Source organism: Chiloscyllium punctatum, chromosome 22 (assembly GCF_047496795.1).
Source record: "Chiloscyllium punctatum isolate Juve2018m chromosome 22, sChiPun1.3, whole genome shotgun sequence".
Lineage (NCBI taxonomy): Eukaryota > Metazoa > Chordata > Chondrichthyes > Orectolobiformes > Hemiscylliidae > Chiloscyllium > Chiloscyllium punctatum.
Genome location: NC_092760.1, coordinates 58,042,394 through 58,114,314, shown reverse-complemented (window position 1 = coordinate 58,114,314; position 71,921 = coordinate 58,042,394). Strand labels below are relative to the sequence as shown.

At 41.9% G+C, this 71,921-nt stretch overlaps 2 protein-coding genes and 2 non-coding genes across 4 annotated transcripts; all 4 read left to right on the top strand.

Annotated features, from left to right (window-relative positions):
- Positions 1–31,679: 31,679 nt before the first annotated feature.
- Positions 31,680–37,952, top strand: rps13 (ribosomal protein S13). The gene is made up of 6 exons (XM_072592397.1): positions 31,680–31,809; positions 32,467–32,515; positions 33,884–33,962; positions 35,521–35,690; positions 36,484–36,584; positions 37,866–37,952. Exons 1-6 carry the CDS (start codon positions 31,787–31,789, stop codon positions 37,897–37,899), a joined length of 456 nt encoding a protein of 151 aa, XP_072448498.1. The 5' UTR covers positions 31,680–31,786; the 3' UTR covers positions 37,900–37,952.
- On the top strand, positions 35,160–35,250 carry LOC140493895 (small nucleolar RNA SNORD14). Its single transcript, XR_011963781.1, has one exon. It is a non-coding gene; the product is annotated as a small nucleolar RNA SNORD14 (small nucleolar RNA).
- On the top strand, positions 36,261–36,354 carry LOC140493894 (small nucleolar RNA SNORD14). Its single transcript, XR_011963780.1, has one exon. It is a non-coding gene; the product is annotated as a small nucleolar RNA SNORD14 (small nucleolar RNA).
- A 3,088-nt stretch (positions 37,953–41,040) lies between the features above and the next one.
- On the top strand, positions 41,041–51,666 carry LOC140493367 (uncharacterized). Its single transcript, XM_072591765.1, has 3 exons — positions 41,041–41,212; positions 45,822–46,687; positions 50,193–51,666. The coding sequence occupies exons 1-3, from the start codon at positions 41,110–41,112 to the stop codon at positions 50,397–50,399; spliced, it is 1,176 nt and encodes a 391-aa protein (XP_072447866.1). The 5' UTR covers positions 41,041–41,109; the 3' UTR covers positions 50,400–51,666.
- The last annotated feature ends 20,255 nt before the right edge of the window (positions 51,667–71,921 follow it).

Below are 71,921 nucleotides of genomic sequence, written 5' to 3'. Positions count from 1 at the left end.
TGATCCATGACTAACCTCTCAAAGGACTTTGTAACTATGGAAGTCAGAGGGATCAGGCGGTAGTCATTGCGACACATTGCATGTGCTTTCTTTGTTACGGGAATAATGGAAGCAGTTGGGGATTTCAGATTGGACCAACGAGGGGTTAAAGATGTCAGAAAGTTCTCTCGCTAGCTGGTCTGCACAGCATCTAAGTGCATGGCTGGGGACTCCATCCGGACAAGTTGCTTTCCTTGGGTTCACTCTCAAGAAGGCGATCTGACATCTGCAGCAGTGACTGGAGGAATAGGAGGATCACGGGTTGTTGGGGGCAGGTGATACCATTCCACTGGCATTCTGTTTGAACGGATTGTAAAAAGAAGATCAGGGAAGGCTGTGTTTTTGTCGGCTATTCTGTTCTGCTTCAATTTGAATCCTATTATGCTGTGTAGGCCTTGTGACAGGCGATGGGTGTCCATTTGGTTAGTTTGGGTCTCTAACGTAGTCCTGTACTGCCTCTTGGCATCTGTAATAGCCTTGCAGAGGTTGTATCTAGAATTCCTGTGAAAGTCTGAGTCATTCAACTTGAATGCCACATGCCCGGTCTTCAGTAGACAACGGATGTCCCAGTTCATACAAGGTTTCTGGTTGATGAACGCACTGATTTTCTTCTTTGACACACAGCCGTCTATACATATCTAATCATGTGTGTGACGGTGACAGCATACTTGGCTAGGATGACTGCTGAACTCTGAAATATGGTCCAGCCCAACGATTCCAAGCAGTGCCACGGAAGCTCTTCTGCAGCTTCAGACCAGCATTGTCCTACTTTCTGTGCTAGCTCCTCAAGTTTCAGATGCTGCTTATGAATTGGGTGCAGGAACAGAGTGCTGTGATCTGATTTTCAAAAGTTTATTTGTGGTATGGAGTGGTAGTCATTGTTGGTGGTTCAGTAGCAATGGTTCAACATCTGTTGCGGAAGCTACTATGTTACATGCTCTTGTGACTGTAAGGGAGGGCAATCGCATGATTTTGTGTGATAGAACCCTTGAACAAATGACACCTCTGCTACTGTATTGCTCCATTCCAGCAATGGCCAGGACATGTTTTCAATATTCGAGTGGGAAGCAGAAGACTGATTACCCGTGGCATTCAAGTGGACTGCGAGAATCGCAGCAGAGAGGAACAGAGAACTTTCTTCTAACCGATCTGGCACTTGGACCACCGCCAGTTGTAAAGTGAGTCCAGCAAGGCCCCCGTTCTTGGAAATAACGTGCATCTTGGCTGCTATTAGTTCTCGCTGTCTTGTCTAAGACCACATGCTCGGAAGTGAGGAGATGGAAAAATGGGCTGTTTGTCAACTTGGTATCATAAAATGCAAGTCTTGCTGCCTCCTTCTGTCTGCCCGGTATGTACAGCATGAGCGAAGTTAGGATGAGAGTTCAAGTGTTGCACAGTTTTGCAGGAGAGTCGTTTGCCGAAGTGAATGAATTGAATGGATGACGGAGAGGGGAAAGAGCCGGGAGGCAGCTTGAACGCTTGGTGGTTGCAATGGAAGTTTCGGCAATGTGAGTAATGGAGAATTGGTGCAGGAAAATGAAGAGAGTTTTGCGCTCTCTGCTGGCCGTGGCCGGTAGGATTGTGTAAAGTGGAGATTTTCTCAGAGCAGTAGGTGCTGTGAACAGCAGGGAGCAGTAAAAGGGAAGTGAATATCGAGGAGAGGTAGAAAGGGCAGTGTGGGAAGTGTGAGGTAATGACTGAAAGAGTGTGTTCGGGTGAGTGTGGAGGACTTGTCGAGAGATTCGGTTGTTGTAAAATGTGTGAATTTGTTGTTGACTTTGTAAGGATTGGTTATCGTGAGAGTGAATAAACGTGGCGGGAGTAGGGGGTGGAGGGAGTGAGTGGGGAAGGAAGGAAGCAGGATTGAGACATCGAGATTGATTGCACTGATGGCAAAAGATGGGAATGCCGCAAGGTAAAGAATGGTGTAAAAGACTGCGTCTCACTGTATTGGTCAGGCTGCACTGCCGCATCCATTCACAGGTGCTATCCCACTACCGAGCAGTGCGGGGGCTTTGACCTGCTCCGTTTCCGACCTGGGCCGGTTCACCCCTCTGCAACACACCTGGCACACCCGAGTTCCCCGAGGAGCACCATGTGGACACTGCCCTTAGCGTGGGCACCCGATCGACACAGACCACAACAGCCTAGAACTCCCAACCTCAAGTCATCCGGCAGCCTCAGCCTCCCAGCAGCGGGATTACAGGGGCGCGCCACAGTCCCCGGCGATCGCCTGGCGCTTCCTCAGTCGCCTTCAGTTCAAACGGCAGCAAGAGCTCCACTGCAGACGTTGCTGCAAAGAGAACAGGCGGCTGCAGTTTCACAGAGAGTCATCGAGTCATGCAGTACGGAAACAAACCCTTCAACCCAATCACTCTGTGCCGAACATAATCTCAAACTAAACTCGCCGTAGCTCACTGCTACTGATCCAGATCCAAACTTTCCCTTTTCATGTACTTACCCAAATATCTTTTAAACATTGTAACGGTACCCATATCCATCAGTTCCTCAGGAACTTCATTCCACTGGCTAACCCCCACCCTGGATGGAAAAAAATATGCCCCTCATGTCTTTTTTAACTCTCGCACTTCTGCACTTAAAATGTGCCCCTCTCCTGAAATCCCGCATCCGAGGAAAAAGACAACTACTCTTCATCCTATCTATACCCTTCATTATTTTATAAACGTCCATAAGGTTTCCACTTGACCTGCTACTCTCCAGTGTAAAAGGTTCCAGCCTATCGCTTCACTTCAGCTCTGATGTCGATTCATCGAGATTTATAACACGAGCTTGCTTTCTCTCCATGGACCATTGTGATCTCCAACACTTTTTGTTTTCTGTTGCAGATTCCAGCATCTGCAGTCATTTGTTCCTATCCAGTCTATCCAGCCTTTCTTTACAGCTCAAACTTTCCATACCTGGCAAAATCCAGGAAATCTCTTCTGAATTCCTCCAGCTTAAAAATATCCTTCCTATTACTTGGCAAACAGAACTGAACACTATAGTCCAGAAGATGTCTCACCAATGTCCTGTCCAAACACAACATGACTTTTCAACGCCTATACTCAAAGGATTGAGCAATGAAGGCACAGCGTGCAAGATGTCTCTTTAACCACCCTGTCTATATGTGATGGAAACTTCAAGGAATTGTGTACCTGAACCCATTGGCCTCTCTGTTCTACCAACACTACTTGTGTATAAACACAACCAAGGCCCTACGTTTGGTTGTGTCCTACCCTTATTTGTTGAATCCAAATGCAATACCTTGCCTTTATCCAGATTGAACACCATCTGCCATTTTTTTAACCTATTGACCCATTTGAACAAGATCCCTTTGTAATCTTTCACTGGCTACCACACGATCACTTTTGGTGCTGTCTGCAAGCTGACTAACCATGCCTTCTATATGCTCATCCAAATCATTCATATAGGTGACAAACAAAAGATTACCCAGAACCGATCCTTGTGGAACACTGTGGTGACAGGCCTTCAGTCTGAAGGCAACCCTCAACCACTAGTCTCTTTCTCCTGCCATTAAGCCAATAATGTGTCCAATTGGCAAGCTCAATCTTGTGACCTAACTTCACTAATTAGTCTATAATGTGGAACCTTGTCAAAAGTTCTACTAAAGTCCAAGTAAACAATATCTACTGCTCTGCCTTCATCAATCGTTTTGGTAACTTCTTCAAAACTGCAAGCATGTTTGTGAGAAATTATTTTTCTCACACAAAGCCACGCTGACTATCCCGAATCAATTTATGTCTCTCTAAATGTCCATAAAGTTTATGTTTTAAAATCACCTCCATCAATCTGCCCACAACCAAAGTCAGACAGGCCAATAGTTCCCGGCTTTCTCCTTACAACATTTCTTAAGCAAATCTAGGCAAAAATGTCTCCTCCTATCTCTCCAAACCTTTGCTATTCATATATTTACCTAGGTGTCTTTTAAACATTGCAATTGTGCTCAACGTTCACCATTTCCTCAGGAAGTTCATTCCACATGCCAATCACCTTCTGTGTAAAAATAACTTGCCCCTCATGCCTTTTTAAAATCTCCCTCCTCTCACCTTAAAAAATATATCCCCTGTTCTTGAAATTCCCCCATCCTAGGTCTCACTCATGTCCTGTACAACCTCAACATGACAACACTCAAAGTATAGACAACCACATATGTCCCAGGCTATGCTTGTGCCTTTGTTGGTATTTGGAACATGGAAAAGATGAGGACTTCTCATTTCATTCCTGATGAAGGGCTTATGCCTGAGTGTCAATTCTCCTGCTCCTCGGATGCTGCCTGACCAGCTGTGCATTTCCAGCATCACACTCTCAACTCAGTATGTGAAACATGCCTTGTTGTGTTTCTATTCCAGAGACTACCAACAACTCTTTCTCTGATATATCGATGATGTCATACCTGTGCCCTCTCCCTAATGATGACACTCACCAGCCAGTTGTTTGCCTTTTCACTTAAACCATCTTGTTCCCATGCTAAAATTCCCATCCTGGGTGTGCTATAGTGTTGTATTAATGTTCAACGTGAACTGGAGGAACAACATCACATTTTCATGTCACATCTCCCTATGCTAGCCCTCAACGTTGAGTCAACAAACTACACAGCATGACATCTCCCCTCCAGTTGGTTTAGAAACTGACTCCTTCCTTCACCTCCATTGCTTTTTTTAAAAAAATGTATCGTGTTGTTTCACTCTCAACAGAATAGATTTTCTTTCTCTCTTTTGCACCTAGTATCTCCATACATTTTACATTTCTATCTCACTTTTACTAACATTACAACTCTTTTTGTCTCCTGCTCTGAGCACCATTACCATCTATTCTACTTAATGTTTCTCCCCCTCTCTCAACAGCATAAAAATGTTTAAATTCCAAGACCGTTTGGTTCTGAAGAAAACATTTCAGACTCAAAATGTTAATGCTGTTTGTTTATCCATGTCATGTATGCAGCTGGACTTTGTCAGTTGCAAGTGGTGACAACAGCTCCACTGCAGTCATTGGTGTAAGTCGAGCAGGCTGTTGCACTTGATTTGATGTGATTTATCGTTGTCACACATACCTAATTGCAGTTGAAAGTTGTGTTTTGTGTACAGAATAAGCAGATCATAGGGTGATTGAACAGAGCAAGGCAGAGAAAGTTATGGCCGCAAGGAGAGTACAAAAAGAGATCGCCATTAGATTTGAAATTTGAGAGACCCCTTCGACAGACGAATAACAGCGGGTAAAAATTTGTTCTTGAACCCACTGGTATGTGCGTTTAAGCTTTTGTATCTTCTGCGTGATGGAAGAGGTTGGAAGAGATTATTACCAGGATTGGAGGTGTCACTGTTGACGCTAGCTGCCATTCCGGAACTACAGTATATGTAGATGGAGTCCATGGCTTGTGTGATTGTCTGGGCTGCTCACATAACTTTCTGTAGGTTCTTATGGCCATGGGTAGAGCAATTACTGTACCAGGCCATGATGTAGCTGGGTAGAATGCTTTCTATGATGCATCTATAAGAGTTAGTGAGGGTCCTTACAGACATGCTGAATTTCATAAGCGTTCTGAAGAAGAAGAGGCATTGTTGTGCCTTCTTGATTATCACACCTATGTGGGAGGTTCAGTGCAGGTTGCTGGTTATCATCACTCCAAAGAATTTGACGCTATCGACCCTCTCCACCTCAGCTCCATTGACGTAAGTAGGGTCATATTGTTCTTCTTTCTTCCTGAGGTCGATGATCAAGCTCCTTAGGTTTGTCAACCACTTTGGAAGAGAGATTGTTATCTTTGCATCACCAGATCAAGCATCCTATCTTCTTTCTGTATGCTGACTCATGATTGTCTGATATCTGTCAAACAATGGTAGCGTTTTCAGTCAACTTGTAAATGGCATTCGGATGAAATTGTGCCACACAGTCCCGAGTGCACAGGGAGTGCAGCAGCAGCTTGAGTACGTATTCTTGGGAGGCGCCGGTGTTGAGGCGCATCGCAGAGGAGGTGATGTTATCTTTCTTTACTGACTGCAGTCTATGGGTCAAGAGGTTGAGGATCCTGTTGCAGATAGCAGACCCAACACCTAGGTCTCAGAGTTTGGAGGTTAGTTTGGTTGGTATTATAATGTTGAAGATGGAGCTGTAATCAATAAGTAGAAGCCTGACACAGGTATCTGTATTATTCAGATGTTCGTCGAATGAGTGCAGGATGAGGAAAATGGCATCTACCGTGGACCTGTTGTACTGGTAGGCAGATTGCAAGGGATTGAGGCAGGCTGGGTGTCTAGGGTCGATGTGATCCATGACTAACCTCTCAAAGGACTTTGTAACTATGGAAGTCAGAGGGATCAGGCGGTAGTCATTGCGACACATTGCATGTGCTTTCTTTGTTACGGGAATAATGGAAGCAGTTGGGGATTTCAGATTGGACCAACGAGGGGTTAAAGATGTCAGAAAGTTCTCTCGCTAGCTGGTCTGCACAGCATCTAAGTGCATGGCTGGGGACTCCATCCGGACAAGTTGCTTTCCTTGGGTTCACTCTCAAGAAGGCGATCTGACATCTGCAGCAGTGACTGGAGGAATAGGAGGATCACGGGTTGTTGGGGGCAGGTGATACCATTCCACTGGCATTCTGTTTGAACGGATTGTAAAAAGAAGATCAGGGAAGGCTGTGTTTTTGTCTGCTATTCTGTTCTGCTTCAATTTGAATCCTATTATGCTGTGTAGGCCTTGTGACAGGCGATGGGTGTCCATTTGGTTAGTTTGGGTCTCTAACGTAGTCCTGTACTGCCTCTTGGCATCTGTAATAGCCTTGCAGAGGTTGTATCTAGAATTCCTGTGAAAGTCTGAGTCATTCAACTTGAATGCCACATGCCCGGTCTTCAGTAGACAACGGATGTCCCAGTTCATGCAAGGTTTCTGGTTGATGAACGCACTGATTTTCTTCTTTGACACACAGCCGTCTATACATATGCTAATCACGTGTGTGACGGTGACAGCATACTTGGCTAGGATGACTGCTGAACTCTGAAATATGGTCCAGCCCAACGATTCCAAGCAGTGCCACGGAAGCTCTTCTGCAGCTTCAGACCAGCATTGTCCTACTTTCTGTGCTAGCTCCTCAAGTTTCAGATGCTGCTTATGAATTGGGAGCAGGAACAGAGTGCTGTGATCTGATTTTCAAAAGTTTATTTGTGGTATGGAGTGGTAGGCATTGTTGGTGGTTCAGTAGCAATGGTTCAACATCTGTTGCGGAAGCTACTATGTTACATGCTCTTGTGACTGTAAGGGAGGGCAATCGCATGAGTTTGTGTGATAGAACCCTTGAACAAATGACACCTCTGCTACTGTATTGCTCCATTCCAGCAATGGCCAGGACATGTTTTCAATATTCGAGTGGGAAGCAGAAGACTGATTACCCGTGGCATTCAAGTGGACTGCGAGAATCGCAGCAGAGAGGAACAGAGAACTTTCTTCTAACCGATCTGGCACTTGGACCACCGCCAGTTGTAAAGTGAGTCCAGCAAGGCCCCCATTCTTGGAAATAACGTGCATCTTGGCTGCTATTAGTTCTCGCTGTCTTGTCTAAGACCACATGCTCGGAAGTGAGGAGATGGAAAAATGGGCTGTTTGTCAACTTGGTATCATAAAATGCAAGTCTTGCTGCCTCCTTCTGTCTGCCCGGTATGTACAGCATGAGCGAAGTTAGGATGAGAGTTCAAGTGTTGCACAGTTTTGCAGGAGAGTCGTTTGCCGAAGTGAATGAATTGAATGGATGACGGAGAGGGGAAAGAGCCGGGAGGCAGCTTGAACGCTTGGTGGTTGCAATGGAAGTTTCGGCAATGTGAGTAATGGAGAATTGGTGCAGGAAAATGAAGAGAGTTTTGCGCTCTCTGCTGGCCGTGGCCGGTAGGATTGTGTAAAGTGGAGATTTTCTCAGAGCAGTAGGTGCTGTGAACAGCAGGGAGCAGTAAAAGGGAAGTGAATATCGAGGAGAGGTAGAAAGGGCAGTGTGGGAAGTGTGAGGTAATGACTGAAAGAGTGTGTTCGGGTGAGTGTGGAGGACTTGTCGAGAGATTCGGTTGTTGTAAAATGTGTGAATTTGTTGTTGACTTTGTAAGGATTGGTTATCGTGAGAGTGAATAAACGTGGCGGGAGTAGGGGGTGGAGGGAGTGAGTGGGGAAGGAAGGAAGCAGGATTGAAACATCGAGATTGATTGCACTGATGGCAAAAGATGGGAATGCTGCAAGGTAAAGAATGGTGTAAAAGACTGCGTCTCACTGTATTGGTCAGGCTGCACTGCTGCATCCATTCACAGGTGCTATCCCACTACCGAGCAGTGCGGGGGCTTTGACCTGCTCCGTTTCCGACCTGGGCCGGTTCACCCCTCTGCAACACACCTGGTACACCCGAGTTCCCTGAGGAGCACCATGTGGACACTGCCCTGAGCATGGGTGCCCGATTGACACAGACCACAACAGCCCAGAACTCCCAACCTCAAGTCATCCGGCAGCCTCAGCCTCCCAGCAGCGGGATTACAGGCGCGCGCCACAGCCCCCGGCGATCGCGTGGCGCTTCCTCAGTCGCCTTCAGTTCAAACGGCAGCAAGAGCTCCACTGCAGACGTTGCTGCAAAGAAAACAGGCGGCTGCAGTTTCACAGAGAGTCATCGAGTCATGCAGTACGGAAACAAACCCTTCAACCCAATCACTCTGTGCCGAACATAATCTCAAACTAAACTCGCCGTAGCTCACTGCTACTGATCCAGATCCAAACTTTCCCTTTTCATGTACTTACCCAAATATCTTTTAAACATTGTAACGGTCCCCACATCCATCAGTTCCTCAGGAACTTCATTCCACTGGCTAACCCCCACCCTCGATGGAAAAAAATATGCCCCTCATGTCTTTTTTAACTCTCGCACTTCTGCACTTAAAATGTGCCCCCTCTCCTGAAATCCCGCATCCGAGGAAAAAGACAACTACTCTTCATCCTATCTATACCCTTCATTATTTTATAAACGTCCATAAGGTTTCCACTTGACCTGCTACTCTCCAGTGTAAAAGGTTCCAGCCTATCGCTTCACTTCAGCTCTGATGTAGATTCATCGAGATTCATAACACGAGCTTGCTTTCTCTCCATGGACCATTGTGATCTCCAACACTTTTTGTTTTCTGTTGCAGATTCCAGCATCTGCAGTCATTTGTTCCTATCCAGTCTATCCAGCCTTTCTTTACAGCTCAAACTTTCCATACCTGGCAAAATCCAGGAAATCTCTTCTGAATTCCTCCAGCTTAAAAATATCCTTCCTATTACTTGGCAAACAGAACTGAACACTATAGTCCAGAAGATGTCTCACCAATGTCCTGTCCAAACACAACATGACTTTTCAACGCCTATACTCAAAGGATTGAGCAATGAAGGCACAGCGTGCAAGATGTCTCTTTAACCACCCTGTCTATATGTGATGGAAACTTCAAGGAATTGTGTACCTGAACCCATTGGCCTCTCTGTTCTACCAACACTACTTGTGTATAAACACAACCAAGGCCCTACGTTTGGTTGTGTCCTACCCTTATTTGTTGAATCCAAATGCAATACCTTGCCTTTATCCAGATTGAACACCATCTGCCATTTTTTTAACCTATTGACCCATTTGAACAAGATCCCTTTGTAATCTTTCACTGGCTACCACACGATCACTTTTGGTGCTGTCTGCAAGCTGACTAACCATGCCTTCTATATGCTCATCCAAATCATTCATATAGATGACAAACAAAAGATTACCCAGAACCGATCCTTGTGGAACACTGTGGTGACAGGCCTTCAGTCTGAAGGCAACCCTCAACCACTCGTCTCTTTCTCCTGCCATTAAGCCAATAATGCGTCCAATTGGCAAGCTCAATCTTGTGACCTAACTTCACTAATTAGTCTATAATGTGGAACCTTGTCAAAAGTTCTACTAAAGTCCAAGTAAACAATATCTACTGCTCTGCCTTCATCAATCGTTTTGGTAACTTCTTCAAAACTGCAAGCATGTTTGTGAGAAATTATTTTTCTCACACAAAGCCACGCTGACTATCCCGAATCAATTTATGTCTCTCTAAATGTCCATAAAGTTTATGTTTTAAAATCACCTCCATCAATCTGCCCACAACCAAAGTCAGACAGGCCAATAGTTCCCGGCTTTCTCCTTACAACATTTCTTAAGCAAATCTAGGCAAAAATGTCTCCTCCTATCTCTCCAAACCTTTGCTATTCATATATTTACCTAGGTGTCTTTTAAACATTGCAATTGTGCTCAACGTTCACCATTTCCTCAGGAAGTTCATTCCACATGCCAATCACCTTCTGTGTAAAAATAACTTGCCCCTCATGCCTTTTTAAAATCTCCCTCCTCTCACCTTAAAAAATATATCCCCTGTTCTTGAAATTCCCCCATCCTAGGTCTCACTCATGTCCTGTACAACCTCAACATGACAACACTCAAAGTATAGACAACCACATATGTCCCAGGCTATGCTTGTGCCTTTGTTGGTATTTGGAACATGGAAAAGATGTGGACTTCTCATTTCATTCCTGATGAAGGGCTTATGCCTGAGTGTCAATTCTCCTGCTCCTCGGATGCTGCCTGACCAGCTGTGCATTTCCAGCATCACACTCTCAACTCAGTATGTGAAACATGCCTTGTTGTGTTTCTATTCCAGAGACTACCAACAACTCTTTCTCTGATATATCGATGATGTCATACCTGTGCCCTCTCCCTAATGATGACACTCACCAGCCAGTTGTTTGCCTTTTCACTTAAACCATCTTGTTCCCATGCTAAAATTCCCATCCTGGGTGTGCTATAGTGTTGTATTAATGTTGTTCAACGTGAACTGGAGGAACAACATCACATTTTCATGTCACATCTCCCTATGCTAGCCCTCAACGTTGAGTCAACAAACTACACAGCATGACATCTCCCCTCCAGTTGGTTTAGAAACTGACTCCTTCCTTCACCTCCATTGCTTTTTTAAAAAAAATGTATCGTGTTGTTTCACTCTCAACAGAATAGATTTTCTTTCTCTCTTTTGCACCTAGTATCTCCATACATTTTACATTTCTATCTCACTTTTACTAACATTACAACTCTTTTTGTCTCCTGCTCTGAGCACCATTACCATCTATTCTACTTAATGTTTCTCCCCCTCTCTCAACAGCATAAAAATGTTTAAATTCCAAGACCGTTTGGTTCTGAAGAAAACATTTCAGACTCAAAATGTTAATGCTGTTTGTTTATCCATGTCATGTATGCAGCTGGACTTTGTCAGTTGCAAGTGGTGACAACAGCTCCACTGCAGTCATTGGTGTAAGTCGAGCAGGCTGTTGCACTTGATTTGATGTGATTTATCGTTGTCACACATACCTAATTGCAGTTGAAAGTTGTGTTTTGTGTACAGAATAAGCAGATCATAGGGTGATTGAACAGAGCAAGGCAGAGAAAGTTATGGCCGCAAGGAGAGTACAAAAAGAGATCGCCATTAGATTTGAAATTTGAGAGACCCCTTCGACAGACGAATAACAGCGGGTAAAAATTTGTTCTTGAACCCACTGGTATGTGCGTTTAAGCTTTTGTATCTTCTGCGTGATGGAAGAGGTTGGAAGAGATTATTACCAGGATTGGAGGTGTCACTGTTGACGCTAGCTGCCATTCCGGAACTACAGTATATGTAGATGGAGTCCATGGCTTGTGTGATTGTCTGGGCTGCTCACATAACTTTCTGTAGGTTCTTATGGCCATGGGTAGAGCAATTACTGTACCAGGCCATGATGTAGCTGGGTAGAATGCTTTCTATGATGCATCTATAAGAGTTAGTGAGGGTCCTTACAGACATGCTGAATTTCATAAGCGTTCTGAAGAAGAAGAGGCATTGTTGTGCCTTCTTGATTATCACACCTATGTGGGAGGTTCAGTGCAGGTTGCTGGTTATCATCACTCCAAAGAATTTGACGCTATCGACCCTCTCCACCTCAGCTCCATTGACGTAAGTAGGGTCATATTGTTCTTCTTTCTTCCTGAGGTCGATGATCAAGCTCCTTAGGTTTGTCAACCACTTTGGAAGAGAGATTGTTATCTTTGCATCACCAGATCAAGCATCCTATCTTCTTTCTGTATGCTGACTCATGATTGTCTGATATCTGTCAAACAATGGTAGCGTTTTCAGTCAACTTGTAAATGGCATTCGGATGAAATTGTGCCACACAGTCCCGAGTGCACAGGGAGTGCATCAGCAGCTTGAGTTGAGTTCTTGGGAGGCGCCGGTGTTGAGGCGCATCGCAGAGGAGGTGATGTTATCTTTCTTTACTGACTGCAGTCTATGGGTCAAGAGGTTGAGGATCCTGTTGCAGATAGCAGACCCAACACCTAGGTCTCAGAGTTTGGAGGTTAGTTTGGTTGGTATTATAATGTTGAAGATGGAGCTGTAATCAATAAGTAGAAGCCTGACACAGGTATCTGTATTATTCAGATGTTCGTCGAATGAGTGCAGGATGAGGAAAATGGCATCTACCGTGGACCTGTTGTACTGGTAGGCAGATTGCAAGGGATTGAGGCAGGCTGGGTGTCTAGGGTCGATGTGATCCATGACTAACCTCTCAAAGGACTTTGTAACTATGGAAGTCAGAGGGATCAGGCGGTAGTCATTGCGACACATTGCATGTGCTTTCTTTGTTACGGGAATAATGGAAGCAGTTGGGGATTTCAGATTGGACCAACGAGGGGTTAAAGATGTCAGAAAGTTCTCTCGCTAGCTGGTCTGCACAGCATCTAAGTGCATGGCTGGGGACTCCATCCGGACAAGTTGCTTTCCTTGGGTTCACTCTCAAGAAGGCGATCTGACATCTGCAGCAGTGACTGGAGGAATAGGAGGATCACGGGTTGTTGGGGGCAGGTGATACCATTCCACTGGCATTCTGTTTGAACGGATTGTAAAAAGAAGATCAGGGAAGGCTGTGTTTTTGTCTGCTATTCTGTTCTGCTTCAATTTGAATCCTATTATGCTGTGTAGGCCTTGTGACAGGCGATGGGTGTCCATTTGGTTAGTTTGGGTCTCTAATGTAGTCCTGTACTGCCTCTTGGCATCTGTAATAGCCTTGCAGAGGTTGTATCTAGAATTCCTGTGAAAGTCTGAGTCATTCAACTTGAATGCCACATGCCCGGTCTTCAGTAGACAACGGATGTCCCAGTTCATGCAAGGTTTCTGGTTGATGAACGCACTGATTTTCTTCTTTGACACACAGCCGTCTATACATATGCTAATCACATGTGTGACGGTGACAGCATACTTGGCTAGGATGACTGCTGAACTCTGAAATATGGTCCAGCCCAACGATTCCAAGCAGTGCCACGGAAGCTCTTCTGCAGCTTCAGACCAGCATTGTCCTACTTTCTGTGCTAGCTCCTCAAGTTTCAGATGCTGCTTATGAATTGGGAGCAGGAACAGAGTGCTGTGATCTGATTTTCAAAAGTTTATTTGTGGTATGGAGTGGTAGGCATTGTTGGTGGTTCAGTAGCAATGGTTCAACATCTGTTGCGGAAGCTACTATGCTACATGCTCTTGTGACTGTAAGGGAGGGCAATCGCATGAGTTTGTGTGATAGAACCCTTGAACAAATGACACCTCTGCTACTGTATTGCTCCATTCCAGCAATGGCCAGGACATGTTTTCAATATTCGAGTGGGAAGCAGAAGACTGATTACCCGTGGCATTCAAGTGGACTGCGAGAATCGCAGCAGAGAGGAACAGAGAACTTTCTTCTAACCGATCTGGCACTTGGACCACCGCCAGTTGTAAAGTGAGTCCAGCAAGGCCCCCGTTCTTGGAAATAACGTGCATCTTGGCTGCTATTAGTTCTCGCTGTCTTGTCTAAGACCACATGCTCGGAAGTGAGGAGATGGAAAAATGGGCTGTTTGTCAACTTGGTATCATAAAATGCAAGTCTTGCTGCCTCCTTCTGTCTGCCCGGTATGTACAGCATGAGCGAAGTTAGGATGAGAGTTCAAGTGTTGCACAGTTTTGCAGGAGAGTCGTTTGCCGAAGTGAATGAATTGAATGGATGACGGAGAGGGGAAAGAGCCGGGAGGCAGCTTGAACGCTTGGTGGTTGCAATGGAAGTTTCGGCAATGTGAGTAATGGAGAATTGGTGCAGGAAAATGAAGAGAGTTTTGCGCTCTCTGCTGGCCGTGGCCGGTAGGATTGTGTAAAGTGGAGATTTTCTCAGAGCAGTAGGTGCTGTGAACAGCAGGGAGCAGTAAAAGGGAAGTGAATATCGAGGAGAGGTAGAAAGGGCAGTGTGGGAAGTGTGAGGTAATGACTGAAAGAGTGTGTTCGGGTGAGTGTGGAGGACTTGTCGAGAGATTTGGTTGTTGTAAAATGTGTGAATTTGTTGTTGACTTTGTAAGGATTGGTTATCGTGAGAGTGAATAAACGTGGCGGGAGTAGGGGGTGGAGGGAGTGAGTGGGGAAGGAAGGAAGCAGGATTGAGACATCGAGATTGATTGCACTGATGGCAAAAGATGGGAATGCCGCAAGGTAAAGAATGGTGTAAAAGACTGCGTCTCACTGTATTGGTCAGGCTGCACTGCTGCATCCATTCACAGGTGCTATCCCACTACCGAGCAGTGCGGGGGCTTTGACCTGCTCCGTTTCCGACCTGGGCCGGTTCACCCCTCTGCAACACACCTGGTACACCCGAGTTCCCCGAGGAGCACCATGTGGACACTGCCCTGAGCATGGGTGCCCGATCGACACAGACCACAACAGCCCAGAACTCCCAACCTCAAGTCATCCGGCAGCCTCAGCCTCCCAGCAGCGGGATTACAGGCGCGTGCCACAGCCCCCGGCGATCGCGTCACGCTTCCTCAGTCGCCTTCAGTTCAAACGGCAGCAAGAGCTCCACTGCAGACGTTGCTGCAAAGAAAACAGGCGGCTGCAGTTTCACAGAGAGTCATCGAGTCATGCAGTACGGAAACAAACCCTTCAACCCAATCACTCTGTGCCGAACATAATCTCAAACTAAACTCACCGTAGCTCACTGCTACTGATCCAGATCCAAACTTTCCCTTTTCATGTACTTACCCAAATATCTTTTAAACATTGTAACGGTACCCACATCCATCAGTTCCTCAGGAACTTCATTCCACTGGCTAACCCCCACCCTCGATGGAAAAAAATATGCCCCTCATGTCTTTTTTAACTCTCGCACTTCTGCACTTAAAATGTGCCCCCTCTCCTGAAATCCCGCATCCGAGGAAAAAGACAACTACTCTTCATCCTATCTATACCCTTCATTATTTTATAAACGTCCATAAGGTTTCCACTTGACCTGCTACTCTCCAGTGTAAAAGGTTCCAGCCTATCGCTTCACTTCAGCTCTGATGTAGATTCATCGAGATTCATAACACGAGCTTGCTTTCTCTCCATGGACCATTGTGATCTCCAACACTTTTTGTTTTCTGTTGCAGATTCCAGCATCTGCAGTCATTTGTTCCTATCCAGTCTATCCAGCCTTTCTTTACAGCTCAAACTTTCCATACCTGGCAAAATCCAGGAAATCTCTTCTGAATTCCTCCAGCTTAAAAATATCCTTCCTATTACTTGGCAAACAGAACTGAACACTATAGTCCAGAAGATGTCTCACCAATGTCCTGTCCAAACACAACATGACTTTTCAACGCCTATACTCAAAGGATTGAGCAATGAAGGCACAGCGTGCAAGATGTCTCTTTAACCACCCTGTCTATATGTGATGGAAACTTCAAGGAATTGTGTACCTGAACCCATTGGCCTCTCTGTTCTACCAACACTACTTGTGTATAAACACAACCAAGGCCCTACGTTTGGTTGTGTCCTACCCTTATTTGTTGAATCCAAATGCAATACCTTGCCTTTATCCAGATTGAACACCATCTGCCATTTTTTTAACCTATTGACCCATTTGAACAAGATCCCTTTGTAATCTTTCACTGGCTACCACACGATCACTTTTGGTGCTGTCTGCAAGCTGACTAACCATGCCTTCTATATGCTCATCCAAATCATTCATATAGATGACAAACAAAAGATTACCCAGAACCGATCCTTGTGGAACACTGTGGTGACAGGCCTTCAGTCTGAAGGCAACCCTCAACCACTCGTCTCTTTCTCCTGCCATTAAGCCAATAATGCGTCCAATTGGCAAGCTCAATCTTGTGACCTAACTTCACTAATTAGTCTATAATGTGGAACCTTGTCAAAAGTTCTACTAAAGTCCAAGTAAACAATATCTACTGCTCTGCCTTCATCAATCGTTTTGGTAACTTCTTCAAAACTGCAAGCATGTTTGTGAGAAATTATTTTTCTCACACAAAGCCACGCTGACTATCCCGAATCAATTTATGTCTCTCTAAATGTCCATAAAGTTTATGTTTTAAAATCACCTCCATCAATCTGCCCACAACCAAAGTCAGACAGGCCAATAGTTCCCGGCTTTCTCCTTACAACATTTCTTAAGCAAATCTAGGCAAAAATGTCTCCTCCTATCTCTCCAAACCTTTGCTATTCATATATTTACCTAGGTGTCTTTTAAACATTGCAATTGTGCTCAACGTTCACCATTTCCTCAGGAAGTTCATTCCACATGCCAATCACCTTCTGTGTAAAAATAACTTGCCCCTCATGCCTTTTTAAAATCTCCCTCCTCTCACCTTAAAAAATATATCCCCTGTTCTTGAAATTCCCCCATCCTAGGTCTCACTCATGTCCTGTACAACCTCAACATGACAACACTCAAAGTATAGACAACCACATATGTCCCAGGCTATGCTTGTGCCTTTGTTGGTATTTGGAACATGGAAAAGATGAGGACTTCTCATTTCATTCCTGATGAAGGGCTTATGCCTGAGTGTCAATTCTCCTGCTCCTCGGATGCTGCCTGACCAGCTGTGCATTTCCAGCATCACACTCTCAACTCAGTATGTGAAACATGCCTTGTTGTGTTTCTATTCCAGAGACTACCAACAACTCTTTCTCTGATATATCGATGATGTCATACCTGTGCCCTCTCCCTAATGATGACACTCACCAGCCAGTTGTTTGCCTTTTCACTTAAACCATCTTGTTCCCATGCTAAAATTCCCATCCTGGGTGTGCTATAGTGTTGTATTAATGTTGTTCAACGTGAACTGGAGGAACAACATCACATTTTCATGTCACATCTCCCTATGCTAGCCCTCAACGTTGAGTCAACAAACTACACAGCATGACATCTCCCCTCCAGTTGGTTTAGAAACTGACTCCTTCCTTCACCTCCATTGCTTTTTTTAAAAAAATGTATCGTGTTGTTTCACTCTCAACAGAATAGATTTTCTTTCTCTCTTTTGCACCTAGTATCTCCATACATTTTACATTTCTATCTCACTTTTACTAACATTACAACTCTTTTTGTCTCCTGCTCTGAGCACCATTACCATCTATTCTACTTAATGTTTCTCCCCCTCTCTCAACAGCATAAAAATGTTTAAATTCCAAGACCGTTTGGTTCTGAAGAAAACATTTCAGACTCAAAATGTTAATGCTGTTTGTTTATCCATGTCATGTATGCAGCTGGACTTTGTCAGTTGCAAGTGGTGACAACAGCTCCACTGCAGTCATTGGTGTAAGTCGAGCAGGCTGTTGCACTTGATTTGATGTGATTTATCGTTGTCACACATACCTAATTGCAGTTGAAAGTTGTGTTTTGTGTACAGAATAAGCAGATCATAGGGTGATTGAACAGAGCAAGGCAGAGAAAGTTATGGCCGCAAGGAGAGTACAAAAAGAGATCGCCATTAGATTTGAAATTTGAGAGACCCCTTCGACAGACGAATAACAGCGGGTAAAAATTTGTTCTTGAACCCACTGGTATGTGCGTTTAAGCTTTTGTATCTTCTGCGTGATGGAAGAGGTTGGAAGAGATTATTACCAGGATTGGAGGTGTCACTGTTGACGCTAGCTGCCATTCCGGAACTACAGTATATGTAGATGGAGTCCATGGCTTGTGTGATTGTCTGGGCTGCTCACATAACTTTCTGTAGGTTCTTATGGCCATGGGTAGAGCAATTACTGTACCAGGCCATGATGTAGCTGGGTAGAATGCTTTCTATGATGCATCTATAAGAGTTAGTGAGGGTCCTTACAGACATGCTGAATTTCATAAGCGTTCTGAAGAAGAAGAGGCATTGTTGTGCCTTCTTGATTATCACACCTATGTGGGAGGTTCAGTGCAGGTTGCTGGTTATCATCACTCCAAAGAATTTGACGCTATCGACCCTCTCCACCTCAGCTCCATTGACGTAAGTAGGGTCATATTGTTCTTCTTTCTTCCTGAGGTCGATGATCAAGCTCCTTAGGTTTGTCAACCACTTTGGAAGAGAGATTGTTATCTTTGCATCACCAGATCAAGCATCCTATCTTCTTTCTGTATGCTGACTCATGATTGTCTGATATCTGTCAAACAATGGTAGCGTTTTCAGTCAACTTGTAAATGGCATTCGGATGAAATTGTGCCACACAGTCCCGAGTGCACAGGGAGTGCATCAGCAGCTTGAGTTGAGTTCTTGGGAGGCGCCGGTGTTGAGGCGCATCGCAGAGGAGGTGATGTTATCTTTCTTTACTGACTGCAGTCTATGGGTCAAGAGGTTGAGGATCCTGTTGCAGATAGCAGACCCAACACCTAGGTCTCAGAGTTTGGAGGTTAGTTTGGTTGGTATTATAATGTTGAAGATGGAGCTGTAATCAATAAGTAGAAGCCTGACACAGGTATCTGTATTATTCAGATGTTCGTCGAATGAGTGCAGGATGAGGAAAATGGCATCTACCGTGGACCTGTTGTACTGGTAGGCAGATTGCAAGGGATTGAGGCAGGCTGGGTGTCTAGGGTCGATGTGATCCATGACTAACCTCTCAAAGGACTTTGTAACTATGGAAGTCAGAGGGATCAGGCGGTAGTCATTGCGACACATTGCATGTGCTTTCTTTGTTACGGGAATAATGGAAGCAGTTGGGGATTTCAGATTGGACCAACGAGGGGTTAAAGATGTCAGAAAGTTCTCTCGCTAGCTGGTCTGCACAGCATCTAAGTGCATGGCTGGGGACTCCATCCGGACAAGTTGCTTTCCTTGGGTTCACTCTCAAGAAGGCGATCTGACATCTGCAGCAGTGACTGGAGGAATAGGAGGATCACGGGTTGTTGGGGGCAGGTGATACCATTCCACTGGCATTCTGTTTGAACGGATTGTAAAAAGAAGATCAGGGAAGGCTGTGTTTTTGTCTGCTATTCTGTTCTGCTTCAATTTGAATCCTATTATGCTGTGTAGGCCTTGTGACAGGCGATGGGTGTCCATTTGGTTAGTTTGGGTCTCTAATGTAGTCCTGTACTGCCTCTTGGCATCTGTAATAGCCTTGCAGAGGTTGTATCTAGAATTCCTGTGAAAGTCTGAGTCATTCAACTTGAATGCCACATGCCCGGTCTTCAGTAGACAACGGATGTCCCAGTTCATGCAAGGTTTCTGGTTGATGAACGCACTGATTTTCTTCTTTGACACACAGCCGTCTATACATATGCTAATCACATGTGTGACGGTGACAGCATACTTGGCTAGGATGACTGCTGAACTCTGAAATATGGTCCAGCCCAACGATTCCAAGCAGTGCCACGGAAGCTCTTCTGCAGCTTCAGACCAGCATTGTCCTACTTTCTGTGCTAGCTCCTCAAGTTTCAGATGCTGCTTATGAATTGGGAGCAGGAACAGAGTGCTGTGATCTGATTTTCAAAAGTTTATTTGTGGTATGGAGTGGTAGGCATTGTTGGTGGTTCAGTAGCAATGGTTCAACATCTGTTGCGGAAGCTACTATGCTACATGCTCTTGTGACTGTAAGGGAGGGCAATCGCATGAGTTTGTGTGATAGAACCCTTGAACAAATGACACCTCTGCTACTGTATTGCTCCATTCCAGCAATGGCCAGGACATGTTTTCAATATTCGAGTGGGAAGCAGAAGACTGATTACCCGTGGCATTCAAGTGGACTGCGAGAATCGCAGCAGAGAGGAACAGAGAACTTTCTTCTAACCGATCTGGCACTTGGACCACCGCCAGTTGTAAAGTGAGTCCAGCAAGGCCCCCGTTCTTGGAAATAACGTGCATCTTGGCTGCTATTAGTTCTCGCTGTCTTGTCTAAGACCACATGCTCGGAAGTGAGGAGATGGAAAAATGGGCTGTTTGTCAACTTGGTATCATAAAATGCAAGTCTTGCTGCCTCCTTCTGTCTGCCCGGTATGTACAGCATGAGCGAAGTTAGGATGAGAGTTCAAGTGTTGCACAGTTTTGCAGGAGAGTCGTTTGCCGAAGTGAATGAATTGAATGGATGACGGAGAGGGGAAAGAGCCGGGAGGCAGCTTGAACGCTTGGTGGTTGCAATGGAAGTTTCGGCAATGTGAGTAATGGAGAATTGGTGCAGGAAAATGAAGAGAGTTTTGCGCTCTCTGCTGGCCGTGGCCGGTAGGATTGTGTAAAGTGGAGATTTTCTCAGAGCAGTAGGTGCTGTGAACAGCAGGGAGCAGTAAAAGGGAAGTGAATATCGAGGAGAGGTAGAAAGGGCAGTGTGGGAAGTGTGAGGTAATGACTGAAAGAGTGTGTTCGGGTGAGTGTGGAGGACTTGTCGAGAGATTCGGTTGTTGTAAAATGTGTGAATTTGTTGTTGACTTTGTAAGGATTGGTTATCGTGAGAGTGAATAAACGTGGCGGGAGTAGGGGGTGGAGGGAGTGAGTGGGGAAGGAAGGAAGCAGGATTGAGACATCGAGATTGATTGCACTGATGGCAAAAGATGGGAATGCCGCAAGGTAAAGAATGGTGTAAAAGACTGCGTCTCACTGTATTGGTCAGGCTGCACTGCTGCATCCATTCACAGGTGCTATCCCACTACCGAGCAGTGCGGGGGCTTTGACCTGCTCCGTTTCCGACCTGGGCCGGTTCACCCCTCTGCAACACACCTGGTACACCCGAGTTCCCCGAGGAGCACCATGTGGACACTGCCCTGAGCATGGGTGCCCGATCGACACAGACCACAACAGCCCAGAACTCCCAACCTCAAGTCATCCGGCAGCCTCAGCCTCCCAGCAGCGGGATTACAGGCGCGTGCCACAGCCCCCGGCGATCGCGTCACGCTTCCTCAGTCGCCTTCAGTTCAAACGGCAGCAAGAGCTCCACTGCAGACGTTGCTGCAAAGAAAACAGGCGGCTGCAGTTTCACAGAGAGTCATCGAGTCATGCAGTACGGAAACAAACCCTTCAACCCAATCACTCTGTGCCGAACATAATCTCAAACTAAACTCACCGTAGCTCACTGCTACTGATCCAGATCCAAACTTTCCCTTTTCATGTACTTACCCAAATATCTTTTAAACATTGTAACGGTACCCACATCCATCAGTTCCTCAGGAACTTCATTCCACTGGCTAACCCCCACCCTCGATGGAAAAAAATATGCCCCTCATGTCTTTTTTAACTCTCGCACTTCTGCACTTAAAATGTGCCCCCTCTCCTGAAATCCCGCATCCGAGGAAAAAGACAACTACTCTTCATCCTATCTATACCCTTCATTATTTTATAAACGTCCATAAGGTTTCCACTTGACCTGCTACTCTCCAGTGTAAAAGGTTCCAGCCTATCGCTTCACTTCAGCTCTGATGTAGATTCATCGAGATTCATAACACGAGCTTGCTTTCTCTCCATGGACCATTGTGATCTCCAACACTTTTTGTTTTCTGTTGCAGATTCCAGCATCTGCAGTCATTTGTTCCTATCCAGTCTATCCAGCCTTTCTTTACAGCTCAAACTTTCCATACCTGGCAAAATCCAGGAAATCTCTTCTGAATTCCTCCAGCTTAAAAATATCCTTCCTATTACTTGGCAAACAGAACTGAACACTATAGTCCAGAAGATGTCTCACCAATGTCCTGTCCAAACACAACATGACTTTTCAACGCCTATACTCAAAGGATTGAGCAATGAAGGCACAGCGTGCAAGATGTCTCTTTAACCACCCTGTCTATATGTGATGGAAACTTCAAGGAATTGTGTACCTGAACCCATTGGCCTCTCTGTTCTACCAACACTACTTGTGTATAAACACAACCAAGGCCCTACGTTTGGTTGTGTCCTACCCTTATTTGTTGAATCCAAATGCAATACCTTGCCTTTATCCAGATTGAACACCATCTGCCATTTTTTTAACCTATTGACCCATTTGAACAAGATCCCTTTGTAATCTTTCACTGGCTACCACACGATCACTTTTGGTGCTGTCTGCAAGCTGACTAACCATGCCTTCTATATGCTCATCCAAATCATTCATATAGATGACAAACAAAAGATTACCCAGAACCGATCCTTGTGGAACACTGTGGTGACAGGCCTTCAGTCTGAAGGCAACCCTCAACCACTCGTCTCTTTCTCCTGCCATTAAGCCAATAATGCGTCCAATTGGCAAGCTCAATCTTGTGACCTAACTTCACTAATTAGTCTATAATGTGGAACCTTGTCAAAAGTTCTACTAAAGTCCAAGTAAACAATATCTACTGCTCTGCCTTCATCAATCGTTTTGGTAACTTCTTCAAAACTGCAAGCATGTTTGTGAGAAATTATTTTTCTCACACAAAGCCACGCTGACTATCCCGAATCAATTTATGTCTCTCTAAATGTCCATAAAGTTTATGTTTTAAAATCACCTCCATCAATCTGCCCACAACCAAAGTCAGACAGGCCAATAGTTCCCGGCTTTCTCCTTACAACATTTCTTAAGCAAATCTAGGCAAAAATGTCTCCTCCTATCTCTCCAAACCTTTGCTATTCATATATTTACCTAGGTGTCTTTTAAACATTGCAATTGTGCTCAACGTTCACCATTTCCTCAGGAAGTTCATTCCACATGCCAATCACCTTCTGTGTAAAAATAACTTGCCCCTCATGCCTTTTTAAAATCTCCCTCCTCTCACCTTAAAAAATATATCCCCTGTTCTTGAAATTCCCCCATCCTAGGTCTCACTCATGTCCTGTACAACCTCAACATGACAACACTCAAAGTATAGACAACCACATATGTCCCAGGCTATGCTTGTGCCTTTGTTGGTATTTGGAACATGGAAAAGATGAGGACTTCTCATTTCATTCCTGATGAAGGGCTTATGCCTGAGTGTCAATTCTCCTGCTCCTCGGATGCTGCCTGACCAGCTGTGCATTTCCAGCATCACACTCTCAACTCAGTATGTGAAACATGCCTTGTTGTGTTTCTATTCCAGAGACTACCAACAACTCTTTCTCTGATATATCGATGATGTCATACCTGTGCCCTCTCCCTAATGATGACACTCACCAGCCAGTTGTTTGCCTTTTCACTTAAACCATCTTGTTCCCATGCTAAAATTCCCATCCTGGGTGTGCTATAGTGTTGTATTAATGTTGTTCAACGTGAACTGGAGGAACAACATCACATTTTCATGTCACATCTCCCTATGCTAGCCCTCAACGTTGAGTCAACAAACTACACAGCATGACATCTCCCCTCCAGTTGGTTTAGAAACTGACTCCTTCCTTCACCTCCATTGCTTTTTTTAAAAAAATGTATCGTGTTGTTTCACTCTCAACAGAATAGATTTTCTTTCTCTCTTTTGCACCTAGTATCTCCATACATTTTACATTTCTATCTCACTTTTACTAACATTACAACTCTTTTTGTCTCCTGCTCTGAGCACCATTACCATCTATTCTACTTAATGTTTCTCCCCCTCTCTCAACAGCATAAAAATGTTTAAATTCCAAGACCGTTTGGTTCTGAAGAAAACATTTCAGACTCAAAATGTTAATGCTGTTTGTTTATCCATGTCATGTATGCAGCTGGACTTTGTCAGTTGCAAGTGGTGACAACAGCTCCACTGCAGTCATTGGTGTAAGTCGAGCAGGCTGTTGCACTTGATTTGATGTGATTTATCGTTGTCACACATACCTAATTGCAGTTGAAAGTTGTGTTTTGTGTACAGAATAAGCAGATCATAGGGTGATTGAACAGAGCAAGGCAGAGAAAGTTATGGCCGCAAGGAGAGTACAAAAAGAGATCGCCATTAGATTTGAAATTTGAGAGACCCCTTCGACAGACGAATAACAGCGGGTAAAAATTTGTTCTTGAACCCACTGGTATGTGCGTTTAAGCTTTTGTATCTTCTGCGTGATGGAAGAGGTTGGAAGAGATTATTACCAGGATTGGAGGTGTCACTGTTGACGCTAGCTGCCATTCCGGAACTACAGTATATGTAGATGGAGTCCATGGCTTGTGTGATTGTCTGGGCTGCTCACATAACTTTCTGTAGGTTCTTATGGCCATGGGTAGAGCAATTACTGTACCAGGCCATGATGTAGCTGGGTAGAATGCTTTCTATGATGCATCTATAAGAGTTAGTGAGGGTCCTTACAGACATGCTGAATTTCATAAGCGTTCTGAAGAAGAAGAGGCATTGTTGTGCCTTCTTGATTATCACACCTATGTGGGAGGTTCAGTGCAGGTTGCTGGTTATCATCACTCCAAAGAATTTGACGCTATCGACCCTCTCCACCTCAGCTCCATTGACGTAAGTAGGGTCATATTGTTCTTCTTTCTTCCTGAGGTCGATGATCAAGCTCCTTAGGTTTGTCAACCACTTTGGAAGAGAGATTGTTATCTTTGCATCACCAGATCAAGCATCCTATCTTCTTTCTGTATGCTGACTCATGATTGTCTGATATCTGTCAAACAATGGTAGCGTTTTCAGTCAACTTGTAAATGGCATTCGGATGAAATTGTGCCACACAGTCCCGAGTGCACAGGGAGTGCATCAGCAGCTTGAGTTGAGTTCTTGGGAGGCGCCGGTGTTGAGGCGCATCGCAGAGGAGGTGATGTTATCTTTCTTTACTGACTGCAGTCTATGGGTCAAGAGGTTGAGGATCCTGTTGCAGATAGCAGACCCAACACCTAGGTCTCAGAGTTTGGAGGTTAGTTTGGTTGGTATTATAATGTTGAAGATGGAGCTGTAATCAATAAGTAGAAGCCTGACACAGGTATCTGTATTATTCAGATGTTCGTCGAATGAGTGCAGGATGAGGAAAATGGCATCTACCGTGGACCTGTTGTACTGGTAGGCAGATTGCAAGGGATTGAGGCAGGCTGGGTGTCTAGGGTCGATGTGATCCATGACTAACCTCTCAAAGGACTTTGTAACTATGGAAGTCAGAGGGATCAGGCGGTAGTCATTGCGACACATTGCATGTGCTTTCTTTGTTACGGGAATAATGGAAGCAGTTGGGGATTTCAGATTGGACCAACGAGGGGTTAAAGATGTCAGAAAGTTCTCTCGCTAGCTGGTCTGCACAGCATCTAAGTGCATGGCTGGGGACTCCATCCGGACAAGTTGCTTTCCTTGGGTTCACTCTCAAGAAGGCGATCTGACATCTGCAGCAGTGACTGGAGGAATAGGAGGATCACGGGTTGTTGGGGGCAGGTGATACCATTCCACTGGCATTCTGTTTGAACGGATTGTAAAAAGAAGATCAGGGAAGGCTGTGTTTTTGTCTGCTATTCTGTTCTGCTTCAATTTGAATCCTATTATGCTGTGTAGGCCTTGTGACAGGCGATGGGTGTCCATTTGGTTAGTTTGGGTCTCTAACGTAGTCCTGTACTGCCTCTTGGCATCTGTAATAGCCTTGCAGAGGTTGTATCTAGAATTCCTGTGAAAGTCTGAGTCATTCAACTTGAATGCCACATGCCCGGTCTTCAGTAGACAACGGATGTCCCAGTTCATGCAAGGTTTCTGGTTGATGAACGCACTGATTTTCTTCTTTGACACACAGCCGTCTATACATATGCTAATCACGTGTGTGACGGTGACAGCATACTTGGCTAGGATGACTGCTGAACTCTGAAATATGGTCCAGCCCAACGATTCCAAGCAGTGCCACGGAAGCTCTTCTGCAGCTTCAGACCAGCATTGTCCAACTTTCTGTGCTAGCTCCTCAAGTTTCAGATGCTGCTTATGAATTGGGAGCAGGAACAGAGTGCTGTGATCTGATTTTCAAAAGTTTATTTGTGGTATGGAGTGGTAGGCATTGTTGGTGGTTCAGTAGCAATGGTTCAACATCTGTTGCGGAAGCTACTATGTTACATGCTCTTGTGACTGTAAGGGAGGGCAATCGCATGAGTTTGTGTGATAGAACCCTTGAACAAATGACACCTCTGCTACTGTATTGCTCCATTCCAGCAATGGCCAGGATATGTTTTCAATATTCGAGTGGGAAGCAGAAGACTGATTACCCGTGGCATTCAAGTGGACTGCGAGAATCGCAGCAGAGAGGAACAGAGAACTTTCTTCTTACCGATCTGGCACTTGGACCACCGCCAGTTGTAAAGTGAGTCCAGCAAGGCCCCCGTTCTTGGAAATAACGTGCATCTTGGCTGCTATTAGTTCTCGCTGTCTTGTCTAAGACCACATGCTCGGAAGTGAGGAGATGGAAAAATGGGCTGTTTGTCAACTTGGTATCATAAAATGCAAGTCTTGCTGCCTCCTTCTGTCTGCCCGGTATGTACAGCATGAGCGAAGTTAGGATGAGAGTTCAAGTGTTGCACAGTTTTGCAGGAGAGTCGTTTGCCGAAGTGAATGAATTGAATGGATGACGGAGAGGGGAAAGAGCCGGGAGGCAGCTTGAACGCTTGGTGGTTGCAATGGAAGTTTCGGCAATGTGAGTAATGGAGAATTGGTGCAGGAAAATGAAGAGAGTTTTGCGCTCTCTGCTGGCCGTGGCCGGTCGGATTGTGTAAAGTGGAGATTTTCTCAGAGCAGTAGGTGCTGTGAACAGCAGGGAGCAGTAAAAGGGAAGTGAATATCGAGGAGAGGTAGAAAGGGCAGTGTGGGAAGTGTGAGGTAATGACTGAAAGAGTGTGTTCGGGTGAGTGTGGAGGACTTGTCGAGAGATTCGGTTGTTGTAAAATGTGTGAATTTGTTGTTGACTTTGTAAGGATTGGTTATCGTGAGAGTGAATAAACGTGGCGGGAGTAGGGGGTGGAGGGAGTGAGTGGGGAAGGAAGGAAGCAGGATTGAGACATCGAGATTGATTGCACTGATGGCAAAAGATGGGAATGCCGCAAGGTAAAGAATGGTGTAAAAGACTGCGTCTCACTGTATTGGTCAGGCTGCACTGCTGCATCCATTCACAGGTGCTATCCCACTACCGAGCAGTGCGGGGGCTTTGACCTGCTCCGTTTCCGACCTGGGCCGGTTCACCCCTCTGCAACACACCTGGCACACCCGAGTTCCCCGAGGAGCACCATATGGACACTGCCCTTAGTGTGGGCACCCGATCGACACAGACCACAACAGCCCAGAACTCCCAACCTCAAGTCATCCGGCAGCCTCAGCCTCCCAGCAGCGGGATTACAGGCGCGCGCCACAGCCCCCGGCGATCGCGTGGCGCTTCCTCAGTCGCCTTCAGTTCAAACGGCAGCAAGAGCTCCACTGCAGACGTTGCTGCAAAGAAAACAGGCGGCTGCAGTTTCACAGAGAGTCATCGAGTCATGCAGTACGGAAACAAACCCTTCAACCCAATCACTCTGTGCCGAACATAATCTCAAACTAAACTCGCCGTAGCTCACTGCTACTGATCCAGATCCAAACTTTCCCTTTTCATGTACTTACCCAAATATCTTTTAACGGTACCCACATCCATCAGTTCCTCAGGAACTTCATTCCACTGGCTAACCCCCACCCTCGATGGAAAAAAATATGCCCCTCATGTCTTTTTTAACTCTCGCACTTCTGCACTTAAAATGTGCCCCCTCTCCTGAAATCCCGCATCCGAGGAAAAAGACAACTACTCTTCATCCTATCTATACCCTTCATTATTTTATAAACGTCCATAAGGTTTCCACTTGACCTGCTACTCTCCAGTGTAAAAGGTTCCAGCCTGTCGCTTCACTTCAGCTCTGATGTAGATTCATCGAGATTCATAACACGAGCTTGCTTTCTCTCCATGGACCATTGTGATCTCCAACACTTTTTGTTTTCTGTTGCAGATTCCAGCATCTGCAGTCATTTGTTCCTATCCAGTCTATCCAGCCTTTCTTTACAGCTCAAACTTTCCATACCTGGCAAAATCCAGGAAATCTCTTCTGAATTCCTCCAGCTTAAAAATATCCTTCCTATTACTTGGCAAACAGAACTGAACACTATAGTCCAGAAGATGTCTCACCAATGTCCTGTCCAAACACAACATGACTTTTCAACGCCTATACTCAAAGGATTGAGCAATGAAGGCACAGCGTGCAAGATGTCTCTTTAACCACCCTGTCTATATGTGATGGAAACTTCAAGGAATTGTGTACCTGAACCCATTGGCCTCTCTGTTCTACCAACACTACTTGTGTATAAACACAACCAAGGCCCTACGTTTGGTTGTGTCCTACCCTTATTTGTTGAATCCAAATGCAATACCTTGCCTTTATCCAGATTGAACACCATCTGCCATTTTTTTAACCTATTGACCCATTTGAACAAGATCCCTTTGTAATCTTTCACTGGCTACCACACGATCACTTTTGGTGCTGTCTGCAAGCTGACTAACCATGCCTTCTATATGCTCATCCAAATCATTCATATAGATGACAAACAAAAGATTACCCAGAACCGATCCTTGTGGAACACTGTGGTGACAGGCCTTCAGTCTGAAGGCAACCCTCAACCACTCGTCTCTTTCTCCTGCCATTAAGCCAATAATGCGTCCAATTGGCAAGCTCAATCTTGTGACCTAACTTCACTAATTAGTCTATAATGTGAAACCTTGTCAAAAGTTCTACTAAAGTCCAAGAAAACAACATCTACTGTTCTGCCTTCATCAATCCTTTTGGTAACTTCTTCAAAACTGCAAGCATGTTTGTGAGAAATTATTTTTCTCACACAAAGCCACGCTGGCTATCCTGAATCAATTTATGTCTCTCTAAATGTCCATAAAGTTTATGTTTTAAAATCACTTCCATCAATCTACCCACAACCAAAGTCAGACAGGCCAATAGTTCCTGGCTTTCTCCTTACAAGATTTCTTAAGCAAATCTAGGCAAAAATGTCTCCTCCTATCTCTCCAAACCTTTGCTATTCATCTATTTACCTAGGTGTCCTTTAAACATTGCAATTGTGCTCAACATTCACCGTTTCCTCAGGAAGTTCATTCCACATGCCAATCACCTTCTGTGTAAAAATAACTTGCCCCTCATGCCTTTTTAAAATCTCCCTCCTCTCACCTTAAAAAATATATCCCCTGTTCTTGAAATTCCCCCATCCTAGGTCTCACTCATGTCCTGTACAACCTCAACATGACAACACTCAAAGTATAGACAACCACATATGTCCCAGGCTATGCTTGTGCCTTTGTTGGTATTTGGAACATGGAAAAGATGAGGACTTCTCATTTCATTCCTGATGAAGGGCTTATGCCTGAGTGTCAATTCTCCTGCTCCTCGGATGCTGCCTGACCAGCTGTGCATTTCCAGCATCACACTCTCAACTCAGTATGTGAAACATGCCTTGTTGTGTTTCTATTCCAGAGACTACCAACAACTCTTTCTCTGATATATCGATGATGTCATACCTGTGCCCTCTCCCTAATGATGACACTCACCAGCCAGTTGTTTGCCTTTTCACTTAAACCATCTTGTTCCCATGCTAAAATTCCCATCCTGGGTGTGCTATAGTGTTGTATTAATGTTGTTCAACGTGAACTGGAGGAACAACATCACATTTTCATGTCACATCTCCCTATGCTAGCCCTCAACGTTGAGTCAACAAACTTCACAGCACGACATCTACCCTCCAGTTGGTTTAGAAACTGACTCATTCCTTCACCTCCATTGCTTTTTTAATCCCAGCAGCGGGATTACAAGCTTGCGCCACAGCACCCGGCGATCGCGTTGCGCTTCCCTCAATCGCCTTTTGTCCAAACGGCAGCAATAGCTCCACTGCAGACGTCGCTGCAAAGAGAACAGGCGGCTGCAGTTTCACGGAGACGAAATGATGACTGCAGCTTGTGGAGACCACAGTCAAGCGTGTGTTGCTGGAAAAGCACAGCTGGTAAGGCAGTATCCGAGGAACAGAAGACATTTCTGGCATTTCTTCATCAGGAATGATCCCTGGTGTAGGGCTTTTGTCCAAAATGTGGTTTCTTCTGTTTATCCAGCAACACACTCTTGACGTAGTTCCACTGAGAATCATAGAGTCACGCAGCAAATATGCAAAAATAGACTGCGTCCCAGCATCCATTCATAAGCACACATATATACAGTTAATGGTAAGGTCCTAGAGACTGGTACTGAACAAAGAGACTTTGGAGTGCAGGTTCATAATTCCTTGAAAGTGGAGTTGCAGGTCGATTGAATCGTGAAAAAGGCGTTTAGTATGCCTTCCTTTACTGGTCAGAAGCATTGAGCGAAGGAGGTGGGAGGTCATGTTTTGGATGTACAGGACATTGGATTGGCCACTTTTGGAATATTGTCTGCAATTCTGGTCTCCCTCCTCTAGGAAAGATGTGGTGAAACTTGAAAGGGTTTAGGAAAGGTTTATAAGGATTTTGTCAGGGTTGGAGGTTTTGTGCTAAAGGGAGAGACCGAATACGTTGAGGCTGTTTTCCCAGGAGCATCAGAGGCTGAGGGGTGAAAGGTTCATAAAATCATGAGGCCATGGATCGAGTAAATAGACCAGATAGACAAAGTGAGGACTGCAGATGCTGGAGATCAGAGTTGAGAGCGTGTTACTGTGAAAGCACAGCAGGTTATACAACATCCGAGGAGCAGGAAAGTCGACATTTCGGGCATAAGTCCTTCATCAGGAATCCGAATTCAACAAAATTCCTGATGAAGGGATTATGCCCGAAACATCGATTTTTCTGCTCCTCGGATGCTGCCCAACCTGCTGTGTTTTCCCAGCAACACACTCTAAATAGATAAGGTATTTTCCCTGTGGTGGGGGAGTCCAGGTTGGTATAGGTTTAGGGTGAGGGGGAAAGATTTAAAAGGGACCTAAGGCTCAACCTTTTCACGCAGAGGGTAGTGTGTGTATGGAATGTGCTGCCAGAGGAAGTGGTGGAGCCAGGTACAATTGGAACATTTAACAGGCATCTGGCTGAGTATATGAATGGGAAGGGTTTTAGAAGGATATGGGCCAACTGCTGACAAATGGGACTAGATTAATTTCGGAAATTTGGTCGGCATGCACGAGTTGGACCGAAGGGTCTGTGTCCTTGCTGTGTATCATTTGTGTCTCCAGTACAGATGAACACAGTGTTTTGACCTGCTCCCTTTCCCACCTTGATAGATACACCCCTTTCAGCCCCATCTGGTGGTCCTACATGTCCCGCGGAGCTGAAGTCAACTGCAGATTCTGAACTAGACGTGGATTCTGGGTCGGCACAGTCCCAGGTCAGTACCGAACCCCCGACCTCCTGCAGCCTCCAATTGACTGGACAACAGACGCGCGCCGCCGCTGAGGGAGCGCGTTCGCGAGTCCAGGCACGCCTGCCAGACTCGAGCGGAGATGGGTGTGGCTGCACAGGCGCATTAGTAACGTGGGCGTGGCCAGGCCCCCCAGAAGAGGCGCAGGCGCAGAGCCCTCCTTCTCTTTCTTTCCTGTCGCCGCCATGGGTCGTATGCACGCTCCTGGGTAAGGGCCTGGGAAGAGGTGTAGGCCGAAGGCGCCTCAAGTGAGAGGGTTCCCAGCCTGGTCCATCCCGTTATGTAGCGGTGGGAGGCTTCAAGGGGCCCACTGCGGGCGGTAGTGGCGCCTCCTCGGGGCGGTCTAATGGTGGCGGAGCTCCCTGAGCCAGCCCCACGAGGAGACACGTAGGCCTGACGCTCGGCCTTGGGGCCTGAACCAGGCCTGTTTCGCCCAGTAAGATTTCTGGCATCCCAAGTGTTTTGCCTTCATTCGAGGCAAAATCTGCGGCTTATCTCGCTGCAGCACGCGGCCCAAAGGCTGAGTTCTCTCCTCGATTCCTGTATGCAATCGCTGGCCTGGGGAGCGGGCGGCGGCGGTGGGGAAAATGCTGGTGATGGCTCCGCTCTACCGGTTTTTAACCTTGTACTTACTGCTTCAGGTTCATTATTTATCCAAAAGAGCTTGGGTAATGCTGTTGGAAGTGTTCAAAAAGCTAGGGTGATGCTGAAGAAAAGCAGAGCATGTTCAGTGTTCAGCCGGCCAGGCTCAACATAACTTGCACCATTTTGCACTTTCATGTTAAAAATGAATACAGGAGAGTGAAACTTCGATGTTTGTTATTGGTCATACATCGCACGATTATTATTATCTTTTTATTTGCAGCAAGGGCTTGTCCCAGTCAGCTTTACCTTACAGACGCAGTGTGCCCACTGTAAGTCAATCGATTTTTCTTCTGTAAGTGGGAGACAAATTTTAAAAAACCTATCTTTGAGGGTATAACCAGTTTGAATTTTTAATAAAATCCAGTATACAGCATATTTTGCTCTTCATAAGGCAGTCGATAAAGTGCTGGGCAAAGTGAATGTAGAAGTTTAGATATGTTTGGGTAAAATAAGTCATTTTCAAAAAACAATGTAACTGGAGTGGTACAAGACTTTGTCCTATGGCTGTAGCTATTTGCAATGTATATGTTTATGACTGAATAATCAGTGATGAAGCTTCCTTTTCTGATGATAAGGATCTGCTGGATTGATATCATTCAGGTGGATACAGTCTGCAAAAAGCTGTAATCAAAAGAAATTATTGGGAAGCAAGGGAACTGATGGGTTATAATGTGGGAAAGGGTAAAAGTATTTACTGATCATAACAGCAGAAGTTTTTCAGGATGGAAAGACTTTAGAATCTAATGCTCAGAGGAACCGAAAGCAGAGATTTACCTGTACTTCCACACACGCCATCTACAGTATCTGTTGCTCCTGCTGTGGTCATCTCGACATTGGGGAGACAGGATGCCAACTTGGAGAAAGTTTCAGAGAACATCTCTTGGACACACTAAACAACCCCATCGCTCTGTGGCGAATACTTTAACTCTTACTCTACCCAGGACATGCAAGTCATGGGCCTCTTCACTGCCAAACACTAACCACCTGACCCCTGGAGGTAGAATGCCTTACTTTTTGCCTTGGGGCCCTCCAACTACATGGAATCTATGTGGACTTCTTCAGTTTCCTCATTTCCCATTACCCACCTTATCCCAGATCCAAACTTACACTTCGCACCACTCTCTTGAGCTGTCCACCTTTCTTCCCACCTATCTGCTCCACTCTCCCCTCTGACCTATCACCCCCACCTTTGTCGACCTATCTCATTCCTGACTGCTTTTCTGTGCACCCCCCATTTATTTCTTAACCCCTTGGGCCACATGCCTCATTCATGTTCAAAATGTCGATTCTGCTGCTTCTCGGTTGTTGTCTGATCGCCTGGGCTTTTCCAGTATCTCACTCTTTGACTCTGATCTCCAGCATCTACGTCCTCACTTTCTTCTACCCATATCTTTGGTTAGGGATTTTCAGTGTCTACAGTTAGTCAATTACTGATCTGTTCAGTACTTAATTGTGACTTTGTTTGTTGATTTATAATTGATCTGTTTCATATTAATTATAGGATTTTCTAAAGGTTTCATAATATTGAGCTCTTGTGCTTTTGAATGAGGTATCTGGGTTATAAGTGAATTTAATAGATTCAATAGGAAAATCTTGGTTTTATTTCTGTATGTGACATATCTGTTTTGTCCTTCTAGTGGCTCAAATTAACATCTGATGATGTAAAAGAACAAATTTACAAGCTAGCAAAGAAGGGCTTGACCCCATCACAGATTGGTGAGTATACAATTGGATGCTGCCTGAACTGCTGTGCTCTTCCAGCACCACTAATCCAGTATACAATTTTAGGTAGTTGCATAAGAATTTGAGTATAGAAACACTTATTATTGTTAATACATATTCAAAATATTGAAGGTGCTGAAAACTTGAAATGAAATAAAAGCAGAATACAGGAAATATTCTGATCAGGCAACATTTGTGGAGAGAGGGGGAGATCTGTTTCAAGTCTGAGTATTTGGTCTGAAATGTGAATTCTTGTTTCATTTTACATGGCAGGCTTTTTTGTTTAGGTAATGTGATGCACCTACATACTTCTAAGACTACAGAGGATCATTGACCTTAATAGAAATGAGAAAAACTAAGACAGTTATACTGAAAATGATTGTTTTTTTCTTTAGCTGTTATCATGTACAAATCTGTGTCACACTAGAATAAAGTCCATTTGTTGTGCATGCAGAGAAGACTACTAAGTACTGCCAGGGTTTAGAAGTGTTGAGATATGAGCTTGGGTTGTATTTGGAGGAGATATGGTGAAGATAAATGATTAGTTTTAAGAAGCTTGGTGCGTGTACATCAGGAGAAAGGTTTTACTGGACTAAGGGTCTAGCACACTGTTGGTAGTTGGGACTTTGAATTGGGGGAACGTACCTTATGAATGATGGGTACTTTTGAGCACAGATAAGCTCTGTTAACAAATTTGCACGATATTAAGAGCAAGACAGTGGCTAGTCCCTCAAAGCATTTTTTTGCATTTCAGTCGCATATCTGTTGGAGTGCTGATTATGTTTTTTCCAATTACTGTCTGTGTTTCCAGACTGAATGGAGCTTTCAGACATTCCTGTTAAATGATTCTGATCCCTGTGGATTAAACTTTTTAACACTGCATCCTGACACATCAGTTCTGTAAAGTTTGTAAATTTTCATTCACTAATGTAATATGAGCTTATGGTATTTCCCGCATATCAAATCAGCTCTGCTGCCAATATTAATTTTAAGTTGAAAATTCAGTTTGTTTAATTGAGAATTGCAAGTTGTTTCGCTTAAAGCATTCTTAAGTTAGCATTCTAACTTCTCAACAATTAATGACTTTTTCTGCCTTCTGCCCTTTGATCCAGTTTCATAGAATCTTATACATTTTCCTGTGATGTGTTTGGCTGTGACCTCATGGGACACTTGTAATGTTAGGTGACTTGCTTACAATGATGACAGTTCCCAATCATTCGCAGTTTCCTCCAGAAAGGACAAGTCCACTTGTTGGTTCGACCTTCCTTGGATGTCTGAGTGAGCATTTCCAAGTAACTGGCTACTAATTCATTGAGAATATATGTATTTAAACTGTTATTCTTATGCACACTAGTAACATAGAATTGTCGTTCAACTTGGCCAGTTGAACAGTCCTGATGAAGGTCTTTTACCTGAAACGTTGCATCTCCTGCTCCTCAGATGCTGCCTGACCTATGCTTTTCCAGCGCCATGCTCTTAACATAGTATTGTTGTTCAACTTGGCCAGTTCAGTTGGATGTTAAAGAAGAGCCTTTCTAAACCTGTCTTTCAGGTGTGATCCTTAGGGATTCCCATGGTGTTGCCCAAGTGCGTTTTGTTACTGGGAACAAGATTCTCAGGATCCTGAAGTCTAAGGGGCTTGCTCCAGATCTTCCAGAGGACTTGTACCACTTGATCAAGACTGCTGTGGCTGTTCGCAAACATTTGGAGAGGAACAGGAAGGTTAGTGCTATTACAGTTAAAGTATATGTTACAGTTCATTCAAGAATGCTCAGCAGCTTTATACAGTAACATTTATGTTTTATTGAGGAACTTTTCATCAATTAAGTAGTGTTGTTTGGGGTGTTGAGGGTTTTGCCTCAACAGCCTATACTCTGCAAAAGAATTGAATTGCTGGCAGTGGTTATTTGCCTGCATATGTTTTCCAGAAGTTACTGTTCATTTCAGTCGAGTAATGATGGTCAACACTGCAATAGTTGTCACAGCAAAACTGCCATAACTCCTCTGGCCCTAAATTTGAGCAATAGTAAATAGGTAAAATATTTAAATGTTAGGTCTTGTTCGGAGTGGAGTTTGAAAATGAAAGGACTTGGGACAGAGCAGCTGAAGGCTTACTGTTCATGTTAGAATGAAATTGGTTTAATAAAAACAAAGATTCATGTTTGTAATCTAAAGCATTAAGTTGCCTATGTTTTTTGTTTTGATTTTTAATTCTGAATGTCTTATGATTGCAAGCTAATTTTGCTGACAATTAACTTGCGTTTTCTCAAGCGATGAATTGCATGTATCAGCTCACAGTGATGAATGTTTATCCAGCATTCGCAGTTTCCTCCAGAAAGGGCTTTCCCCCTAATGTTGGTCAATCCTTCCTTGGATGTCTGAGTGAGCTATGCGGCTGTGTTCAACTTAATGTACCTATGTTCAGTTTAATGTACCTGTGGTGAAGAAACCAATGATAGGTTAAGGGGTTGCCTGTTAAACAATCAGTATGAACAATATGGTATTCTTGCTGCAGGACAAGGATGCCAAGTTTCGTTTGATCCTTATTGAAAGCAGGATTCATAGGCTGGCTCGTTATTACAAGTCCAAGAGGGTACTTCCACCCAACTGGAAATAGTGAGTAATTCTTACCTATTTTGTAAGATTCTACTAATCAAATCTGCTTTGTGCACATTATATTGTAGGTAAGTGTATTTTAAAACTAATAGTTAGCTCTCAATGATGACGTTTCTCCAACCATTCGCAGTTTCTTCCAGAAAGAGATTTGCTCTTGATGTTGGCAAACTCTTCCTTGGATGTCTGAGTGAGCTACACACAGTAAGGTGAAGCAATGCTTGTCAAATACCAAGTGCTCAGTACTGCAGAAAGTCGAAAAAATAGAAAACTTTAAAAGAAAATAATTTAGTAAAGTAGTATGATGGCATGAGTAAAGCAATGAAAATATAGTGAAAGAGGAAGGAATGGCCAGTTTGGAACAAAAGATTTGTTTGGAGAAATGAGATGAATTTTTTGCAGAAGAGTCGAATGAAACTGATGTAGCTGGAGGCATGTGAAATTCAGTGTTTAATACATTGAGGTAACAATTAAAGTTTTGGCATCCTTAATTGTGGATAAATGAGTTCAGATCGTGTCTCCTAAACCGCTAATGGAAAATGTTGTCAAAAATTGTTTTAAATCTGTTCATGAATGGAAAGAAGACTAGTTTTCGTGTTGGACTAGGCTGTGTAGTCGCAACCCTCTGTAATTTGTGGTCTTCGGCAGAGAAGTGCAAGCTGTGATGCATCCAGAGAGAATGCTTTCTATAATGCATCTATTAAAAAATGGGCAAATTGTTGTGGACATACAACTTACCTTAGCTTTCCGAAGTAGTAGAGACATTGATATGTCTCATTGAGTATAGCTTAATCTTATGCAATTGGCCACAAGTATTTTCCTGGTGTTGGAAAATATACATAGAATGGAGAGGACAAGTGTCAGCTGTCCTGTTCACTCCGAAATCTGGCTCTTAAAAAAAAGACTGGATAGGACATACCTATTTCCATTGAAATGTCAATATACAAAGTGACATTGGTGATACAATAAGAGCTGAGTTCAGAAAATTCTTGCTGGAGGAAGTTTTAACTTGCTGGCTGAAAGTATGGTAGAGGCAGAAAATCATCTTTTTTTTAAAAAAAATGCCTGCAATGCAGTTGAGATGCCGAAAACATAGTGGTTCTAGATTAAGATTCAAAGGTGGATTGTACTGGATAGTTCTTTCTTAATTTGTGTAGCTCTGATGCTGTAAATCTTTTTGCAGTTCTAAGTGTAAATAAATAAGGAGAGAACTTTGCATTTGTCAGATCAGTTTTGTTGTCCATGCAATGGGCTAATTATGCATTACTTTTTTTCTCCCCACAGTGAATCCTCCACCGCTTCAGCACTTGTCGCCTAAGAAGTTTCTTCATTGATTTACTTCACCTGAAAAATAAAATTCTTTGTATCTTGTTCATGTCAACCTGTCTGATTTTTGAGACTTGTGGTCTTTTATAATCTAAAATTATTTACATGTGGCATCATTTCACGGCAGTTTCCAAACACATTTCTGATTGGAGGATTTTGAAATCTTTTAGCTTGAGTACAAAATTATAAAAGCAAAATATTGGATGTTACAAATCTGAAATAATGCTGGAGAAACTCTGTAGGTCTGATAGCAGTGGAAGGAGAAATACTTGAATTCAAGTCCAGTGTGGTGACTTATTTTCTGATGAATGGTCACTGCACTCTGACAGTATTTCTCTTCACGTAAGCTGCCAAACCTGAGTTTCTTTAGTATTCTCTGGGTTGTGTATTATGCATTTGATATGCCACGAATAATAGGTATCATTACATGCATAAATGCAAAATGGCAGATGTAGGATAGGCGTTGAAGTTGCATCCTAAATTGTGAACACCACAATGTATTGGGGGAAATGGAGTTAACTTGACTTTTTAAATAGTTACAATTAAAAGGCTGTAAAAAAAAAAAAATAAAATTGAATGTATGCATAAGTTTCTTTAAATACTGAAGTAAATTAGTGTCTTTATTAAAACATGTCAGTTGACTGCACAGTAACTATTTGACTTCAAAGTCCTAAATCTTGCTGCTTTTACTCTCTCTTGCCCACCCAAGCGCACACAGTTGAGCACCTTGGCCCCTACAATGTCAAATGTCAACCAGATGTGCAGCAGTTCTCTTTTTAAGGTCACTGGCCAGGATGTGTGTGCATTTTGCTTGGCTATATTAAAATATCACCTTTTAATATCCAAGCACTGCTAAATTCCTTTTGAGGGTAAGAGGTTTCATGTAAACACTTTTTTTTTTGAAGATGGAATCCATTTTTCATGCCTGTAAAATTTGAGGTATCTTGCGATTTGATCGGTTAGATTTTCACAATCCAGTTCACGTCAGCATTTAGAGTCTGATGCAGTGGTGAATACTATTAAGCCTTTGTTTTTGGATGTGTTAATAGAGTTATTATTACTCAAAGGAGTAGTTAATATTTCACTAAAAGAGTATATAAACATCTCAAATTTGAGTTCTTAAAATTGAAACATTGATATATGCAAACAGTTGTGCACTATGCTTCACCCATTAGCTATATTTTATTATAGCTGTCATTATCATTTACTGATTTAGTATATTGCCATCTAAGCTTCTGTCATTACTGGATAAATCAATTTCCAGAATGAAGTTTGGCTTGTTAGGTTTATATCTGAAAATGTGTTGCTGGAAAAGTGCAGCAGGTCAGGCAGCATCCAACGATCTAGTGGATCTTAATCTAGAACCATTATGTTTACGGCATCTCAACTGCATCGCAGGCTTTTTTTAAAAAAAAAATGATTTTCTGCCTCGACCATACTTTCAGCCAGCAAGTTAAAACTCCCTCCAGCAAGAATTTTCTGAACTCACCTCTTATTGTATCACCAATGTCACTGCGCTTTTCCAGCAACACATTTTCAGCTCTGATTTCCAGCATCTGCAGTCCTCACTTTCTCCTAGTTAGGTTCATTGTCATGGTTATTAGTGATTTGAAAATTTTAGAAAGCTGCACATGAACATGGCCTGCAGTGACAATTTTACAATTTCCTTCTAAGTCTGCTGGTACAGGCTTTTCATAATTTTAATGGTCTTAAACTCAGTTCTAATAACTTGAAGATTTCTACTGTAAACTTTCCTGGCTTGGAAGCTTCACAAACCACCACCTTAGGCTACAATGACTGGTTCTATTTAACTAAAACTTGCCTTTAAACACACTTCTCAGAATTAAGATTGAGAAGTTAAACTTATTTGGAAGTCAAAATTAATGGATTTTAATGCCATCATCATATAAGTATGGAAATACCTGCCTTGAATTAAACTACAGTTGCATGCTTTCTTGGGATTGTTGCACTGCAGTCATATTTTGAAACTACACGTTTTAAAAATATCTTTTAGAACTAACCTGTATCTGCCCCTATTTTCAAGATTTGGATTTTAAAATATCCAAACTTTAATAGTAAAACTGCTCTCAAAATGGAGAAAAAGGAGCACACGCTATCGATTAAAGGTGGGGGACATTTCTGCCTGTTATGTGGTGCTATCATACATGAAGTCATGTTCTGAATTGTTTTTGCCATTTTTCTTATAAACGAAATCCTTTGTAATACGTTTAACTGTGTATATAATAGCTACTAATTGGAACTGTAGTTTTACAGTTCTGCTATGCAATAGGTTAGCTATTGAAACATTTGGCGAGTTCGGATATTTATTTTGGTTATGGATGTCAAATTACTATCAGTCGTTCGTAGGGGTGAAATTTCAATTCGGTTCAGCAAATAAGCACGTTGACGGTTAGGCGAAGAAATCTTCAGTCACTACCTGGCCCACATCCCTGTGAAGCCAGGCACACAGGAACGTGGTTGACTTTCAACTGTTCTCTGAAGCGGTTCGCAAGGAGCTCAGCTGGAAATCATACAATCTTGTTCTGCAATCTGCGACCAGCACGAGGCCCTGTAAAAATTGGGAGAGCTTTTCTACTCACTAGTAAATGCCTGACACGGGTACACTCATGAATTTCTACAACTGCATTATCGCTATTCTTGAACATTATAGATTGAAGGGTTTTTTTTACATACCAAGAGGTGAGGTTGAGGTTAATGATAAACGCTGATCACATTGGATAGCAGATTAGATTCATATTGTCCCCAGTCTTGATGCTCCTTGTTATATTTTGCAGTCTTTTCATTCATTGTAGATCAAGGATAACAGTTATAGACGCAGTTTAGGGGTGGTTTCCTGTGTGACGTGTGGAAATTTTGCTCAAAGTGAGAAAACCACGCTGCTTCGAGCTGTTCCGTTTCAATAAGGAGTTGAGCTCTGATAATTAAGTAATCCAGTTCCACCATTCGCTAATCAGCATTGCTGATTTTGAAAACCGGTCAGAGTGGACTGACTATATAATAGGTTGATACGTGATTAGACAGGATTGGATAATAACAGTGAGAATCCTGTTGCACAACATACTATTTTAAGAGAAAAGAGAGCACTCCGGATCGTTTTCGTTTGTTTGTTTGACTATATCGGAACTTAGCTGCTGATTGACGCGGTTCTGGTAAACGCATATGTACATTGAAAACTCTCTTCATGAGCAGCGTTGTCGCTTCATTTTCTGTGCTATGGCATCTCGGAGTTGCTCTGATGGGTGGTCTTACAGAATTCTTTGGATTATCAATAAGACTGCACGCAGGTAGGTGGAATACGAGTATTTGCCAGAGAGAATGCAGTGTGAAAACCTCGAAACATGTTCGTGCACTTTCGAGTGATTAGGACCAGACCTGGGTAGCAAAGTAGACACAATTGGTACTTTCCTAAAAGTTCTGTTGTCGTCGGGCTGTTGGAAGTTCTTCCCCACCTGAACTGAGATTATAAAACAGAATATGCTGAAGAGGGGGCGACAAACTGAAGTAGCCGCTCTGGAGCGCCGACTAAGCTAGAATAGTTGTACTACTGCTCTCACCCTCCCTTTCTCTCTCACTCTCAGCGGGTTGATGACCATTTTCAAGCCTCGAAGTGCCACCACAGTGGAGATGGTGTTGGCTCAACTGCATTAAATTCGCATTAATTTGTTTCCAAGTGTTGCTGGCTCCTAGACTTTAGCGGACTCCCAGACTGCTGCTCTTGATTTTATCCTTTTTAAAAAAAGGAGCATAAAGTGTTAAACTTGTTTGTGCCATTCCTATGTTGTCTAAAATGCCCCTTTTTTTTGTTTGGTATAGTTTCTAATTACTTGTTCCCCTGCACAGTGGAAAGGGAAACTCCGTTCTGTGTACTTCCCTTGGGTTGTTTTCTGCATGGTTCTGGGTCCATGTAATTACATCATCCTTTCTAAGCACATGTCGGTGTTTGCAAAGAGGAATACTTAACATGTATGCAGTATTAAATTCAATATTCAGTTTATAAACTTGAAACATTTTTGAGCTACATTTGAAGCAAGTGTTTCATTTCTAGTTCTGCATCACAAATGAGATTTGTGTTTTTTATTTTGGTTTCAGCCACATTATAGGTAAATGGTTAACTTGCTTCAGACTTTTGAGCCATTGAAAATGAACCTGCAAGAACCTTGACTCTCAACATTAAATTTAGTCCACTTAGCACGGTAGGGTAGAGAGTCTGTGGAAGTCTTTGCTGCTGAGACTGGGTTACGATAAGGAATCAAGGGCTATAGCAAAAGGCAGGATAGTGGACTTCTAGACTATCAGCCATAATCTCATTGAATGGTGGATCAGACTCGAGACTGGCCTACTTTCACTCCAATGTCTTATTCTATCTGTCATTGTTTCCAATATGAATCATAGCTCCTGGAATCCTCCCCTCTCATTCCACGTTGACCTCCACCTTGGCAACAAGCAGGCAAAACAGCCTTTGAAACTCCTCAATGGCATGGAACAACACTTATTCCCATGATTATGCTGTCTGATATCATTGGAACATTTGTTTTTACTACTCCCCAACCCATTTCTGTACCACAGTGGCATAGATGGTTGAATCCAGAAAATAGACTGTGCTTTTATCCACGTGAGCAGCACAAAAATCTTGAGACTTGCATGTGAACAGGACCAAGAACCCTGTAGCATTGCACATTGAGTCCCGTTTACCTGACTGACTCACAATCAGGGGTTTGTACAGCCAGTTGGTTTCTTACTGTGAAATCCAGGCCATTAATGTCTGCTGAATTCTTACTGTCAAATGAAGTGGTGGCATACAGGGCTTAAGCACGTTTGGATGATAGTAGTGGTTGTGGGAATGGGTCGAGTCTTGAACTAAGTCAGGATACTGGCTTACAATCATTATCCAATAGATTTTGCAGTCTAACATATCCTTATAGATGTTGGGTTAGTTATGATGCCATTAATAGTTGAATATTGTAATGCTCTCTGTCCAGTCAGACATGTCCAAATGTCAACACAACTTCATAAGAAATTGAAGGACTAGTGTTGTCCATACTACTGTATGGTAGTGTGAAGAAGAACCTGTATGAGAGCAGGTAGGGAAGGATGTGTGAATACAGCAGGACATTTTAGGGTATCTGACAAATCATCTGAGTCTCTTTAATAGTTCGGTATACTTTAATGACAATACTGCATTTTGACTCCATGAGATCATGTAGAATCATTTCATTTCAAATGTATTTTATATGATGGGCTAATCATCTCTAAATATGTATTATACCTAAAGGGGTTTTGTTTTGTTCTCTATTGAACTTAACAAGTCTATTCAGATAGCAATTGAATAATTGATAATTGAAGCTATGTCAACTCTTTTTTTTCAAAGGAGTGGTGGGATTGGGGGAGTGACAACCTATTCACTGCAACAATTTTAGATTTTGTGATGAACAATGAGATTTGGTACAATGGACCAATTTGGATGCGAGCTATTTGAATGTTGCATTGTTGGCTTTGTTTCTATTGAAGTTATCACTATAAATAGACCCATTCAAATTCTAAATTCTTCAGACTTGGAGGATTTTTTTCCCCACTAGAGAATGGGAAAATGTGTAACCTTACTGAATAGTCAAAGGTCTTGTTGAGAAAGATCACTGTTGAAGGGCCATTCAGTTGTCCAACTCTCTGTGGCTCAAAGTGAGCATAAGTCGAGAGTGTCCTGTTTTGTTTTTACAACTAAAGAACCTCCTGAAAAATATCAGTTCCAACTAGTTTTTGCAGAGAGGGAAAAAAAACATGTTATTATTTAGGACCTTACTTATCTTTCTTAGATAATTTTCATGAATAAAGTATTTTAAAGCCATCCTAGTTATCTGACTCATATCGAACTATTAATCTAGAAGTTTAGACTAATGTTACCTGGAGATGGGTTCAAAACCCACTATATCAGCTTGTGGAATTTAAGTTCAATTTATAAATCTGGAATATAAAGCTTATCTTAGTAATGGGCACTACGAAGCTCTCCTCTACGAAGCTCTCCTGAAAGAAATCTATCATACTTACCTGGTCTGGCCCACACATGATTGCAAATGACAGCAATGTGGTTGACACACAAACTACTCTCTGAACTGGCTTTGTCAGCCATTCAATTCAAGGACCATCTGAATGGGCCATAAATATTGACATTACCAGTGATTCCCATATCCCTTTCAAGATTTTTCCATTTTAAAAAAAAAAAAAAAAATCTGGAATACATGAATGCACTGTAAAACTGTTTGGTCTCTCTCTTCCAAAAAAAATAGTGTGAAGATTTGGATTGGAGGCTGGGGAAACAACCATTCAAAACTTCTATGCTGCAATCCCAAATGTAAGATGCACTTGAAGGGAATACCAGTGTTGTAGTTCTGTAGTCTGTTCTGGTTGTAAAGACTCTATCCCAATAAAGGAATGGAATTTTACTTTCAGTATTCTGTTAAAGTTACTCTTTGAGACGGCTTAGGAAATCCCTGATGGACTTGACCTGTAAGCCTGTTTTGGAGATTGAACTCTGTGGTAGTCAGGAATATAAAACTCTTAGAGTCATAGATATGTACAGCATGGAAACCAGACCGGTCCATGCTGACCAGATATCCCAACCCAATCTAGTCCCAGTTTACATTATTACCTCTTATTTACCAATGGCATCAATGTTACAGTTTAACATAAATACCTTCAAGTCAGGCTTGAGCTAAGGTTTTAAAACCATTAGCAGAGTAGTGGCAGCAGCTTTTATGCCTCTGCTGTCTCAGGCTATTCTCTTTATTGTTGCAAACAAGCTGTCTTTATACAGAAATTGGTATAAAAATTATAAAAACACCACATGTCCTTAATCAGATAAGCAGCAATAAAATGGCAAAAGTTTGCAGAGGAAGAGAAACTCATTGACAGGTCTGAGTATGCTTGACTTATTAAGCTATGTGCACAAAATGGGAACCCTGATCAAGCCAAGCCAAATGGCCAATTGCTTTTGCTAGATAAGCTTCCCTTTTAACAGTACTTCATAAACGGAGACTAGTCTAAACCATGTGGAAAAGGTCATGAGGTAGCCTCATTCGGGTAATATGCCCAGTTGTCCAGTATCTTTGTCCTACAAAATGACTTTTTTCTTTTTAAAATAATCTTAGACTCTGACAATGCAAATTAAATTCATTACATTCCCAGATCTTGAACTCCAGAGAACAACACACGTGTGTCTGTCTCACATACATCAACATCTTCCAACTTTCTTACTATGTCAGTTTCAGCCTTTGTGTTTTCCAAGCTTCTAAGGGTAATGTAACATTCACATTCCAGAACAGTCAAAATTAGGCAGCTGAGCTTCATTTAAGTTCAAACTGCTCAGTGTGGTATATCTGCAAATGTATCAGGATTGTTCTATTCTATGCATAATCCACTCAGCTTATTAAACTACAAGTTATTTTCCTGTTGAGTATGAGATTTGTTAATAGTCTTCAATTTAAACCAGAAGCTCAGTTATCCAACATCCCACTGAAATATGTGCAGCTTCCAGCCCCCAGGGTGAGAAGGAAGTACTGCCACACATTCCTCAAGTGAACAAATATTATCACTTTATCCATTGACACTAAGAACACATGTCCTTAATTCCTCTAAACAAATGTACACCCCCTTCCCTCACCCCGTGGTTAAGTGCTTTCCTGTATCTCCTGTAGCAGATGTGTCAAGCTTCAAGCTTTCTCAACCCCTCCGTAATGTTGGAAAGGACTAAAAGAAAACTGAAGTGTTCTACGCTTGGCCTTGTGCATGATTTATTCCATCCTAATATTTATATCAATCAATGCTTGGTATGTCTTTATTTTTGATCAGTGGATGTTATGCCATTCCTGTCAATCTGATCTTGAATTTTATATTTTACAGTTCTTCAGTTATGCAGAGCAGTGCTTAATCAGCTTGTAGAAGAGAATCCATTAAACAGCAGTCAGGTTGAAGATGTTAAAAGAATTGACAAAAAATTATTGATCTTCCCCTGGTTTGGAAGAATGAATACTAATGAAAGAAGTAGTGTTCAATATGGGTGTAAACAACAAGATAACCTAACTACTGCACAGTTTAACTCAACCAAATTCAACCAAATCGAAATTACCAGCAAAGGACCTTCCAAGTCTCCAATTACATTAGAAGATCATTTTACACAATGTACTGAGTGGAACTGCAGCCAGCATTATCTGAACAAATTTAACCAAGATCATTTTGAGCATCATGAGTGTGTGGCTATCAATCATTTCAGCTGTCATTGTATGATTCCAAAACATTCAATATCTCCATCAGAATGGAACAAGATGATGACTAATAGAGAAGATCACAATTCTACTGATAGCGAAGAGTGGGAGGACTCGGAGGAAGATTCTGAAATAGTATGTAGCAGTGATGATTCACTTAGTGATGTGAGTGATCAAGAACTGAATGAAATGCCCTGGAAATCTTCCTTCATTGCAGACTCTGATAATCCTTTGAACTTCACAGCTTGTCTTAGCAGCTCTTCTACAAAAAGGAAAGCAAGTTTGGATTTGAATACACAGGGTTTACTAGAATGTGAGAGTGGAAGAAAAAGCTTAATCAAAGTAAAATTCTCAACTTTACAAAAACCAGTATTACCACAGATACATTTTAGACACTACTGTATACCTGAAACTGGAGAGATTATCAGATTTTGTACAAGGAAAGTGTCAGCAAAATCTGTAAAAGGAGAGGACAACAAAGTGGAAAAACCATCTGTTAAGAAGGTAGGTCATCTCAATAATGCCTGTCTCTTGATCACTCTACTTATCTGCTCCAACAGCTTTCTAACCGTCTTTGGTTTCATTACAGCGGAATGTATAAACAGAAAATACTAAATTGGGCAGCATCCATGGACTAGGAAATAGTTTAATGTTTCAAATTGCTGGTATTTTATTATTACCTCACTTATTTTCCATCAGCTTCCCTTTTGGTCGTTTAATCACTTGTAGTTCCTGTCGTGCTCATGTCGCTTGACTTGTAATTGAGAGGCACAATGATTTGGGGACAATTCAAATGCAAGCCTAGTAATGAGTGAAATTTAAACTCTATTAGTAAAATTTTCCAAATGAACATTGGTCACTTTCGTGGTAATCATTACTATCCTTATTGTTTTTTAAAAAATAAAACCCATGTGGTTCACCAATGTTTTCTTATTGCAGGAAATCTGTCATTCTTGACTGGTCTCGTCTGTGTGTGATTTCAAGCACCTGACAATGTGATTTAACACTTAAGTACCCTCTGAAATGCCCTACTGTGTGACTCAATTCAGGGAGAACAAGGGATAGGCAACAAGTATTGTCCTTGCCAATGATGCCCACATCACATGAAAGAGTAAAGGAGACAAAAATCCTTTCTCCTCCCCACTTTATCTGTTTTTGTAATTTGCCTTAAGTATTTATCTCTGTCTCCCATTCTGATAGTCTGTTAGCTTGAAGTATTTTGATGCTGCTCATCTTGCTGAGTATTCTTATCTTTGCAGTTTTTTTTTAATGTTAAGCTTTTTTTAAAAAAAAAATCCTCGTGTCCACCTATCTTATTCTACAGAACTCAGTTTTATGTGGTCATTTTACCTCCAACTCTGTAAAGGGTCAAGGCTGTATTACAGAAAGAGGATCTTCTTGAAGCCTACCTCTAGTCTCATCTTGACTTCAAAACACTATTCATTGTCCAATAAACTTAGAATGGCCTATTTCTCTGCTGTAACCATTCAGCCTGTCTTTCTATACCTGATCTCTGCAAGAGCAACTCAGCTAATTCTACTCCCATGCCTTTTCTGTAGCACTAATAATCTTTTATCTTCAAATAATTGTCCAGCTCTTTCTTTAAATATATCTTGACCACACACTGAAACAGTGCATTCCGGGTCCTCACCATCTCCTGTGTAAAATGGTTTCCCTTGTGTTGCCTCTGCTACTTCTATTCTTAAATATTGATGTCCTTTTGGTTCTTGATACTACTTCCATTGGAAACTGATAATCCCTATCTATTGTTCTAAAGCCATGATTTTGAACATCTCTGAAAAAATGGGAGAAACTGAAGACTGCAGATGCTGGAGATCAGAGTCCAGAGTGTGGTGCAGCATTCTCCTGCTCCTCTGATGCTGCCTGACCTGCTGTGCATCTCAGAGAATATGGTATTTTCTTAATGCTACAAATAGCTGAGGTGGTTGTTTTGTTTAATCTAGCCTTCTAATTCTGACACTATTTTTGTAAAACCTTTCTGCACACTAACCAATACTCTTTTTTTTTAATATATATCCTTCCAAAACTTTGGAACTCCGGGTTTGACGTCAGTAGAGGCCAAATCAGAATTTTGTTGGAGTTCTTCATAATCTTAGTTTTTAACACCTTGTGAAATTATTCATAAAGCCTAGGATTGCATGCTTTAGTAATCACTTTATCAACCATCCTCTTTAACAACTTGCACCCAAAAATCACTGTCTGATTACTCTTGGTCTCCCTTAGAATTGGACCCATTATTTTATGTTGATTCTTCTCCATCTGTACCATGTTCAAATGTTCCACCTTATCTTGAAAACTTTATTATCCTCAATGTTCATAATATTTCCAATTCTTTTGCTCATCTAGAAATTTTGAAACAGTGCTCTGTACACTCTGTCTCATAGGAGAAAGTGATGACTGCAGATGTTGGAGATCAGAGTCAAAAAGTGCAGCACTGGAAAAGCACAGCCGGTCAGGCAGCATCTGAGGAGCAAGATAATCCGTGTTTCAAGCATGAGCTCTTGAGGAATCATTCTCATAGATCAAGAGGAACAGTGGCTGATCTTTGCAGTCACCGTTGACCTTTCTTTGTCATTTCTATTCATGCTGTTACTGTCCCTTTTTATTCCATGCATTTTGACTTTCCTAAGAAGCCTATTAAGTTGGCCTTTAGCAAAAGCTTTTTGAAAGTCCATGTTACCACAAGCAAAAATGTAATCAAATTATTCCAAATGTGAAACGAAAGTGTTATTGGAGAATCTCAGCAAGTCCAGCAGCATTTGCAGAGAGACATGATTTAATGCTTTTGAGTCCAGTGATCCTTCAGACCGGAGTATTATCGAGAAAATGGTATTTATGCTGATGATGAGCTGGGGAAGTTGGGGGTGGGGGTTGGAGGAGTGAAGAGATAGATGGAGATTGAGCCCAGAGTGAAAAAGAAGAAAAAGTATAAGTACACAAAGGGATATTTGTTTGTAAGTCAGGGGAGAAAATAAATTAGGCTATAATAGGACTGAGTGGGCGAAAAAGGGTTGGCTGTGCTGAAAGCAATTCACATCATAACAGGAATTGGAATATGGGGATGGGTAAAAGATGTGGAAGTAGGTGGTCCAGCTGTAAAGTTATTGAACTTGATATTGAGTTTTGAAAGCCACGAGGTCACCAAGTGGAAGATGAGATCCTCTAGCTTACACTCTGCCTTGGATCACTGCAGCAGGCTGGAAACACGATATTTGCATGGAAACACGATGGTGTGATAAGTGAGGTCAGTTGAAAGCGCAGAATCATTATTACGGACAGAGCATAGGTACTCTGCATAATTGTTAGCCAGTCTGCATTTCACTCCTCCAGTGTAGAGGAGACCACATTGTGATCAGCGAATACAGTGGTCTCCTGGTTGACCACTTTGTGGAGCACTGACTTAGTCTGTAAAAACTGTGTTCGTCACTTACAATGTGGACTCCATGCTGATTGTTTGCAAGAATGGTTGAGCACCTCAGAACAGTATTTGCACCATTAAATATTATTCAACTACTAGAAATCATTTTGTAAATAAGCTGGGCTGTATTGGGAATTATGGTAAAAACAATGACTGCAGATGCTGGAAACCAAATTCTGGATTAGTGGTGCTGGAAGAGCACAGCAGTTCAGGCAGCATCCAAGTAGCTTCGAAATCGATGTTTTGGGCAAAAGCCCTATGAAGGGCTTTTGCCCGAAACATCGATTTCGAAGCTACTTGGATGCTGCCTGAACTGCTGTGCTCTTCCAGCACCACTAATCCTGTATTGGGAATTATGCCAAAACCAATTTTAAGGTCATCAGCTGGGTTTAGTATGATGTATTTGTATGATTCAGTAGCAATACATATTCTCAGGACTCTGTTTTATCTATTCAAAACTAATTTGTACGTGTGTTTGATTTTGAAACTGTTTAGGTCAGCAAATTTCAGAAATTTACATAGCATTTCACTCTGAGAGTTTACTTTTTTATTTTTGCTTTTGTTTTTCAGGTCAGATTTTCTCCTTTCGTTGAAGTTCACAAAATGGTCACATGGTCCTTTGCATCAAGGGAAGCACGCAAGGGCCAATGGATGCAGATAGCTCTCGACAGGATGAGATTTCTGGACAGAATTCAGGCTACAGAGGAGGCTATTGGTTACTGTTTACAGACAAATCACAGGAACAAAATATTGGAAAGAAATTCACAGCTATTCTAGATTTGAGGGATCCTTACCTGTACTTAGTCCCCAAAATACTTCATGGATATACTCTCTAAAGTGACAGTTAAGCACATGATTTGCTGGTTACAATACTGAGTAAGAATGACTAGGACCATTCAGTACAGTGAGATTTGCATTAATCATATTTCCACATAAAACTTGAATTCTTGTCATATAGACCACAATTTCATTAAGTATTTGTTCAGGGCCACAAAACTCAGTACGTGTATGATACTCTGGAATACATTTATGGTCCAGCTGAGTTTCTGCAGATTTGTCTGTTTGGGGAGGCATTTCTGCTCAACTGGTATGGGTGCGTAGGAAGGGAGCATGAAGTGCTGATCATTACTTTGGTAAGTTGGCAAATCCTGTATTTTTAATTAAACCATTTAATTATGGTAAAGAACACAGACAGCATTATCTTGTTTGAATAGTAAGGGGTGGAAAGAAAATGATAGCGAATCCTCAATTAAATTGCAACAATTGCAGATGTAAAAAAAGTGGGTAGCTGAGCACTGTGGTGTAGGCAACAAACTCTCCAGTTGTTTTGGTCCATGTATGATTAATGCAGAGCAATGACCTTGTATCAAATTGGCAGTCTAATAATAATCTAGTAAAGCATTTGAATAGTTTATTCAACATAATGCCATGACGAATATTGAAGTAAGTGTTAGTGATTGTTGCTTTTGCTTTTTTTTTTGCAACTCAATCTTGCTGGAACAAATTGCCTGTGGAAGAATAAATTAAGTATCTGAAGATCTTGTGTTGCAGTGGTAGGTCCCTTTCTCTGATTCAGGTGGCTTGGTTGCAACACCAATCTGCTTTAAAGCTGTGTAGTACTATCTGTGAGCAAGTTGATTTTGAAAATGTTTGCTTAAATGAAGTGCTGTTATGGGTGCCTCCTAAGACATGAATTGGTTGTTTTCTCCATACTTTGAGTTCCTGGTTTTGTTGCAGTAGTCATTCAAACAAAACTGCTCCGCATCTGCATCCTTTCAAGCAGACCAGCAGGAGATTGTGCTTGACCTGTTGGCTGAAGTCACTTGGTCCTACCTGTACAGATTGCTGTTGTTGATCTCTACAGATTGTTTATAGCCATTTGAGGAAATTTCTGCACTTGAAATTCAAGTTTCTGTTGGCAGTCGGTGCTTATAATGATGCACTGAGTCCATAGCAGCAGGACCTCAAATTAGTGCACAACCACTCTGACTGAAATAGCTTTGGCACACAAAGGTAGCATTGGAAGTTTTGGGTAAAAATATCTCATGGTGTTTTATGTGCTCATAATCAAATCCTGAGTGAAATACTCAATTCTCACATTGAAAGTTTTATTGTATCTTGTGTAAATTGTACAAAACTAATGTTTTGATTTTCTATATTAAATATTGCTTTCATGTTTTTGTTCGGATCAACATTACTGTTGTGTGTATTTGTCTCTGCAAATGGAATATTTTGAACATGTGCTCCTTTAAAAAAATTAGTAGGCCAGCATACTGAAGCAGTAGTTAAGAGGGAAATGAGGAACCCATTTTTGTTTCCATTAATCATTAGTCCTTGCTCGAGTCCACAAATGGTTACAACAAAACAACAAAGAAGTAATGTAAAGCTTTGCTAAATGTTTTTTGTGAAAGGTATATGTTACAGCTGTTGGGTATTTCTTTAGATTTAGCATTCATGACCTTGCTTGTAGAGGACCATTTGCCTGAAAACAGGAGTTGGTAATGAACCTGTTCTTTACTTTAAAATCAATGTAAATATCTCAAGACCCCAAGACTTTAAATGAGAATCCTTATCAATGTATCTCACATTATTGCAATAGATCACCAGCTGCCATCTCTTCATTCTAAGAATCTGTTCAAAGTGCTTCTGTGCTTTCTGCAATGAATTTACCAGGCACATTAATTGATAAGTATTCTGTTCAGAGAGGTTTGTAGTAATTGCAAACTTTTCTAAACTTGGTCGCAGACACTTGTCATTAAACTGCTTTGAAACGTTTTCTTAATTTCTGCTTGGCTTTTTGATTCCACTGTCATTTTTGTTCTACTCTGCATCTCTAATGGCCTCAGGCTGACTGATCTTTGCAAATTGTGGTTGAAAATACAGCTCCAAGCTTACTAATATATGTTTAAGTTTGACTTTTAAATGTTGAACACTTTTTTGAGATAAATGCTCTGAAATATTAAGAATTTCAAAGTTTATGTCAAAATAGTTCTATTCAAGACAGATGGCTCAGTGGTTAGCACTGCTGCCTTGCAGCGCCAGGGACCTGGGTTCAATTCCATCCTCTGGTGACTGACTGTGTGGAGTTTGCACATTCTCCCTGTGTCTGTGTGGGTTTCCTCCGGGTGTTCCGGTTTCCTTCCATAGTCCAAAAATGTGCTGGTCAGGTGAATTGGCCATGCTAAATTGCCCATAGTGTTAGGTGCATTAGTAGGGGAATGGGTCTGGGTCAGTTACTCTTCGGAGGGTCGGTGTGGACTTGTTGGGCCAAAGTGCCTGTTTCCGCACTGTAGGGAATGTAATCTAATCTAATTATTGTTGCATTATTCATTTTAGCTGCTTTTATGCCATTTAAGTTGCAAACATTCATTTTGCCCCAGCCTGCATTCAACAACATCTTGGTGTATTTGTTTAGTGCAAATTGCAGGGATATACAAAAGATTGCGGTTTTATCATGCTGACTTGACACAGTTGGTGTCATTAATGATCTCCGAATCCAAATTGTTGCAGTGCTGACAGAAGCCATTTGTCCCATCATCTCTGTGCCAGCTCTGAACGTTTTGACTTGGTGCCAAACTCCTGCCTTTCCCCATAACCATACATATTGCAATTCATTAAATGATGGCTTCTTCAGTGCTGTGATTTAATCCACCTCCAGGCAGTGCATTCCAGATCCAACTATTTATGTAAAGTCTTTGCTCGCTTTGGAATTGCTTGTTTTGATATGACTTTACTGTGTGCCTTCTCATCTTCAATCCTTTTACAAGTAGGAACAATTCCTCCCTCCCAATTTTTCTTCACAGAAAACAATCCCAACATTTTCAATTAATCCTCATAACTAACATTTCTCAACATATAACAATTCTCATCAACCTCTTGCTCACTTTTCTCCAATGCATTTCCTAAAATGTCGCACCCTCAACTCTTTATGGTATTCCAGTTGAGGTCTGACCAGAGTTCTATACAATTCAGCATCGCCTCCCTAATTTTGAACACCCTGCCCCTATTAGTGAAACCTTGGAAACTTTAAAAACATTTTTTTAAACTTGACTTATCACCTTGAACGACTTATGCATCCAGGTATGTCAAACTCATACAGCATGAAAATAGACCCTTCCGTTCCAATCAGTTCAGGCTGACCATAATTCCAAACTAAACTAGTCACACCTGCCTGCACTTGGCTGTATTCCTTCAAACATTTCTTATTCATGTACTTATTCAAATGTTGCAAGTGTTGTATCTTTACCTGCATCCCATCACTCCCTTCAAAAGTTAATTCCATATACAAACAACCTTTTTTTTTAAAAGTAGTTGCCCCTCATGTCTTTAAATCTTTCCCTTCACCTTTTTAAAAATATGTCCCCGAGTCCTGAAATTACCCAACCTGTGGGGGAAAGACACTTACCATTCATCTTTATCTATACCACTCATTACCTGATGCACCTCTCTAAGGTCACCTCTCAACCTCCAATGCTCCAGTGAAAAATGTTCCAGCCTATTTAATGTCTCCTTCGAACTGAAATTATCCACTCTCAGCAGTACCTTGGTAATTTTTTTTCTGAATCCTCTAGCTTAATATCCTTCCCCTAAAAGGGTTACCAAAACTGGATACGGTACTCCAAAAAAAAGTTTTTTTTGTACAACCTCAACATTGTTCAGACCTTGCAGTATAGGAGTTGAGACAATGAAGTCAAGCATGTTACAGACCTTAACCACTATATCTATATGTGGTACAAACTTCAAAGAATGAAGTACATGAACCCGCAGGTTTCTCTATTCTGCGACACTACTCAAGGCCCTCCTATTAATTGTACAAGTCCCACCCTTGTTTTACCAAAATGCAAAACCTCACATTTTTCCAAATTCATCAACTGTTGTTCCTGTATAACATTTTTAAATAGTTTTTTTTTACATTTTACACATTCTTGCATGTTCTTTTCCACCAAAAAAAATCAATGCACACTTCCTCACATTTGAATTTTAATCTACTGTCTATCCATTCACTTCAACTTATTTATTTTTGAGGTTCTAAACTGTCGTCCTCTGTTTTCAATGTTCCCAAGCTCTTAAAAGTCTATGTATACCATATTGGCAACCTTGCCTTCATCAAACTTCTTTCATTGTTCCAAGTTAGACATTTTTAAAAGAAATCCTTGCTGATTCCCTTGAATTGGCCTGCATTTTCTGTGTAGCCACTAATTTAATTTAATCCAGACTAATTGTGGTTGTTGACTTGCTTGCTGAGCTGGTAAGTTTGTTTATAGATATTTTGTCACAATTCCAGGTAATGTTGTTCGTGCACCTCTGGTGAAACTTCAACATACAAGCTCAGTGAGCAAGTCAACAACCTCATCCACCAACTGAGCTGCAAATGTTCACTAATAGTGTTTCTAGAAGTTTCCTGACTGAAGTTAAAGTGAAATTGCTGGGCTTATCACTATATCCTTGTTCAAAAATGGTTATAATGTTTGCAATTTTCCAGTCTTCTAGCATCATCTGAGATTGCAAGATTGTTGTCATCGCATTTGCAATTTCTCGTATCTTTTGATATGCTTAGATTATATATCATCCACTCATGATACCTTGCCAATTTTAAGTCCTGATAACTTATTCAGTACCACCTCCTAATCAACGTTAAACATATAATGTGACAGAGTTCTGTCCTTTATCACCGTGGCCTGGGTAATATTTCTTCTTTATTTTACATCTGTCTTCTACGTATTCATTTACTTACTATCTCAGCCATGCCTCTTGCCTCCATGGGTAAATCCCCTTATTCTCCATTTAACACCTTTTTGACTGTTCATGTTCTAACATGGTACTTTTTTGATTTCCCTTTTTTATTTTGACTACCTGAGATTTTCTCCATATTCTCTTTTTTGCATCCTTTACTTTCTTTCTCACCTCCCTTCTGAGCTTTCTCTTCTGCTCAGGTTCATTCTCATTGGTATTTATCACACAAGAAATGTCCTCAACATACCAACTTTAACTTAATTTGTATCTCCTTTTGATATCCAAGGGGCTCTGGAATTTTTGTCCCACCTTCCCCTTTTGAGGGAATATATCTTGATTATGTTCAAGCCATCACTTCCATGAAAGTAGCCCATTATTTAGCAGTTGTTTTCCCATTAACCACTGGTTCCAATCTATCATGACCCCATTCCATTTTAGCCCCATTATACTCATCCTTCCACACTTAGAATATTCTTACTCTGGATTATTCAGTTAATTTTGCCATCATCATCCTCTACTTTATGACACAATGATCTCTGTCAGTTGATTTTCTTTGACCCACCTCATTCCCAAGAGGGAAATCTTTCTTTTAGATTGGACTGGATACATACTAGACAGTAATGGAGAGCGTCTGATCTGGTGAATGTGTAGAAAAGCCAAAAAGATGATATTGCAACCTTGGCAGTGATGAAAGAAATTAGAGTTAAGCAGCAGTAATACTTCACTGGGATTAAGTGAGTGTAATGGCTGTTGCTGGAGAAAATGCAGAATTTTTCCCTTTGCTGAATTTACTTACTTACAGCTTTTAAAATTTTTATTTTGTGTAGTAAGCTTATATTTCTTAGGAATTCTAATATTCAAATACCAGTGTGTCCATGATCCACATTGACCACTACAGCAAACAAGCAGCAAAAGTAAAACTTATGTTCAATCAAGCAATATTTCACTCCTGAGATCTGATTGTCTGGTATTACTATCAGCTGGAATCAACAGATTGGCGAAAGACAGAAGCTGGATTGCAGTGAGGGAAGAAAGGATCAAGCAAGAGATACACGTATGTATCAACTGCAGCTTGTCAATCAGAAGACATTGCATGATGAGGAGAAATGGGGTGTTCGAGGACCTTTGTAGGAACATACCATTATCTTCAATGGTATCAGTTATGCTGCTTACCATGGCCTCAGCTTTGGTTGCTTGAATAATGGAATCATTAATGGACTACTCCATCAGGCTGAGGATTTGCATGTGTTTTCACCTGCTGGTTAGGTGTTTCTACTTGTGTACTAAATTGTCATGTAGGAAAATTAGAAATGTGTCAATGAATGTGGTCTGAATGACTGTTTACTAGCTGACAGCATGTGTAAACTGAGAGCTATGTGTGAGTCTTCCAATAGTATAAACTGTGAGGCTAGTATTATGAAGATGTGGGGTGTACTGTACCTTAAAGCGAGTTAAAGGTAAAGCTACTTGACAGCACCAAGTGCTCTCAATAAAGTAACAATGTAACACTTGGTCAAAAGCTACATTATCTGGATGCCTGGAACAGATTCAAATTAGGCCAATCAGCTTAAATTATATTCTGAAACATACCAAATTCCAATCCAATTTGAACTGAGTATATGGCTTTTAAGATTGTCAAATGACTTAATCCGATGCTTTGGGAGTATAAGACTGAGAAAAATTGAACAGTTGAGAGGAGATCTGTACACTGCCCAGAAAATAGCTCTCTTATAAGATACCTTTATCAATCAGTAACCTGTGAAGCTATATCGCCAAGTAGAAGAGAAGACTACCAAAATACAGAGTAGAAGAAAAGCTGCTTGGTTTTGAGATAAGACATTTTGTTTTGTAAATCGTAATCAGGAGTTTTATTGGATTCTTCTTATAGAAGGGAAGGTAGGTTAGGGTAAGGACTTGTAAAAGTTGTTAGTTAATTATTTTCTGTTTATAATTTAAGAAATAAAGTTGCTAATTTTTACTTTAAATAGGTCTTAGCCACTTGAATTTTACAGATTACTGCACAAGATAAGTCTTTTCTGTATTGCTGGTTTTAAATTAAGCAGGAGAGTTTACCCATACCATAACAGTTTGGGGGCTCATCCAGGATTTGAACTGGATAAGACAGATTTGAATAGATTAGTGAAGGTAGTAAAGGAGACTCCAAGAAGAGCAAAGGAGCTGCAGGAGAATCCACAGCGTAGGTAGCGGCTGGGTTTGGAGTTAGTGCCTGATCTCTGCAAAGAATTTGCAATCTGTGGGTAAAGTTTACTCCAAGAATGGGGGGAGAAGGACAAGAAGTTTTAATTTTTGAGAGATACAGGAGCTACAGTCACTGAGAGTAAGGGATGAGCAAATATGCACTCTTCCTGATCTGTTACCCAAGAGTGTGGTAATTTGTGGGATAGATGGACAGAAATTTAGCATTCCCCTATGTAAGATGAGGTTGGAGTGCCAACTCAAGACTGGGGAAGTTAGTGTGAGTGATTGACAGAGTGTCAGTTCTAGGAATTCAGTTTGTTCTTGGGAATGATTTGGCAGACGCCAAGGTGGTAGTGGCACTCCTTGTTGTGGAGAAACCCAAGGAAGACCAAAAACTGAGGAGTGAGAACAGAAATATTCTGGTATTTTCCCAGACTGTGCGGTAACCAGATCCCACTATCATAAGTTACAGCATGAAGTGAAAAGTAAAGAGAAAGATGGAGTTGAGGTTCAGTTAGTGGATACCCTGTTTGACGTAATGGTGCAGGAAAGACCTGAACAGGCAGAAGTGTTTAGTCTTGAAAGGCTAATGGACTTGCAGCAACAAGACCAGATGATAAAAGATATGTGGCTGTGTACCCTGAAAAGGAGGCAAAGAATATTTCAGAGGGTTATTATCTGAAAGGTGGAATCCGAAGGGTGAAATGGAGACAATGACAGGTTATTTCAGAGGAGAAATAGGCTGAAGTACATCAGATTGTGTTGATGGTGGCATACAGACAGGTGGAGTTACGGGTAACGCATGAACTACCTTCGGAGATCACCTGGGGTACAAATGACTCCGGCTAAGGTACAAAAACATTTTTATTGGCCTAGAATGCACAAGGATGTGCCATATTTGCCAAATGGCAGGTAAACCACAGGCAGTGGGTGGCACGGTGGCACAATGGAAAGCACTGCTGCTTCACAATGCCAGAGACCCGAGTTCAATTCCCGCCTCTGTGTGGAGTTTGCACATTCTCCCTGTATCTGTGTGGGTTTCCTTCAGGTGCTCTGGTTTCCCACCACAGTCCAAAAATGTACAGTTTAGGTGAATTAGCCATGCTAAATTGCCCATAGTGTTATTTGAAGGGGTAAATGCAGGGGAAAGGGTCTGGGTGGGTTGTTCTTCAGAGGGTCGGTGTGGACTAGTTGGGCCGAAGGGCCTGTTCCCCACTGTAAGTAATCTAATATAATCACTAACAAAACCAACACTTTTGTTCCTAATTCCCACATTTGAAGAACCCTTCACGTGGGTTATAATTGATTGTGCAGGTCCCCTCCTGAGAATTAAAAGTGGGAATCAGTACTTATTAACCATAATGGACAAATCTACCGATATTTTTTTTTTTCCAGAGACAATTCCATTATGGAGTATTAAGGCAAGAAAGGTGGTAGAAGAGTTAGTAGCTTTCCTCACATGGTATGGGCTACCCAGAAAGATTCAGTTGGACCAAGGGTCAAATTTTGCTGCTAGGGTGTTGAAGGAGATTAAGGATAGCTTAGGTACATAGCACTATAAATCCAGTGCATACCATCCTGAATTTCAGGGTCCATCAGAAATTGAAGACCATACTGATAGCATACTGTCAGGTCTACCTGAATGATTGATTAGGATAAAGGTATCCCATTCGTCTTGTTTGCCATTAGAGATGTCCCAAATGAATCTACTCAGTTTACTCCCTATGAGTTATTATTTGGGTACGTAGTGAGAGGCCCTTTGAAATTAATTTCAGAAAAATTGACCGGACCGAAGTTGAAGATCTCACACTTTAGATTATGTATTGAAGCTGAGGGAGAGACTAAATAGAGTAGTTGAGTTAGCTAAACAACACCTAAAGGAGGCACAGTGTAGAATGAAGCAGGTGGCAGATAAAAGCTCTGAGACTCTGATGTTTTCCCATAAGGATGACGTGTTTGTACCGTTACCAGTGATGGGAGATCCCTTCAAAGCCAAGTTTAATGAGAAAAAGTTGAGTCAGGTGAACTACCTAGTAAGGATGCCAGATAAAAAATCAAGGTATTGAGTATGTCATGTGAGCATGTTGAAACATTATACTAGAGACAAAGAAGTAGAGAAATAGATGTTACTTACTGCCCCCACAGAGTGAGGAATCTAATCCAGATGAAATGGATTTTGATGTGCCTCAAAATAGATTACAAAATGATGAGGACCTTGTGGAGTTGGATAAGTTAGTAAGCTGTCCTTCTCTGAAGCATAGAACATAATTGAAATATTTGTTACGACAGTATAAGGACATATGTAAGAATCAGATGGGGAGGACTAATGCTGTTGTTCATGAAGTAGATGTAGATAAAACTGCTCAGATAAAACAACACCCCTTTCAGCTTAATCCTCTTAAAGCCAGACAGGTCCAGGTGGTGGAGGTGGAGGCTATGCGCGAGGAGGACATCATCGAACCAGGCCAGAGCGAGTGGAGTTTGCTGATCATCTTAGTTCCCAAACGGGATGGGACTCAATGACTTTGTGTGGATTAGCGGAAGGTCAATGCCGTTACAAAATCAGACTCCTACCCAATTCCTAGATTGGTGAACTGTACTGAGAAAGTCAGACAAGCCTGTTACAGCACCAAGTTGGACTTAATGCGTGGTTACTGGCAGATACCTTTTATCAGAGGCAGCGAAAGAAATTCTAACCCCAAATGGGCTATATCAGTTAAAGTGATGCTCTTTGGAATGAAGAACGCACCCACCACATTCCAAAGACTCATGAACAGACTTGTGACTGGGTTAACAAACTATTTTGATGATGTAGTGATCTTTAGTTAGTCCTGGAAAGATCACATGGTACAGTTGGCAGAGCTCTTTGCATGACAACAAGAAGTAAAACTGGTGATAAACTTAAATAAAACTGATCTCGCAAAAGCAGAAGTGACATTCTTGCGACATAACATCATTCATGGAAGGTTGACCCCATGGAACGCAAAGATGAAAGCCATCAAGAAATTTCCACAACCAACCTCGAATGAGGTGTTTCAATTCTTAGGACGGAGCAGATTCTATTGTATGTTTGTTCCAAACTTCAGCAGTGAGGTGGCACCATTCACCAATTTGCCGAAGGGAAACCCAATGTTTTGGTGGACAGAACAATGCCAAAGGCATTCAACCATTTGAAAGCAATATTAACCATGGCACCAGTTTTAACTCCACCAAACTTTTCAAAACCTTTTAAAGTCACCAGTGATATTAGTGACATTGGATTTGGAGCTGTACTCCTACAGGAAGATGAGAATGAAATTGAACTGCTAGTTGGTTTCTTTTCAAAGAAGATCAGCATCCACCAGAGGAAATCCTCCACGACTGAAAAAGAACTATTGAGTTTGGTACTGGCCATACATTGTTCGTGACTGACACATTAAAACGATGTGTCAGAGACAGTTGTGTACACAGATCACAATCTGCTTACATTCTAAGAACACTTTAGAGACAAGAATATGAGACTATTTCATTGGAGTCTTATGTTGCAGTCTTTTAATTTAAAAATCATGCACGTTGTGGTTTGGAAGAATGTAATCGCAGATGTGCAATTGCGAATTTAACTTATAGAGTTTAGATGAGATTTGTCTTTATTTAATGTTGTATCTATACAGGTATATGGAAAGAAGTTAAAGTAAACTTATATTAAAGTTATCTGTATGTTAGTTTAATGTGTTTAAAAAAATGTAGAGAAAAAATCATATTTTCATTATGATGGTTCAATTTTTCTTAAGGGGGGAGGTGTTATGGTGATTCGGATGTACCGAACCTTTGAGAGTTAAAAGCTGGTAGAGCTACTTGACAGCACTAAGTGTACTCAGTAAGATAACAATGTAACACCTGGTTGATAGCCAAATTGTCTGGTTGTCTGGAAATGACAAAATAGATTCATATTAGGCCAATCAGTTTAAATTATACCCCGAAAAATACCAAATTCCAATCCAGTTTGAATTGTGTATATTGATAATCTTAAAAGTTGATGACTCAATCCAATGCTTTGGAACCGTAAGACTGGAGAAAATTGAACAGTTGAGAGGAGCACTGCCAAGCCAACCACATCTGAACACTTCCCAGAAAATAGCTCTCTTAAAAGATGCCTTAATCAATCAGTAACCTGTGAAGAAGAGAATAAAACCAAAATACAAATTAGAACAAAAGCTGCCTGGTTTTGAGATAAGATATTTTGTTTTATAAATCATAATCAGGAGTTTTATCAGACTAGTGTTATAGAAGGGAAGGTAAAAGATAGATTACGGTAAGGACTTATAAATAGTTATTAGTTCATTACTCTCTGTTATAATTTAAGAAATAAAGTTGTTAATTTTTAATTTTAATATTTTTTTGGCCACTCAAGTTTTACAGATTACTGCACAGGATAAATCTTTTCCGTTGTAAATTAAGCAGGAGAGTTTACCCCATGTCATAACAATAGGTTGATATTATGAATGTGAAATATGAGCTGTTGTTAATAGAAATTGTTGACAGTGAAGGGAGAAATGAATTGAGCAGCATGTATGGCTAGTGGTTGATATTTATGCATGTGGCAATTGAAGATGTTTTTATTGACCTTGACCTAGCACAATTGCAACATTTAAAAGGCATCTGGATGGGTATATGAATAGGAAGGGTTGGAGAGATATGGGCTGGGTACTAGCAAGTGGGATACTGTCAAGGATACTGTGTCCTTGGTTTGCGTCAGAGGGGTTGTAAAACAGTCTGGGTTCCAAAATGACTGGTTTGATACAGAGATGAAAAAGGTATTGGGAGGCCTTTTTGTTTATATGTAAACACATAAGACTTTAGGCCAATGCTTTTATGTTTTAAAAGTGACCTGTAGAATGAAAGGGGAGTGGTTAGTCCTAAAAAGCTGAATTCTTCTTGTGGATCAGTTCAGCATTAGGTTAAATGGAAACAGGCTGCTAGACTCTTTCTCCTTCTGTCCTTCTAACTTCGACCGATAAGCCTTTGTTTCATTTCTTGCTCTGTGTTTAAGGGGTTTGTTTGTGGGACTGTTGCACTAATTTTTCAGAACAGCATTATTAAGTCTGGTTTGGATAGTCTGCAGTCTCTGGGTATTCTATACTCTGTTTTTTGTGTTTCATTCCATAATTTTGTGAATAAAGTTTTGCCTCTTTTAAAATCTGATAGTCAACCGAACTAACTTACTCCAGGTAATTTTCACTGTACACTTACCAAAACAAATTGCAAAGTTATAGTCTGGGTTGCCTGTTCAAGAATGTTGTGAGTGGTCTGGCCTAGTCCATAACAGACTGGGGGACTTTGCAGGATTTAAACAGCGAGTGGTAGATGCTAGTGTCTTTATATCAGATGTTGGTTTGATTGGGTAGACAAAGATTGGGATAGCAATGGCTCTTTCAGTCACCAAGAGTTTTCTGGAGGTGGACGAGATGACTTTGGAAGTTCTACAAAAGGTGAATAAGATAAAGCTGCAGGAATTATTAGACAAGTTGGGAGTGGAGCTGCCTCCTTCTGTGAGGAAAGGATAGATAATTATAGTAGTCGCCCCACATTTAAATTTGCTGGAAACACCATCAGATCTATAGAGATGGCAAGAATTCAATTGCAAATGAAGCAGCTTGAGTTAGAGGTGAGAGATGAGGAAAGGGTAGTAAGAATGAAACAGTTTGAGTTATGATTAAAAGCAGAAGAGAGGGAGAAAGGGAGAGCAGCAGAACAGAAAGAAAAGGAGAGAGCAGCATAAGAGAAAGAAAAGTAATGATGGGCTTTAGCAGAAGACAAAGAAAAAGAGAGATAATTTGAACTTCAAAAACTGACACTTAGAAAGGAAAGTCAGCTTAAAAGACTGGAGATAAAGGCTGAGGGTAGGCTTAGTGAGGAAGAGAGTGAGGATGAGCAGGCCCTTGGTAGTCAGAAGCCTAGTGAGAAACAGTTTAAGTATGTCCAAGCATTGCCTAAGTTTGAGAAGGATGTGGAAGTCTTTTTCATCTCATTTGAAAAAGTGGTTAAACAAATACAGTGGCCAGTGACCATGTGAGTTTTGTTGATCCAAACAAAACTTGCAGGTAGGTCGAGTGACGTCATTCCATCACTGTCAGGGGAGGTATTGGGGAGTATGAGGAGGTGAAAAAAGCCATCTTAAGTGCGCATGAGCTTGTATCAGAAGCCTATAGATAATGTTTTGGGAATCTAAGGAAGGACCCAGGTCAAACCTATAGTGTGTTTGGAAGGATCAATCAGAGTAATTTCGACAGATGGATAAGAGCTTTAAAAATAGAGCAAACCTATAATCCCCTCAGAGAGGTAATTATTTTGGAGAAATTCAAAAATTCACTGCCTGAAGCAGTGCGAACGCATGTGTAAGAGCCGAGAGTTAAAACAGCAGGGTTAGCAGCTGAAGTGGCTGATGATTATGAGCTGGTCCATAAAACACGGTTTGGCTTCCAGAATCAATTTCAGTCCATGAGGGATAGAAATCGGTGTAAAGAGAAATTGTCATTTGGAAAGGGAAAGGTAGATCTCAGGTCATAAGGATAACTTAACTTATCAGAGGGTAAAAAGGAAACCCTTGAAGGGAACAAAGAAGGTAAAAAGCTCTGATGTTTTCATTGTAACAAAGTGGGCCACATGAAATCACAGTGTTGGTAGGCTAGGAGAAAGCCCAGGTGTTGGAGAAAAGGACAAGCCTGGAAGTTTTGTTGGCATGATAACAAAAAGTACACAGGAAGCTAGAAAGCTGCATCAGAAGTTGATTAATGAGTAAGTGCCAGACATATTTAAAAAGTTATACCTGCAAAGGTAAAGTTTCTTCACATAAGCCAGGAGTAGCAGGCAAAAAGGTTACAATATTAGGGGACACAGGATCCTCTCAGTCAGTGATGCTGAAGGCTGAGGAGATATGTACCCCTGAAGGATTATTGCCAGAAAAGGTACTGGTAACAGGAATTCATGTGAGACAAAAAGTGCTCAATTATGTAAAGTGAGGCTAGAGTGTCCAGAAAAGAGTGGAGAACTTGTGGTAAGAGTACTGTACAAACTCTCAGCTCCAGGAATACAGTTTGCCGTTGCAAATGATACAGCTGATTCACCGATAGGCGTGCTGCCTACTCTGGTTGAAAAGCCAGTGGAGATGCAAGCAACTGAAGAAATGCAAGATGTTTATCCAGGATTCTTCACTGATTGTGTTGTAATGAGATCGCAGAGTCGCAGGCTGAAGAGGAGAGATCAAAAAGCACAGATTAGGAAGCTGAAGTCGTATTATGAGAAACTTTTTTGATCAGATAAGTGGGATCAGATAAACAAATAGGTAAATATACAAATATCTTTAGCTCTGCTAAGTTTATTGAGTTACAGCGAAAGGATGAGAATTTCAAGCAGTTGTATCAAAAGGCATATACAGAAAAGGAGAGTGAAAGCATCTCCGTGTGTTATTACTTAACAAATAATGTCTTAATGAGGAAATTGAGACCATCATTGAAGCAGATGAGAAATGGGCAGAAGTTCATGAAATTGTTTTGCCAGTAGGGTATAGAAAGGAGGTGCTGTGAGTGGCGCATGAGCTACCACTTGGAGGTCATTTAGGGGAATGAGGAAAACACAGGCTAAAATACAAAGACATTTTTACTGGCCTGGTCTACACCAGGATGTAGTTGAATTTTGCCAGATGTGTCATACATGTCAGCTAATCGGAAAACTACAAGCAATAATAAAACCTGCACCTTTAATACCTATTCCAGCATTTGAGAAACCTTTCACAAGAGTCTTGATTGATTGCATAGGCCCCCTACCTCAAACAAAAAGTGGGAATAAGTATTTATTAACAATAATGGATGTATCGACGAGATCTCCAGAAACAGTACCATTATGCAATATCACAGCTAAAAGGGTTGTAGAAGAATTACTCAAATTCTTTACAAGATACGGACTATCAATAGAGATAGTCAGACCAAGGGTCAAGCTTCACATCCAAACTATTCAAGGAGGTTATGGATAACTTTGAAATAAAGCAATTCAATTCTACTGCGTACCATCCAGAATTGCCAGGAGCACTAGAAAGGTGGCATCAAACACTCAATACCTGGCGGGAGGTTTGCTAGTGCTCTTGGAGGGGGGTTTAAACTAATTCTGCAGGGGTATGGGAACCTAGACTGTAGCTTTAGGGTGCAGGACCTGGAGTGTAGGGAGGTTAGGAACATGGCATCAATCTCAAAGGAGGGTGCCTGTAAACAGGAAAGTGGCTTGAAGTGTGTATACTTCAATTCAAGAAGTAGACGAAATAAGGTAGGTTAACTTGCAGCGTGGGTTGGTACCTGGGATTTCGATGTTGTGGCTATTACGGAGACATGGGTAGAACAGGGACAGGATTGGCTGTTGCAGATTCCAGGGTTTAAATGTTTTAGTAGGGTCAGAGGTGGGGGTAAAAGAGGGAGAGGTGTGGCATTGCTTGTCAAAGATAGTATTACAGCGGTGGAAAGGAAGATGGATGAAGACTCGCCATCTGAGGTAGTTTGGGCTGAGGTTAGGAATAGGAAAGGTGAGGTCACCCTGTTAGGAGTTTTTTACAGGCCTCCTAATAGTCCTAGAAATGTAGAAGAAAGGATTGCAAGGATGATTCAGGAGAAGAGTGAAAGTAATACGGTGGTTGTTATGGGGGCTTTAACTTTCCTGATATTGATTGGGAAAGCTATAGCTCGAGTTCGTTAGATGGGTTGGTGTTTGTCCAATGTATGCAGGAGGGTTTCCTGACACAATATGTGGACAGGCCAACAAGAGGTGAGGCCATACTGGATTTGGTTCTGGGTAACGAACCAGGCCTGGTGTTAGAATTAGAGGTAGGTGAGCACTTTGGGGACAGTGACCACAATTCGGTGACTTTTACTCTAGTGATGGAGAGGGATAAGTGTGCACTGCAGGGCAAGAGTTATAGCTGGGGCCAGGGAAATTATGATGCGGTGAGGCATGATTTAGAATGCGTGGCTTGGAAAAATAGGCTTCAAGGCAAGGGCGTAATTGATATGTGGAGCTTGTTCAAGGAGCAACTATTGAGTGTCCTTGATAAGTATGTACCTGTCAGGCAGGGAGAAAAGGGTTGTGTGAGGGAGCCATGGTTTAATAAGGAATTGGAATCCCTTGTTAAATGGAAGAGGGCGGCCTATGTAAAGATGAGGCGTGAAGGTTCAATTGGGGTGATTGAGTGTTATAAGGTAGCCAGGAAGGATCTGAAGAGAGAGCTAAGAGCAGCAAGGAGGGGACATGAAAAGTCGTTAGTTGGTAGGATTAGGGAAAACCCAAAGGCTTTCTATCGGTATGTCAGGAATAAAAGAATGACTAGGGTAGGAATAGGTCCAGTCAAGGATGATAGTGGGAAGTTGCGTGTGGAGGCTGAAGAGATTGGGGAGATACTGAATGAATACTTTTCGTCAGTATTCACTCAGGAACAGGACATTGTTGCCGATGTGAATACTGAGTCACAATTAATTAGAATGGACGGCTTTGAGGTATGTAGGGAAGAGGTGTTGGAAATTCTGGAAAGGGTGAAAATAGATAAGTCCCCTGGGCCTGATGGCATTTATCCTAGGATTCTCTGGGAAGCAAGGGAGGAGATTGCAGAGCCATTGGCTTTGATTTTTATGTCCTCGTTGTCTACAGGAATAGTGCCAGAGACTGGAGGATAGCAAATGTGGTTCCCTTGTTCAAGAAGGGGAGTAGGGATAACCCTAGTAACTATAGGCTGGTGAGCCTCACTTCTGTTGTGGGCAAAGTCTTAGAGAGAATTGTAAGGGATAGGATTTATGAACATCTGGATAGGAATAATGTGATCAAGGATAGTCAGCTTGGTTTTGTGAAGGGCAGATCGTGCCTCACAAACCTTATTGAATTCTTCGAGAAAGTGACTAAGGAGGTAGATGTGGTGTATATGGATTTTAGTAAGGCGTTTGATAAGGTTCCCCATGATAGGCTACTGCAAAACATACGGAGGTATGGCATTGAGGGTGAGTTGGAGGTTTGGATTAGGAATTGGCTGGCTGGAAGAAGACAGAGGGTAGTAGTTGATGGTAAAGGTTCATCTTGGAGTGCAGTTACTAGTGGTGTTCTGCAAGGATCTGTTTTGGGACCATTGCTGTTTGTCTTTTTTATAAATGATCTGGAGGAGGGGCTAGAAGGTTGGGTGAGCAAGTTTGCGGATGATACAAAAGTCGGTGGAGTTGTTGACAGTGAGGAAGGATGTGTCAGGTTACAGCGGGATATAGATAAGCTGCAGAGCTGGACAGAAAGGTGGCAAATGGAGTTCAATGTAGCTAAGTGTGAGGTGATTCACTTTGGTAAGAGTAACAAAAAGATGGGGTACTGGGCTAATGGTTGGATACTTGGTAGTGTGGATGAGCAGAGGGATCTTGGTGTCCATGTACACAGATCTCTGAAAGTTGCCACCCAGGTAAATAGTGCGGTGAAGAAGGCATATGGCATACTGGCTTTTATTGGTAGAGGAATTGAATTCCGGAGTCCTGAGGTCATGTTGCAGTTGTATAAGACTCTGGTGCGGCCGCATCTGGAGTATTGTGTGCAGTTTTGGTCGCCATACTTTAGGAAGGAAGTGGAGGCACTGGAACGGGTGCAGAGGAGGTTTACCAGGATGTTGCATGGTATGGTAGGAAGATCGTATGAGGAAAGGCTGAGGCACTTGGGGCTGTTTTCATTGGAGAAAAGAAGGTTTAGGGGTGACTTGATAGAGGTGTACAAGATGATTAGGGGTTTATATAGGGTTGACCATGAGAACCTTTTTCCACGTATGGAGTCAGCTATTACGAGGGGGCATAGCTTTAAATTAAGGGGTGGTAGGTATAGGACAGATGTTAGGGGTAGATTCTTTACTCAGCGAGTCGTGAGTTCATGGAATGCCCTGCCAGTAGCAGTGTTGGACTCTCCCTTTTTATGGGCATTTAAATGGGCATTGGATAGGCATATGGAGGATCGTGGGCTAGTGTAGGTTAGGTGGGCTTGGATCGGCGCAACATCAAGGGCCAAAGGGCCTGTACTGCGCTGTATTCTTCTATGTTCTATGTTCTTTGTTCTATGTCGAGGGCTTGCAGTCAGGACTATGCAGATGATTGGAATAAGGGAGTTTCGTTTCTGCTTTTTGCGATCAGAGATGTACCAAATGAATTGACCAAATTTCAGTCCACTTGAATTTAGCTTTGGGCATGATGTAAGACGACCATTAAAATTGATTGAGGAGAAATTAATAAGTCAGAATTCAAAGACCACCCATTTGCGCTATGCATCAAATTTTAGAGAACAACTAAATAGAGCTGGGGAGTTGGACCGACAAGCATTTAAAAGTATTGCAGCATACAATGAAACAGGAAGTGGGTAAGAAATCACAAATACATAATTTTGCCATTGGGGATAAGGTGTTAGGTGTTACTTCCAGTAATAGGTGAACTTTTAAAAGCAAGGTTTAGTGGACCTTATCAAATTGAGAGGAAATTTAATGAGGTGAACTACCTGATAGGCACTCCAGACAGGAAGAAATCTCACAGTGTGTCATGTGAAAATGCTCAAAAAGTGCTTTGACAGAGAAGGAAAGCAAGAGGAGAAGGTGTTAATGATTACAGCACAGGAGGAAGAACCAAGTTCAGAGGATTCTGAATTGGACATTCCTCAAATCAAATTGGACAATGAGGAAGTTGTCAAAAATTGGGATAAATTATTGAGTTACCTTCCATGAGAAAACCAAAATGACCTGAAAGAGTTATTATGATCACATGGGGAGATATGCGGAAATAAACTGGGAAGTTCTAAACTGATTGTGCATGATGTAGATATAGGAGATGCTGTTCCAATTAAACAACATCCTTATCGGCATAACCTTCTAAAATTGGCACAGATTTAGAAGGCAATAGAACGCATGCTCCTAGATAGCATCATCAAAGTGAGTTACAGTGACTGGAGCTCACCCATAGTCATGGTGCCAAAGCCAGATGGTACCCAACGGTTATTTGTGGACTATCAAAAGTCAACACTGTTACAAAGACTGATGCATATCCAATTTCATGGTTGGAGGACTGTGTCAAAAAGGTGGGACAAGCAACTTAGGTTACTGGCAAGTACCTCTGTCAGAGAAGGCAAAGGCTTTCATAATGCCAAATGGACTATATCAGTTCTAAGTCATGCCATTTGGTTTGAAAAATGCTCCAGCCACATTTCAGAAACTAACTAATTAGGTAATTGCCAGATTACCCAACTGTTCGGTGTATCTTGATGACCTGGTGATTTTTAGTCACTCGTGGAAGGAACATTTACGGCATTTATCGGACTTGTTTGATCAACTTCGGAAGGCAGGCTTGCTGATAAACCTGGCTAAAAGTGAATTTGCCAAAGCTCAAGTCACCATCCTGGGCCATGTCATTGGACATGGACAAATGGCTACATGGGATGCGAAAACAAAAGTAACTGGGGAATATCCCACACCTTCGACAAAAAAAGTGGCACTACGGTTCCAGGGATTGAGTGGATTTTACCGAAAGTTTGTTCCAAACTTTAGCAGTGTGGCTGCTCCACTCACTGAATTGTTAAAAATGGGCAAGAGGTTTCAGTGGACAGCAGACTGTCAAAATGCATTTGATAGCCAAAACACACCATTAACCCTGCCCCAGTATTAGCCACACCAGATTAAACAAAGCCTTCCAAGTTGGCTATCAATGCCAGTGATGTGGTGCTCCTGCAGGAGGGTGACGAGAAGATAGAAAGACTGATCAGATATTTTTCCAGGAAGTTGAATGTTCATCAACAGAAATATTCAATGGTTAAGAAAGAGATTTTGCGTTTGGTTTTGGGATTACAACATTTCAGTGTTTATATTGCCAGCAATGCATCTGAGACAATCATATACACTGATCATAACCCATTGACATTTGTGAAAAAAATTTAAGGACAAAAATGCCAGACTGTTTAGATGAAGCTTGTTGTTGGAGCCATTCAATTTGACAATTGGGCATGTGGCAGGTTGTGAAAACATGATTGCCAATGTGTTGTTGAGACTTGAATGAGATACGGAGGTGTTTGGTGGGGGGTGTGCCACAGCCTGAATTTGACTGTTGTGCATATTTGCATGTGTATAATTAGTGTAGTGTTTTAGAGTATTAAACATTTTTTTTGAGGTGTTTTAAAAATGAAGCCATCTTTGGGTATTGATGGTTCATTTCTTTTAAGGAGGGAGATGTCACAAAGCTGGTCTTTTTTTTCTAAAAGCTGTTCCTTTTGTCAAGGATACCGTGTCCTTGGTTTGTGTCAGAGGGGTTGTAAATAGTCCGGGCTCTGAAATGACTGGTTGGCACAGAGATAAAAGGGTATTGGGAGGCCTTTTTGTTTATACATATTCAGATGAGACTTTAGTCCAAAGCTTTTATGTTTTAGAAGTGGCCTGTATAATGAAAAGGGAGTGGTCAGTCCTAAAAGCTGAATTCTTGTTGTGAATCAGTTCAGCAGTGGGCTGTGTGGAAACAGGCTGCTAATTTCTCTCTCCTTCTGCCCTTCTAACTGACCAATAAGCTTCTGTTTCATTTTTCCTGTGATAAAGGATTTGTTTAGTGGGACTGTTGCACATATTTTTCGGAACAGCATACTTAAGTCCAGCTTGGATAGACTGAGTTCTGTGGGAATTCTATATTCTGTTTTTTGTGTTTCATTCTGTAATTGTGTGAATAAATTTTTGTCTGTTTGAAAACCTCATAGTCAATCTAACTAACTTACTCCGGGTACATTTCACTGTACACTTAATGAAACAAATCGCAAAGTTACAGTCTGAGCTGCCCGCTTAAGAATGTTTTGAGTGGCCTAGCCTAGTCCATAACACCTTCAATGAATCATGCAGCCATGCACCAATGTGTTTAGTTCGGAGTTGCATAATACTCCCATTTAAATAATCAGGCAGCAGTCAATTTACAAGTATCCTGCATTTGAATTAACATAAGCAGGTTAACCACAAATAGTGATCATACTGCAGATCGTCAAAGTCATTTGGCAAAATGTTTCATCACCAGATCTTTCAAACTAGCACCAAGATCTAGATTAGCTAATGATCGCAAAGGCCGTCCCCCTTGGAACATTTCTGCATGTTCAGAGTTTCATCATCTCTGAAGACTGCCCTCAAATTAGCTGTGACAGGAAATGCTGTCTGTTACAATTGCTTATTGCGACCTGATGCCAGATGAGAACCCCTAGGTTATTATGGTTCCAGACAAGATATCCCAAATTGCCAAGATCCTGGGTGAAGATGAATGAATGGACTCCCATCTTTATTCACCCATTCCCTTGGTTGGTCTCAACAAGGTTAATTTATCTAAAAGAGGA

Excerpts from the sequence above, each read along its gene's own strand:
- rps13 (XM_072592397.1), top strand. The coding sequence starts at position 31,787 with ATGGGTCGTATGCACGCTCCTGG. Across the intron at positions 31,810-32,466 it reads GGTCGTATGCACGCTCCTGG|CAAGGGCTTGTCCCAGTCAG; the intron begins GTAAGGGCCTGG and ends TTTTATTTGCAG. Across the intron at positions 32,516-33,883 it reads ACAGACGCAGTGTGCCCACT|TGGCTCAAATTAACATCTGA; the intron begins GTAAGTCAATCG and ends TTGTCCTTCTAG.
- LOC140493367 (XM_072591765.1), top strand. The coding sequence starts at position 41,110 with ATGAGCAGCGTTGTCGCTTCATTTTCTGTGCTATGGCATCTCGGAGTT. Across the intron at positions 41,213-45,821 it reads ATCAATAAGACTGCACGCAG|TTCTTCAGTTATGCAGAGCA; the intron begins GTAGGTGGAATA and ends TATATTTTACAG. Across the intron at positions 46,688-50,192 it reads AAAAACCATCTGTTAAGAAG|GTCAGATTTTCTCCTTTCGT; the intron begins GTAGGTCATCTC and ends TTTGTTTTTCAG.